We start from the raw sequence: 55,473 nt of genomic DNA, 5'->3' as shown, positions 1-55,473 counted from the left end.
AAAATAAACGGGTAAAATGACCCAACCCGAAATAGACCCGATAATATTAACAGGTAATATGACCCGACCCGTTACTCGTTAAGGAAAATATATTTTAAACCAATAAATAATCAAATGAAAAACATAATACTAAATAAGTATATACATACCATATTGTCACATCCAAAACATAAAACACATTTTTCTTTTAAGTATATTTTCACTTACCTAAAGTGTTTAATAGTTTTTTAATTAATGTAGAAGTGTAAACAAATATAGAAAAAATATATAAACGCTCGTAATGACAAGCTTTACAACTTTCATGAAGAGCTTAACTTCAAAATTCACCACTATAATTATATAAATCCTAGATCAAAATTTAACCGTTGATTGTTGTTTACATTTACGCTTCATTGTTCTCGTCAAATTTTGTTTTTTCAGATTTTCTTTTTTGAAAACTTGATCTATTAGAGGATGCAGGAAGATGAACGGTTTGGATCTTTGATATTATATTCAGAGTTTTACAGTTAGTGAAAATATTGCTTGATGTTTATAAAGTTTCTACAAATTATATGACATCAACTCATATTTCAATTAACCGTAAATATCGAAACGTGATCTTAAAGATCTAAACCGTTCATCTTCTTACATCCGCCATATGATCATGTTTTCAAAAAAGAAAATTTAAAAAATGGAATTCAGTAAGAAGAATAAAACATAAATGACAATTGACGGTTAAATATAAATTTAAGGCTTATGAATTATAATGTTGGATTTCGAAACTGACCCTTTCATGAAAGTTGTAAAGTTTGTCACTATGAGTGATTAATATTATATTTTTTTTTACATTTTTTACACTTCTACAATAATTATTATTAATTTTATTAATTTTCCCTCAAATAAAAAACATTATTCATGAAGGTTTGGAGGATTTTAAAAATCTAAACGATAATGTAAGTGTAACCATTATCTACTTGTGGAGGAATAATGATGAATAACGATTCACAAGTGTTTATATATTCTTTCACATTTTTCATACATGTATGTATGTCTTCTTAGTTTTTGCCTATACAAATACTATATTAGTTTATTTTAATTTTGGACAACAACATGTTAAGTAAAATTTATCCTAGTAATGATAATAAGAAACTCTCATAATAAAAATAAATACAACAACAACAACAACAACAACAAAGCCTTTTCCCACTAAGTGGGGTCGGCTATATGAATCCTAGAACGCCATTGCGCTCGGTTTTGTGTCATGTCCTCCGTTAGATCCAAGTACTCTAAGTCTTTTCTTAGAGTCTCTTCCAAAGTTTTCCTAGGTCTTCCTCTACCCCTTCGGCCCTGAACCTCTGTCCCGTAGTCACATCTTCGAACCGGAGCGTCATTCGGCCTTCTTTGCACATGTCCAAATCACCGGAGCCGATTTTCTCTCATCTTTCCTACAATTTCGGCTACTCCTACTTTACCTCGGATATCCTCATTCCCAATCTTATCCTTTCTCGTGTGCCCACACATCCCACGAAGCATCCTCATCTCCGCTACACCCATTTTGTGTACGTGTTGATGCTTCACCGCCCAACATTCTGTGCCATACAACATCGCTGGCCTTATTGCCGTCCTATAAAATTTTCCCTTGAGCTTCAGTGGCCTACGACGGTCACACAACACGCCGGATGCATTCTAACACTTCATCCATCCAGCTCGTATTCTATGGTTGAGATCTCCATCTAATTCTCCGTTCTCTTGCAAGATAGATCCTAGGTAGCGAAAACGGTCGCTTTTTGTGATCTTCGCTAGATTGCTCCGGTCATTAGTGTGGATAAGTATATAAATGGATAGAGATAGGAAAGCAAACACAAGATGTACGTGGTTCACCCATATTGGCTACGTCCACGGAATAGAAGAGTTCTTATTAATTGTGAAGGGTTTACACAAGTACATAGGTTCAAGCTCTCCTTTAGTGAGTACAAGTGAATGATTTAGTACAAATGACATTAAGAAATATTGTGGGAGAATGATCTCGTAATCACGAAACTTCTAAGTATCGGAGTGTGGAGTCGTCTTGACTTGCCTTATCTGTCTCATAGGTAGATGTGGCATCTTCTCTGGAAGTACTCTTCCTCCATCCAGGGGTGGTATCTTTAACTGGTGGAGATGCACAAGGTAATGTATCAATTTCACTTGAAGCTTACTTGTAGTTTCAGGCTTGGTCAAGCGCGATACAAACCATGTAGTAGGAGTCCCCCAAGTCGCCGAGCTAGGGGGTCTGCTGAAAGAGGTGACAGACAAGGTAAGCAATCAGAGCTCCGACTGATTGTTCACCTTCTCCCCATCTTGCAGCAGCATGAAGGATAAAGAGAAGAAAAATGAGAAGAGATGATATGAGATACTTTTGCTTTTGAAGAAGTAACTTTCCACAGGCTTATTCTTGAACTGAGCTGGAGGGTTTTCTGGTTTCCTCCAGAGTATAAGGCCGACTGAAGAATTTGAGGGTCAAAACAAGTCCATCAAATCTAGAGTACGTTCCACCCTGCTGATATGGGATACTTTTGCTTTTGACAGAGTAATGGATGTATCGGCACGTGTGCTGTTACGCTTGTCTCCACATGCTTCCTTGTATCCTTCGCACTTGCCCTATCTGTTCCTCAAGCAGATGCAGAATCTTCCCTGGAAACATAAGATGTTGAAGATGAGTACTCGAGAGCAATGCCAGGTAAGTAATCAGGTAAGGGGTTCCAGGCAGTCAGTTCTTGGCTGGAAGCTTGATTCCAAGTGCTGACTGATTGCTCTCTTTCTCCTTGTCTTGCAGGTAAAAACAAGGTCAAAGGAAAAGACAGGGAAAAAGCATGATATGGGATACTCTTGCTTTTAACCCTGATGATATGAGATATTCTTGCTCTAGTATAGCTTGTTTGCAGAGGTATTATCGGGGGGAAAGAAAGCTGAATATTTCGAAAGGCTTCGTTGGGAGTGCCCTCTCAGATATGATGAAGGGTTGAGCATTTTTGCAGGTCTGCCTGTCCGTTGGGGATGGAGGTTGACATATATAGGAGTCTCCCTAACAAGTAGTAATGCTATTCCTTTACCCTGCTTGGTCATAGCACGGTAGTGGGAGCTGTCAGTTTCACATGTTTTAACTCTGTCAGAGCACTTTGAAAAAGTGGTCTGTGGTATCTGGCTCTCGAGATTCGGAGAACGATGCCTCTTCGATTTTTGAGAAAGCAATCATGCTGGGGGTCTGGCTCTCGAGATTCGGAGAGCAGTGTCTCTTCGATTTTTGAGGAAGTAATCATGTTGGGAGTCTGGCTCTCGAGATTCGGAGGGCGGTGCCTCTTCGATTTTGGAGCAAGTAATCTTGTTGGGAGTGTTGTCTCGAATGTGAGTAAAGGTTGGGCATGTTTGCTAGTCTACCTTGCCACGAAGCACAAAGGTTGATACACAGGGACTTTCCAATTATCCAGCAATGGTACTGTTCCTTTACCCTCTCTTCGATTTTGAGAAAGTAGTCATGTTGGGAGTCTGGCTCTCGAGATTCGGAGGACGGTGCCTCTTCGATTTTGGAGCAAGCAATCTTGTTGGGAGTGTTTTCTCGAATGTGAGTAAAGGTTGGGCATGTTTGCTAGTCTACCTTGCCACGAAGCACAGAGGTTGACACACAGGGAGTTTCCAATTATCCAGCAGTGGTACTGTTCCTTTACCCTTGTGGGTAATAATATGGTAGCTAGACCTTCAAAATTTATGTGTCTAAACTTTGTTAGTGTTGTTTCTTTGCTATTCTTTTACCTTTCTTGGTCAGAGCGATGTAGTGGGAGCTGCAAGCTTCACGTGCTCAACTTTGGCAGAGAACTTTGGCAAAGTTATCTGTGGTACCCATGAGCTATTGTTGCGTGTGGGAAGTGGGTGATTGAACAGTAAGATTCATGTGCTTTCTACTTCACCAGAAGTCTTCGACAGAATGCCCATAATTTCTGCAAAGCTGAGTGTGCGTGTGACAGGTGCTGACAAGGCTAGAAAAGTAGGTGCCTCTTCGATTTCTGAGATCGGCCCTCGTGGTCTCTGAGCAGCCCAGCTTTTGAGAAAGCGAGCGCCTCTTCGATTGATTCGAAGAACGATGCCTCATCGATTTTTGAGAAAGCAGTCACGCTGGGGGTCTGGCTCTCGAAGATTCGGGGAGCAGTGTCTCTTCGATTTTTTAGAAAGTAATCATGTTGGGAGTCTGGCTCTCGAGATTCGGAGGGCGGTGCCTCTTCGATTTTGGAGCAAGCAATCTTGTTGGGAGTGTTTTCTCGAATGTGAGTAAAGGTTGGGCATGTTTGCTAGTCTACCTTGCCACGAAGCACAGAGGTTGACACACAGGGACTTTCCAATTATCCAGCAATGGTACTGTTCCTTTACCCTCTCTTCGATTTTTAAGAAAGTAGTCATGTTGGGAGTCTGGCTCTCGAGATTCGGAGGACGGTGCCTCTTCGATTTTGGAGCAAGCAATCTTATTGGGAGTGTTTTCTCGAATGTGAGTAAAGGTTGGGCATGTTTGCTAGTCTACCTTGCCACGAAGCACAGAGGTTGACACACAGGGACTGTCCAATTATCCAGCAGTGGTACTGTTTCTTTGCTATTCTTTTACCCTTCTTGGTCAGAGCGATGTAGTGGGAGCTGCAAGCTTCACGTGCTCGACTTTGGCAGAGAACTTTGGCAAAGTTTTCTGTGGTACCCATGAGCTATTGTTGCGTGTGGGAAGTGGGTGATTGAACAGTAAGATTCATGTGTTTTCTACTTCCCCAGAAGTCTTCGACAGAATGCCCATAATTTCCGCAAAGCTGAGTGTGCGCGTGACAGGTGCTGACAAGGCTGGAAAAGTAGGTGCCTCTTCGATTTCTGAGATCGGCCCTCGTGGTCTCTGGGGAGCCCAGCTTTTGAGAAAGCGAGCGCCTCTTCAATTTCTGAGACCAGCCTTCGTGGTCTTTGAGCAGCCCAACTTTTGAGAAAGCAAACGCCTCTTAGATTTCTGAGATCAACCCTCGTGATCTCTAAGCAGCCCAGCTTTTGAGAAAGCAAACGCCTCTTCGATTTCTGAGCAGGCGCCTCTTCGATTTCTGAAGCTCCGTCGAGTGCAGATTTTTATAAGGGCTGACATTAAGTTCCAAAGCACACTTGAATCTCCACCAGTAGAAGCTTCATTCTTGCACTTCTAAGATCTTGATTTGTCCGACCTCTTCTCTCTTCAACACCTTTGAAAATGTCTGGCCCCTCCGACCGTCGTTTTGACTTGAACCTTGTTGAAGAGGCAGCCCCGCCTTCTCCAGACAACATATGGCGCCCATCCTTCGTCTCCCCTACTGGTCCTCTTACCGTTGGGGATTCCGTGATGAAGAATGATATGACCGCTGCGGTAGTGGCCAGGAACCTTCTCACTCCCAAAGATAACAGACTACTTTCCAAACGGTCTGATGAGTTAGCTGTTAAGGATTCGCTGGCTCTCAGTGTTCAGTGTGCAGGTTCTGTGTCTAATATGGCCCAACGCCTATTTGCTCGAACCCGCCAAGTTGAATCATTGGCGGCTGAAGTGATGAGTCTCAAACAGGAGATTAGAGGGCTCAAGCATGAGAATAAACAATTGCACCGGCTCGCACATGACTATGCTACAAACATGAAGAGGAAGCTTGACCAGATGAAGGAAACTGATGGTCAGGTTTTACTTGATCATCAGAGATTTGTAGGTTTGTTCCAAAGGCATTTATTGCCTTCGTCTTCTGGGGCTGTACCGCGTAATGAAGCTCCAAATGATCAACCTCTGATGCCTCCTCCTTCTAGGGTTCTGTCCAGTACTGAGGCTCCAAATGATCCCCCTCCGGTGCCTTCTCTTTCTGGGGCTCTACCGACTGCTGAGACTTCTCCTAAGCAACCTTTGTGAAGGCTCCCTCTTGTGTGTTTATTTTGACTCATGTATATGTACATATTTGTAGCTTATCGGGGATATCAATAAATAAGCTTTCCTTCATTTCAACGTATTGTGTTAAATACACCAAAGCCTTCTTCGCTAAGTTCTTTGAATTTTCTTTTGTTGAAGCTTGTATGTTGAAGCTTTCTGAGTGGAACATGTAGGTTGGGGTAGTGTTCCCTTAATTTTCCGAGTGAGGAAAACTTCTCGGTTGGAGACTTGGAAAATCCAAGTCACTGAGTGGGATCGGCTATATGAATCTTAGAACGCCATTGTGCTCGATCCTGTGTCATGTCCTTCGTTAGATTCAAGTACTCTAAGTCTTTTCTTAGAGTCTCTTCCAAAGTTTTCCTAGGTCTTCCTCTACCCCTTCGGCCCTGAACCTCTGTCCCATCGTCGCATCTTCTAATCGGAGCGTCAGTAGGCCTTCTTTGCACATGTCCAAACCACCGTAACCGATTTTCTCTCATCTTTCCTTCAATTTCGGCTACTCCTACTTTACCCCGGATATCCTCATTCCTAATCTTATCCTTTCTTGTGTGCCCACACATCCAACGAAGCATCCTCATCTCCGCTACACCCATTTTGTGTACGTGTTGATGTTTCACCGCCCAACATTCTGTGCCATACAGCATCGCCGGCCTTATTGCCGTCCTATAAAATTTTCCCTTAAGCTTCAGTGGCATACGGCGGTCACATAACACGCCGGATGCACTCTTCCACTTCATCCATCCAGCTTGTATTCTATGGTTGAGATCTCCATCTAATTCTCCGTTCTTTTGCAAGATAGATCCTAGGTAACGAAAACGGTCGCTCTTTGGTATTTCTTGATCTCCGATTCTCACCCCTAACTCGTTTTGGCCTCCATTTGCACTGAACTTGCACTCCATATATTCTGTCTTTGATCGGCTTAGGCGAAGACCTTTAGATTCCAACACTTCTCTCCAAAGGTTAAGCTTTGCATTTACCCCTTCCTGAGTTTCATCTATCAACACTATATCGTCTGCGAAAAGCATACACCAAGGAATATCATCTTGAATATGTCTTGTTAACTCATCCATTACCAACGCAAAAAGGTAAGGACTTAAGGATGAGCCTTGATGTAATCCTACAGTTATGGGAAAGCTTTCGGTTTGTCCTTCATGAGTTCTTACGGCAGTCTTTGCTCCTTCATACATATCCTTTATAGCTTGGATATATGCTACTCGTACTCCTTTCTTCTCTAAAATCCTCCAAAGAATGTCTCTTGGGACCCTATCATACGCTTTTTCCAAATCTATAAAGACCATGTGTAAATCCTTTTTCCCATCTCTATATCTTTCCATCAATCTTCGTAAGAGATAGATTGCCTCCATGGTTGAGCGCCCTGGCATGAACCCGAATTGGTTGTCCGAAACCCGTGTCTCTTGCCTCAATCTATGCTCAATGACTCTCTCCCAGAGCTTCATTGTATGACTCATTAGCTTAATACCCCTATAGTTCATGCAATTTTGTACGTCGCCCTTATTCTTGTAGATAGGCACCAAAGTGCTCGTTCGCCACTCATTTGGCATCTTCTTCGTTTTCAAAATCCTATTGAAAAGGTCAGTGAGCCATGTTATACCTGTCTCTCCCAAAAGTTTCCACACTTCGATTGGTATATCGTCTGGGCCTATTGCTTTTTTATGCTTCATCTTCTTCAAAGCTACAACCACTTCTTCCTTCCGGATTCGACGATAAAAAGAGTAGTTTCTACACTCTTCTGAGTTACTCAACTCCCCTAAAGAAGCACTCATTTCATGTCCTTCATTGAAAAGATTATGAAAATAACCTCTCCATCTGTCTTTAACCGCGTTCTCTGTAGCAAGAACCTTTCCATCCTCATCCTTGATGCACCTCACTTGGTTTAGGTCCCTTGTCTTCTTTTCCCTTGCTCTAGATAGTTTATAGATATCCAACTCTCCTTCTTTGGTATCTAGTCGTTTATACATATCGTCGTAAGCCGCTAACTTAGCTTCTCTGACAGCTTTCTTCGCCTCTTGCTTCGCTTTTCTATACCTTTCACCATTTTCATCGGTCCTCTCCTTGTATAAGGCTTTACAACATTCCTTCTTAGCCTTCACCTTTGTTTGTACCTCCTCATTCCACCACCAAGATTCCTTTTGGTGTGGGGCAAAGCCCTTGGACTCTCCTAATACCTCTTTTGCTACTTTTTTTTTAAACTTATATAAAATAATATATAATACAAAACTATATATTTAATATAGAATATATTGTATATATTAATATGGCTATTGTATTTTATAATAAATCTTTTAGTAATTAAACTTTAAAATTATCAAAATAAATTTTTTCTTAACGGGTCGAAACGGGTTACCCATGTGTTACCCCCGTGTATACCCGTTAAGAGCCCATTATTAACGGGTTCTTAACGGGTCACCCGATAATGACCCGATAAGTTATCGTGTTGACCCGAAACCCGTTATTTTCGTGTCGTGTCAGAAACTGCCGGGTCTAGCGTGGCACATGGAGAGAGAAAAAAAAGTATTATATATTGTAGGGAAGCGGAGAAGGTGCGGCATAGGGAAAGAGAGAGAAAAAAAAAGCAAAGAAATTTTTGTGATAAAATTCATCATGCCTTTATTTATATATTTTGTAGGCCTATTTTAGTGAGGGAAGATGAGAGAGAGAGTGCGGCACACAAAGGGAGAGAGAGAGAAAACAGAGGGTTGAGAAATTTATGTGATAATATTCCTTATGCCTTATGTCTTTATTTATACTAGTAAGAAAAATAAAATTTTTCTCTCCAAATAATACAAACACTAACAGGAGATCTTCTAGATTTTATAGAATTCCTAATCTACTTAGGATTTATACAATTACATTCATAATTAATATAAACTGCAACAATATAGATATAAGAGATACACACACACACAGATATACATGATGAAACTAGCCTTTTAGTTCGACTTGATAAAAGGGCTGTGTACGTGTGTTAACCTATTATCTCAATAAGTCGTGTCATATCATCTTGTAAGTTAATGGGTTATAAAATTCAAACACAAACCCGACTTAGTGTTTTTTTTTTTTAGGGAAACCTAATGGTACAAGCGAAATTTTATTGAATCAGAGTGAAGTTACACTACTTAGTCGGAGGATGTAAAACTTACCCCTCATAATACAAGAAGAAATAATAAAGTGCAAAGTACAAGATTATTGTATCACTTATTAAGAACTCAACTATTGTGTCATTTGTTAAGAATCCGACTATTGTGTCACCTGTTAAGAAACATTTTGGTTAGCGAAAATGGAACTTGAAACTTCATTTTAAAGGGGCAACGCCTAACATTAATGAACAAAAGACCAGAAGATCTAGCTATAATCTTATAATCATTCACTATAAAAACATTTGTCTTCTCGAGATTTACAAGTCAATGTTGGAGATTGTCTGAATGAGTTTGAAGGGAGAAATTTTCCATTGTGACAAGAATACGAGTGATATATCACGTGTTTTTATAGAAGTGGTGAGAAATCTTATTTTTTAAGTTATTAACTTTTTAACACACATATCTCACAATTTGTATAATTACACGTGGTGTAGCACCCTGTGTACCGGTCATATTGAAAAATCTCTCCTTAACAGGGGGAGGCATGTAAGATTATTAAAAGAACCGTGCTCTTAATGGGTTGAAAATGAATACCCATGGATATGTAACACTGAACTGCCAAGAATCTCACAGATCTCAGCTATTACGAGTTTCAAAAATAAAATAATAAAAACAAATAAACAAAAACGGTTTCAACTTTCATACCGTGTGGGAAATATATATAATCTCATTCAAGCAACAGTTTTATATTTGGATTACGTAACATAAGACTAAGAGATCATTAAAGTATGAATGTGAATCAATGAAAAGTATTCAAGCCCTTGCATCTTATATATATGTAGTTTAGGTAATACCACAATCTGATCACACATATACCTATCTATATATTTCGCATATGGCAGCTTTAATATCGATATGCCACAATCTAATTTTAGTCTTTTCTCTATACACATGTAGTCTACTAATTACTAGCACGACCAGTGCAGGAGGCCATTCACATGATGAGAACCCAGCAATACAAAACTGGTTAAACCACGGCGGAGATTTGTCAAACAGAAGATACGCCAACAGAGAGATCAAGATCAACCGTAGAACGGTTTCCAAACTGAGCTTGAATTGGGAGTTCTACGCCGGCGACGATATATCTGCAACGCCATCAATTTACGACGGCACCCTTTATTTTCCGAGCTGGAATGGGGAAATCTATGCTGTTCAAGCTTCCAATGGGTCTCTGGTTTGGAAGAAGAACTTGCATGAACTGACTGGGCTTAATGCAACCGGTTTTTCTGGTTTCAACTGGACGGTAGCAAGATCAACCCCAACAGTCGTTGATGATCAAGACCTTCTTATTGTTGGAATCTATGGACCTGCTGTTGTTATTGCACTTGAACGATCAACGGGGAATCTCATATGGTCAACCCTACTTGATACTCATGCCGCAGGTGTTATCACCATGTCCGGAACCTACTACAATGGGTTAGTCCATAGTTTCCATTAATTTCACCTGTTTTTTTTTTTAAATTTTATTATTTCACTATATAAGAGGAATTACTACTAACTGCTCTGAGGTAGAAACCCTAAAAAGATCTCCGAATATCAAGCTTGTCAGCCACAAATGAAAGTTTATATACATATTTTGAATTTTTATGAGATTTTGCAAGATATAATTGACTTTCGTTTATTTATTTGTGCCAATCAATCTAACCTCTACCCGATTTAGTCTGACTAATTTTGAGTTACAAGTTGGATAAAATTTATAAGAAAAAAGTCTAGTAGATGTCGAGTTTTTAGATCACTTAGTATTATGGTAAAGTGATATTTATTTTCACTTATAAGTGAGAAATATTAAGTTCGACTCTAATATACGTTTATATTTAGCAATAAAAATTCAATTCTCACGTATATATATGTTCTTAATTAACTTCATTATAATTACAGGAGCATATACATTGGGACGTCATCACTAGAAGAAACCCTGAGCCCTGAGGAATGTTGTACCTTCCGTGGCAGCCTTGCCAAGTTGGATGCCAAATCCGGCACCGTATTGTGGAAGACCTTCATGCTGCCTGATAATCATGGACAGCTAGGGAGTTATTCCGGTGCAGCTATCTGGGGCAGCAGTCCATCCATCGACGTCCATAGAAAACATGTTTATATTGCTACTGGCAATGTGTACTCAGTCCCAGAAAATGTAAGTCAATGCCAAGAAAATCAGAACAATTCAACTCTACCCACTCATCCAGATGCATGTGTTGAGCCTTATTGAAACTAGCTGCAACTTTATCCCATATTTTCAGGTAAAGTGGCTACTGCCACTATCGTCACACTTGGTCCATCTTTCTTGTAAATTGTTTTCTTTATTTCTGATTGTAAGTGTGCCCATATAGCTGCAGCTTTATCCTATGTTTTCTTGTGAATTGTTTTCTTTATTTCTGACTGTAAGTGTGCCAAGGGTGCACGTCTTCTTTTCTTTATTGTTCGGTCTCTATATAGAGCCATCTCTTGTAGCTCTGAAAACTTACAGAGAAATATACAAAACCTTTTTGGGTTCTAAATTTTCACATGGTATCAGAGCAGGAACCATAGGGTCCTGTCTCTGTTTGTTCATTCATTCAAAAACCTTACTTCGGTCGTGCCTCATTCACTACAATGACAGAAGAAAGTTCCTCAAATCATGAGGCTACAAGCTCCTCAAACTCATTTCAAGGTGAAATCAATTCAAATTTGCGTCTATGTTCAGTGCTACTAAACGAGTTCAACTATCTACCTTGGTCTCGTGCCATTTCACTTGCCTTAGGAGGAAGATCAAAGCTCGGGCATATCAATGGAAGCATCGGACCGCCTGAAAGATCATCCACGTCATATGGTGCATGGCATGCAAACGACCAGTTAGTTATGTCCTGGATACTCAACTCCATGGAACCAAAGTTATCTGAACTCTTCAGTTACTCAGAGTCCTCTTTCACTCTCTGGGAATCCATTAAAGAAATGTATGGCAGTCAAAATAATGCAGCTCGTATTTTTCAGCTCAAAAAGGATATTGCTGGGCTAAAGCAAGGTGATCGATCTTTCGTCCAACATCTAGGAAGCATCAAGTCCATGTGGAATGAACTTGACATGTATCGTCCACACTCAACCGATTCTGCTGTGCTCCTTAAAAGAGCTGATGAGGACAAAGTATTTCAACTTCTAGCAAGTCTAGGAGCTGAATATGAAGACCTTCGAAGCCACTTGTTGATGACTCCTGAGCTGCCTTCATTTAATGGTGTCTGTCAAGCTGTTCAAAGGGAAGAAACTCGAAGAAAAGTTATGCACATTGAGTCAAAATCAAATCCTGAGGCTAGGGTTTTCTCAAGCTACCATAAAAACACTGGTGAAAATTTTTTTGCCAGTAAGAAAGCAGATTGGAAATGCACTCACTGCAACATGAAAGGTCACCTAAGGGATAAATGCTGGATCTTGCACCCGGAGTTAAAACCAAAATTTGATAAGGAAGGAAGAATGATCAAAGAAGGGAAAAGAATCAACCCTAAGGCCCTCCACTCATCCAGTTCTTCGACGGGTGGAATCTCAAATTTCACTGAGAATCCAATAGATCTCATAAATGAGTTTGCAAACTTTCTTCAAAGACGAGGAGGCAACACTCAAATTGAGGAAGCGACCACTTCAACTCCTACTGCTATGCTCGGAAAATTTGCAGGTTTTTTGGCTGAGACTTCAACTCATGACAATGTCTCAGGTATCATCACTGCTCTCAAAACTGCACTTAATGAAATTAGTCATGATTGTTGGATTATAGACTCAGGTGCTACTGACCACATAACAAATAAGTCTTCTTGCTTGGATAAGTTTCAAAATATGCCTGAGTCTACACGGGTGTCTGTTGCAAATGGGAACGGAGAACCTATTCTGGGAAAAGGGAAACTTAAACTGTTAAGTGATAAGATTGAGTCAACAGCTTTATATGTACCTTCTTTCCCTTTCCAACTCCTGTCCATAAGTAAAATCACACGCACCCTAGATTGCCTTGCCATATTCTCTCCTCACAGTGTTGTATTTCAGGATCGGGTCACTCGGAAGAAGATTGGTGAAGGATATCTCCTGAATGGACTCTATTACCTCTCAAAGAATTCCAAGTCTCTTAAGCACCCCCTTGCAAGCCTCAGTCTCTCTCAAGATTACCACCTTTGGCATCTTCAGTTGGCTCATCCTTCAGAACATGTGATGACCAAACTGTTTCCAAATTTTTGTAAGCCTATACATGCTTGTGAAATCTGTCAAATGTCGAAAGCTACTAGGCTTCCTTTTGTTTCTTCCAAGTCTAGAACCTGTAAACTGTTTGAAATCGTTCACTCTGATATCTGGGGTCCCTCTCGTGTAAGCTCTTTTGATGGATATAAATATTATGTCACCTTCATTGACGATTACTCTCGTGTTACATGGGTCTACCTCTTGAAATCCAAAAGTGAGTTTTTTGATGCCTTTAAAGATTTTCATAAACTCATCATAAATCAATTTTCATCTAAGTTAAGCATACTGCAATCGGACAATGGCACTGAGTACACATCCAATAACATGTCTAATTACTTAAGTGATCATGGAATTTTGCATCAAACCAGTTGTGTTGGTAATCCACAGCAAAATGGTATAGCGGAAAGAAAAAACCGTGATTTGTTGGAGAAAACAAGGTCTCTTATGTTTCAAATGAATGTGCCTAAAAGGTTTTGGTCACAAGCACTTCTCACTGCAGCATACATCATCAATAGGTTACCTACTCGAGTTTTAAACTCAAAGTCTCCTGTTGAATTAATGAAGGGAAGAAACATTGACATCTCACATCTCAGAACTTTCGGGTGCACTTGCTATGTTCATATTCAAGCAGCACATCGAGATAAACTCGAACCTAGAGCTGTCAAATGTGTTTTTATGGGATACTCAAGCTCTCAAAAGGGATACAAATACTTCAATCCTCATAATGGTAAGGTTGGAGTCTCCAGAGATGTAAGATTTGATGAGCTTGCTTCTTTCTTTCATACAGACTGCAGTGAAGAGCCTCAGAGAAAGGATATTATGGACATCTTTCCATTACCTACTCCAATAAATTTTCGTGAATCCCATTCTCATAATGATTCTCTTGAACCTCACTCGGAGTCGGAACAATTTGAGGGTGAGGGAACATCTACAAGTGAACAAAGCACAACCTCTACCTCACAACCGTATGTAGCTCCTCGAAGAAATCCAACTCGGGACAGACATCCTCCTCCAAGGTTTCAAGAATACATTACCTACAATGTAAGACATCCTATTTCAGAAGCCCTAACATATCACAAACTGTCAAAATCCCATGCTGCATTTCTAAATCAGATATCCTCGAATGTTGAACCAAGGAACTTCCATGAAGCTGCTCACAGTCAAGTATGGAAGGACGCTATGCAAGAAGAACTCAAGGCCTTAAATGACAATCACACATGGAGTGTAGTTGATCTACCAAAAGGGAAAAAGGCAGTAGGGAGTAGATGGATATATAAGATCAAGTTCCATTCCAACGGCAGTATTGAACGACACAAGGCCAGACTAGTTGCCCGAGGATTTACTCAAACTTATGGTATTGACTACAAGGAGACATTTGCTCCTGTAGCTAAAATGAGCACGGTTCGAGTCCTGTTGTCCGTGGCAGTTAATCATAACTGGCCTCTATTCCAAATGGATGTGAAGAATGCATTTCTCCATGGTGATCTTGAAGAGGAGGTATACATGAAGCTCCCCCCTGGACACCCACAAGAAAGTGAAGTTAACAAAGTATGCAGGCTTCACAAGGCCATATATGGACTTAAACAATCCCCCCGAGCCTGGTACTCAAAGTTAAGCTCGGTTCTGGAGGCTGCGGGGTTCAAAATGAGTCATGCCGATTCCTCCTTGTTTGTTCGCAGTGGTCCAAATGGAAAATTAATTGTTCTTATATATGTGGATGATCTCATTATAACGGGGGACAACATAGAAGAGATTGCTACTCTAAAATCCTCTCTTCATCAACAGTTTGCAATCAAGGATTTGGGAACCCTAAAGTACTTCCTTGGCATTGAGATGGCAACCTCTGCCAAGGGTTTGTTTTTAAATCAACGCAAATATGTGCTTGACTTATTGGAGGAAGCTCACATGTTGGATTGCAAAGCTGTTCGCACTCCCCTTGTAAGCAAACTCCAACTTGATGACTCTAGTGAACTTCTGTCGAATCCCAGTGTCTATCAACGTATGGTGGGGAAGTTAATCTACCTTACAATTACTCGCCCTGACATTGCTTATTCCGTAAGCCTTATCAGTCAATTCATGCACTCTCCTACTCTACTCCACTGGGAGATTGTCAAAAGAATACTCAGATACTTGAAGGGGTCAATTGGCAGAGGCTTGCTCTTAAAGAACCATGGCTCAAATCACATTATGGCATACACAGATGCTGACTGGGCAGGTAATGCACTCGATCGAAAGTCTACCACCGGGTTCTGCACGTTTGTTGGTGGAAATCTCGTGACATGGAAGAGTAAAAAGCAGACTGTGATTGCACGATCAAGTGCAGAGGCGGAGTATAGAGCCATGGCAGCCACGGCGTGTGAATTAATCTGGTTAAAGCGTCTTCTAGCAGATCTTGGCTATATCGACAATGAACCTATGTCCTTGTTTTGTGATAACCAAGCTGCCATGCATATTGCTTCTAACCCAGTATTTCACGAACGCACCAAACACATCGAAGTGGATTGTCACTACATTCGTGCTCAAGTTCAATCCAAAGTTATCAACCCCATTTACACTCGCAGTCACGATCAACTTGCAGACTTGTTCACAAAGGCTTTGGACTCTACTCATCTTCAAAGGCTACTGAGCAAGCTTGGATCAATTAACCCACTTGATCCAGCTTGAGGGGGAGTATTGAAACTAGCTGCAACTTTATCCCATATTTTCAGGTAAAGTGGCTACTGCCACTATCGTCACACTTGGTCCATCTTTCTTGAAAATTGTTTTCTTTATTTCTGATTGTAAGTGTGCCCATATAGCTGCAGCTTTATCCCATGTTTTCTTGTGAATTGTTTTCTTTATTTCTGACTGTAAGTGTGCCAAGGGTGCACGTCTTCTTTTCTTTATTGTTCGGTCTCTATATAGAGCCATCTCTTGTAGCTCTGAAAACTTACAGAGAAATATACAAAACCTTTTTGGGTTCTAAATTTTCACAAGCCTGATAACCGCGGCAACTCAATCCTAGCCCTTGATCTGGACAGCGGCGATATCAAGTGGAACCACCATTTGGGCGGCTACGATGTTTGGTTTCTTGAGTGTTTCCTTAATACTTCAACCTGCCCAACCGGACCAAACGTGGATGCTGACTTTGGGGAGGCACCGATGATGCTCAAGACCTGTGTCAATGGAACCAAGCGAGATTTAGTTGTTGCTGTCCAAAAAAGTGGCTTTGCTTGGGCTCTAGATCGGAATAATGGCACCCTTATTTGGTCAACGGTAAATTTTGACTTTGGACACACTGATCATTTTATCTTACACTTTTAATTGTTGTTTATTCTACAATGCATGAGCTTGAATTTTATTATTGACCACATTTCTAATAGAGATATGCACATACACATATTTTGTGTGGTTGAGGTTCACTTCTATTAGCAAATGGTCAACAAAATAATCAATAAATACGGTACAAATTAATAGTTTTATTGTTTTTCGATCTAATGTTGATATCTACTCGATATTTTCTTACTTAAAGGGATTGCACTTGTGTATAATGCGGTTAATAACGGTATGGTTTACTGAATAGTACATACCTGTATGATAATATGTAGGAAGCCGGACCTGGTGGCGTTGCCGGAGGAGGAACATGGGGAGCAGCTACAGACAAGAAAAAGGTGTACACCAACATTGCTAACTCTGAGTCCAGAAACTTTACTCTAAAACCATCTAGTAACATAACAACTTGGGGTGGATGGGTTGCAATGGCTCCTGAAAATGGCAAAATCTTATGGTCAACTGCCAATCCCAGCAATTCAACTTCTTCTGGTCCAGTTAGTGTCGCTAATGGTATTTTATTTGCTGGATCTACAAATCCGCGTGGCTCCATCTACGCAATGAACACTGAAAACGGAAAAATTTTGTGGTCCTATGACACTGGAGCATCCGTGTTCGGTGGCATGTCAATTAGTGATGGTTGCATTTACGTTGGCAGTGGATATAAACGTCAGTATACGGCCGGAACTTCACTCTTCGCCTTCTGTGTCACATGAAATAATGTAGTTTTGATTGAATAATGCTATATATGTAATGACTTTTCTATTGAATAAATATTAAATAAATCTTCGTCATGGGATGTTTTTCACCCCAATATTAGTAAAAGATGTCTCAATTTATGTCTGTACAACGTTGTAAGGTGCGAATCATGTTTGCGTTACTTATAACCCCATGGAAATGTAGTGTCTATATAGATGTACAACAGAATCAACTTTAAGTAAATTATCTACATACTTGGATAGAAATATTTTGTAGTACAATCATTAGAGAAACTTTTATAATAAACTACGTCGTGTATTATTTTACATGTTATAATAAGGATATAGACAATATAATTAATAGTAAAATGCAAGGAAGATCACATTTTTTTATCAAATTTTGTAGACCACATGATGGCGTTTGATGGTTGAACTTTTTATTTTTATTTTTAAGGGAGTTTTAATGAAAAGAGCTTGGACTAAGTTTATTTTAACAAAAAAAATCATTCCATAACTTTATTTAATGAAAAATGCTTAAATTTTAATGAAAATGACAAAAGCTTAATATAATAAAAATAAAAGAAGTAATAAAAAACTGACGCGCAGGACTGCGCGTAAGTAACACACACTCTTTTTTAAACTGAACGTTACTACACTATTTTTGAAACTGACAGTACTACACTATTTCTAAAACTAAACGGTACTACACTATTTTTGAAACTAAACACGAATACTACATTATTTCTGAAATTGAACAAGGTACTACAATATTTCTGAAACTGAACACTGACACTATTTCTGGAACTAAACAAGGTTGTTGTGCACTGGTTATTTATTAAACTTAATATTGTATCTTTCCAAGAAGTCTAACGACCATTCTTCTCTCTCCTCTTCTTGAATTTTCTTGGCACTTTCTCACCTTCCAAAGACCTTTTCTTCTTCTAATTTTCTTCGATTCTCATCAAAAATTTTATGAATCTCTTCAATTTCTTAGCTTTCTACACCAATTACTTAATTTTCTTCCATTATCTGCACATGTACGACTTCCTCTTCTCCTCACCTACAATCTCACCTTCTCCATATGCAAAATCGAAAAATAATGCAAACTAAATCAATTAAATTGAATACAAAAATATCCATCAGAAGTTCAAAAGCCTTCCCAGTTGGTTTTTGGTATTGTTATTAATGAAGAGAACACCAAGTTCTCTCAACCTGCAAACAAATCAGAGAAGACAAATATCCAATTCCAAAATGAAGAGGCCAACAAGAACAAAACTAAACAGCAGCGTGAAAGAAGTCTTCCAGGCCTGAAGTTCCTTGCACGCGCGGTTTTTTTTGTTTATTTATTTTTTCTTTCTCTTATAATTATCATTAAATAAAGTTATAAGATGATTTTTAATTAAAATTTAAAGTTTTAAAGATCTTTTTCATTAATTTTTTTTAATGATTTTATGGAGTCCAACCATCAATTGTCATGTCATGATGTTTATAAAATAATAAAAATGATTTGAAAAATTAATCTATCTTAATGGAAATAATAATGATTATTAAAAATATATATCTCATTTTTAGAATATATTTATAAAAAAACAACTTTATATATTATAATTTGAGTGAGACGATACCGCTGCATGATACCCCGAGAATTAAATTGCTCATTTTGTTCAAGTCTACATGATGATTTCCCTATAATAATAATGTATATTATTGAGATAGCAAAAACGACATAAGGACGTAAATAGTTACGTACATTTTAGGGAAAACAGACAGAATCAAGATATTCCAAATAGTATAATATAGCAGTTTTATTCCAAATAGTATAATATAGCAGTTTTATTGACTCAATAAACCAATAAATATGTTATATATCTTTGAATTCTTCCAATATGAGTTAAGTCTGCTAAAAATTAAGTAACAAAGAGCTGATATACAATCATGCATGACGACAACTGCGTTCATAATAATCCACAAACAATTATATATATATATGAAAGGAATAAACACCATGTGATGAATTTCGTAGACGGATGTAATAGGTAATATAAAGTCTTATTTTATCAACATCACCATCCACATCGCCTTCAACTATATATTTCCTCTGTCATCAAATCCATAGTCTTTTTGTTAGTTAAAGCAAAATTTCTAAGGCGTATTCTATAATCTACGATAATATTACTCTCTATTTTTCAAGCTTGTTCTATTTATATAACTAATAACTACTGTCCTTCCTTTTCTGGGATATATAGTTTCTCTCCAGATATTGTAACACTGTAAGATTAAAAAAAGTGGAGGGTTTGATAATAAAAATAATTGAAAATATAGAAAGTAGCTCAACCTTTTGTAGACGCATTCTCATGCTGTTCTTGATGTGTGACGACACTCAAACCAAACACGTAGACGCCACATATTAAATGACATGAAACACATGTAACTGTTTGATTTTTATACATGAGCCAACTTGCTTTGATACGATAACAAGTTGAGGTTTCACTATATATGAAACCAATTGACAATAGTGCAACTCTTTTTTTTATAGGAAAAAAAATCAAATTACAAAAAGAAGGCCCTAGGCAGCTAAAATTACAAAAATCACAAAACCTAGCATATTTCACCTCTAAAGGAAGAATCTACCACCAAATCACATTAGAAGAGGAAGACCAACCCACACAAGCATGAGCATCCGCCAAAAAAAATGTTTCACAGTAAATGATTGTTGGACCTAGATTTGTCATCCCTCGTTCAAGTCGAGGGGCGCACTTCCAAGTCGGCCCGTTCGAGGTCGAACACCCCGAATACACCCTCCCATTTGAGGTTGAAGACCCCGAACGCACTTCCAGCCGGCGTAGCTCACTTCCAAGTCGGCCTATTCGAGGTCAAACACCCCGAATGCACTTTCAGCCAAGTCGGAGGAGCTCACTCTCAGCCGAGGTCGGACGAGTGCAAGTCGCGGTCGCGGTAATCAGCGCAAAATTAGTGTTAGTGCACATGATAAAGATACCAAAGGAAAATTGAGTTTCAAATTTCAAATTTTCAGCATCAAATATGAGATCAGATAAAAGTCAAACCTGCATTAAATTGGTGACGATCAAGGCTGAGAATATTTAGTGACGGACGTAACTGTTTGATCATGAATATCTTCGACTACTAAATATATGACCTTCTAGGTCATTGTTAGAGGTCACGGACGAACACATTCAACTTATCGTTTTAGTTTCTTTGCATCCCGCGTGTTTTTTTCATATTTTTCTATTCACAATGTAGCCCTACATAGCTTTCTGTTTCAAATTAGTTTTTAATTCCCGTAAATTATTTTCTCGCTCGCAGTGTAGTTTTTATTTTCTCGCACCTAGCCTAATTTTATTTTCGCGCATTTAGCGTGAAAATTATTTTTGCGCCCTTATAGTAGTTTTATTTGATTGCAATTTATTTGGGCTTTTTAGCCAAAATGGTTTTTGAGATTTGCATAACTCTTCACTTTGGTCACCTGAGATTTAAAATCGATAGAACTGGTTCCTGAGTATGTCCACCGTCAATCATTTTGGTCATTTCATGAAAAATCTCTGTTAAATACTACCAAAATGACAAAAGTACCTCAAATTTTGTCAAATGAATTTATCCCCCCACCTTTTTTTTTTTATTAAATTGAGGGTGTTTTTGTCATTTTCATTTTTATTAAATAGAAATTTATCATGAAATGACTAAAATGATTGATAGTGGACAAACTTAGGAACCACTTCTATCGATTTCAAATCTCAGGACTAAAGTAAGGAGTTATACCATTTTGGTTAAAATGCCATTTATTTTCTTGCAATTTATTTTGTCGCATTTTATTTTTGCACGAATTTATTTTCTTATAATTTACTTTCTCGCATTTTATTTTATCGCAATAGGAGTATTGTAACATAATTACTTATCAATTCAATCCATTCAACTAGTTCTTTTAGGTTGATGCAATTCCCCTTTCCATACATGCCATCTTACCACATCAACCACTAAATTCATTTAACTGCACTTTCACGAATAACACTCATTCTAAAGTCCTTGCACCCAAAACACAGAGAAACCTCGACCGAGATGTGTTCGTTCCCAATCATTTGAAAGTAGTTAGACAAAGGTGCAACTCACATCTTTACTGGCTCAACCACCAGGCCACGAGTTGGCACACCCGCAACAAAATAGAAGGACCAAGAGATCCCAAAATTCTCGGACCAAGAGATCCCAAAATTCTTGGCTTGTTGGCCGATACCCATTTTGAGACCAACAATGTGACTCAAGGAAATGTCATGAAAATTGCAAGCCAACTTTTAAGTATAGTACAAGGTGGAGATATGCCAAGAGGTAGATGTAGCCCCATTAACTCCCTACTCCTTATTAACGCCTAAATTCTTAATTTTTCCACTACCATCTCGATCTCAAAGATACCACTCATATTCTACCACTTAGTATTACGGTTTAATAGTATTCATCTTTACTTGTAAATGAGAGGTCTTAGGTTCGATTCTCATTAAAGACAAATTTGAACCACATTATTGCTAGCCCATTGTGAGGCTAAGCCCATCCATTTCCCCTTAGTGTAGAGAATATTGTTTGTTTAAAATAAATAATAAAAAAATAAAAGAAAAAGATATCACTCATATTCTAACAACAACAAAAATAAAGCTGAAAATTATTGCGTACACATCTGTGCCTTTTGGGAAATCTTTTGTGTCTCCACACATCATACGTAGATATTAGGGTACGTGACTCTGTTGGCCCTAAAAACTACCAAGCCTACGTGGCGTGCAGGTCGAGTAATCTATAAGCTAACTATGTCCTTCGATGAATGCGGGGCGTGCCAACTCGTCGGCCGAGCTCGGCCGAGGAGTAAATTTGTTGATGTTGCGTTGGGTGCGCGGCTGACTTCTGCGTCTTGCGATTGCGGCCGAGAAAGGAACACGTCTCGGCCTCTTGGGCTCTCAAACCTGAAGACAAGGTTGCTATTCTTACGAAGTTCACGAGTCGCCGTCGTCGGATTCGGTCACCGTGATGTTATTCGTCAGAGTAAACTCTCGCCGAATCGACACCAAAGTGTAAGGGCACAAATACTCAAAGCGAATATAAGTCTTAATAGTGAACGTGGTTCGACCGTCTGAATGCCGAACTCTAAATCCCACTTGGGAGTATCCAATCATAAAATAACTCGGCGTGCAATGCGCCGAGCTCAATAAACCGTAACACCTCACTTCGCCGAGAAGGCTAATGAGATGACCTCAATTAATAAGGATTCGAAAATCCTTCTCGACCGAGACTTGGATAGATAACCAACCGTCCTCGCCGCAATGCTGTTGATGCTAACGGAAGATACTGCGAGACCGGCTGATTCTACGATGACAGAGTTATCTATGCCGACTTAAGATATCACCGGTTGCTTTCACAGTGCTGTTGATGCCAACGGAAGATGTGTCAGCAAAAAGAGAAAATAAAAATCTCAAAGTTGTTGAGAGAATTTGCGCAAGGCAGTTGTATGTTGAATTGGAGACCCCTAAATGATGCACTGCCTCTGTATTTATAGGGACATATACACGTTGGTTGATAAGCTGATTGTTGGAAATGTGCCCTAAAACCAATCATATGATGATACTTTACGGACATTTCACAAAGTTAAACTAATGTAGTTTAAATATAAAGGGCAAAGATTATTGTTTGAGCCGTCTCATATAAATGTTATATGCTTAAACGATAAGTCCAAGGAATATGTGATTGAGAGAATGCAATCTAAAGAAGTTAGATTCATGAGACCATTCTTTCGTAAACACATCCTAAACGTTCCTGATCATAGGATTGCCAATTGGGCATTGACAGTCCGTTAAGATCAGTACGTGATGTGTCTTCTCTCAGGGAGAGTGACTAGTTTCGAGTCATTGGTGTGTGTGACATCAAGACAAGTACGTAGGTGCTCAATAGAGAATGAGTTCACTGAACACGATCAACGAAGAGTTCTCATATTCATGTCACATGAGAACTCATGGTTGGGATAATAAAAAGTAGTCCTTTGACCTGAGGCATCATAGTTGTCTTATGGTTAAGTCCTTGATCTTTGATTATGTCAAAGTCACTCCATCAGGAGGGTGTCCACGACATAGTTGGGGTTAAGCCACTTAGCTATGGAGGCAAGTGAATGCGCAATAAGGGATCTCTAACCTTCAAACCCTTTTGAGGGAGAATACTCTATGATATGATTAAGAATCTCTGATCAGAGTATGAATGAGATTTAGGAAGTCATTCCAAATCACATTCAAGGTAATCATATAAGCACACGAATCACATTGGATAATAGACATGAATAAACTATCAAACCAAACAATGTGGTCAAGAGTATTGTATTAGAGAAAGACCGTATTGCATTTGTAATCCTAAACTGAATAGGTTCTCCACCTCTTCTGATTAGCTTGGGTAACCATGATATGCTGCTAGGTGTCACTCATGGTTTGTGGAAGCCCTAAACGTGTATAATCACTAAAGGGAGAATTGAAAGTAAGTTTCAATTCACAATCGGTTTGAAAGAGTTCTAATCGCCCACTGCCTTGCTAAAAGGAACCTGATGGATCGTACACCGTGTAAGGTAAAGATTGAAGAAATAACGGAGATGAGTAAGAATAATTAAATGGTTTAATTATTTATGGCAAGGATTAATTAATATGTTAATTAATTAAACGAATAAGTTCGTTAAAGACCTCGGGATAGTTTTGGACCTTAAGGCCCAATGGGCTTCGAACGTCAAGTCCATTGACTTAAGTTGTATGACAACTTAATGAATAATGATTCACAAAGGCCCAAATAGTCCAATGAATCCCTATGGCCGGCCATTTAGAGATGGAGTGGGTTTTGGACTTATTTACAAGTTTGCCACTCCAATGAATTAAGGTATAAATATGACTTTATAGCCAAAATTCATTTAGGGTTTCTTTTGGAGAAATGATGAGAACACAAAGCTCTCTTTTCTCTCTAAAGAGGCCGGCCACCCTAGAGGAAATTAACTAGCAATCTTGCTTCCTCTAGGTCACTCATTTCTTCATCAATCCATCCTTGTTGTGGAGACTTAGAGGTTCTCAATTTTGGAAACTTGGAGAAACCTATTTCATCCATCCAAATCCATAGATCTAAGATGCAAGGAATGAAGGCCCTCTCTTTGGGTGATTAGCCTTTGCTTATGCAAAGAAGAATCTACAAAGGTATAATTTCTCAACTCACTTTGATTTGAGTTGAGTCTTGGTTCACCAATCTACTAGGCTTTGAATTTCATGGTTAATGTTTTGTTTTTTAAGTGCATGCAAGCATGATTCCGCCTTTTAATTGTTAATAGCATGCTATAGATGTTGCTTAAATGAACATGTTTTTACAAATATTTCCTTCACTGATATATGCTTCTGCCATGTATTAGGACTCTTCCACAAATTGCGTCAGATAATCCTTATACTCCTATGACTCTGAACTTAGCAAAAAATGCAACCAAATCTGATCCTTATGCTTAGTCTTATCAGTTATCACATCCCAAGATAACCTGCGCGCTTGGATTGGTTCAGATAATGCCCATCAAAATAACCACCATTATATATATATATATATATATATATATATATATATATATATATATATATATAATTAGGCATAGGCATGCAGGCTATATGGTAGCGTTTCAGACGGCATGCAGGCCAAGTCCATCATCTGACAACACCTTAGCCTACTTAGGTCTCCTAACTCACCATTATCCAAGCCTTGCAAATCCCATGCTATGCGTCATGATAAGAATCCAAGCCAAGTTGCTCTAACCCACACGGTACACTGTTAACAAATCCAAGTTAAGTCGAACTGTTCTGCCTGTCTCTACGGGGATATAATTTGCACCCTATTTATCCTATTCAAGAATATGTCAAGATAATTTATATTAAAAAAATAATTATTATGATAAAAATCATAATATTATCTTTTAATAATAACAACATTATCTTCACTTTTCCATCCAACGGTTGGGAGCTATGCTCACTCAACGGCCTCGATTGCACGAGCCGATGGTGTAAATTTGAGCCTAAACAGACTCATAATTAGATATCGTAATCTATACCCTTGCGTCTGTAAGAGCATATATATAGTACTATGGCTATCTAGCTTAGTTATCTCATAGACAGTACTGATACATAGTTATCTCATATACAGTACTGATGCATACCAGACACTTACATATATGGCAGCTTTTAAATCCCACAACCATCTTTCAGCCCTTTCTCTCTTCACCATTTGTCTACTTACCACCACAGCCAGTGCAAATCCACATGTGCAGGCCACACAAAATTGGTTAAACCACGGCGGAGATCTGTACAATAGAAGATATGCCAACAAGGAGACCAAGATCAACCCTAAAACAGTTTCCAACCTAAGCTTGAAGTGGGAGTTCTATGCCGGCAGAGACATAACTGCAACACCGGCAATTTACGATGGTACTCTTTATTTTCCGTGCTGGAACGGATTCATCTATGCCGTTAAAGCTTCCGATGGGTCTCTTGTTTGGGAAAAGAATTTGGAAACGTTAACTGGGGTTAATACCACTGGTCGGGTTACTAATGTCAATACAACAGTCTCAAGATCAACTCCAACAATTTCTGGTGACCTGTTAATTGTCGGAATCTATGGACCGGCTCTTGTCATCGCTGTGGAACGGTGGACCGGTAAGCTCGTATGGTCGACGTTGCTTGATCGCCATTCTGCAAGTGTCGTAACCATGTCCGGAACATACTACAACGGGTGAGTCATATATATCGTTAATTCATCGGTGTTTGTAACTAACACACTATTAGGCCATTAGAATTATCATTAGTTATGTGTATGTGTGTGTGTATATATGTTTTTAGGTGAATTAACTTATCAAAAACATAAGTTAACATGTTAAGCTCATGAACCACAAAGTATATAAGTATCAAAACTACAATTTGATAAACACAAGAATCAAACTGACGTGGAGAAACAGTTGGAGCTATAATGCATTCTTCCATGTAGAGGTCGATGATGATGAAGCCATCAATCTTCTATATCAATCTTTTTCCTTATAAAACCTTAATGCTCAAATCAACAATAAGCCTTTGTTACAATCCTTATGAAGCCATCATTCTTACATGTTCAATCCACATTTCTCCTATATATTGGAATCCAAGTAGAACACTGACAAGAAATCCTTGTCCAACAATGAGTGCAAAAACTAGGATGGAAGCCGTGTTACAATCCTATAACGTTTAGAATAACTCAAAACACTTTTTTCTATTATACTTCTTTGCATCAATTTAAATCATAATAATCGGCTATAATATGTATTCTCATACTCAGGTGATGTGTATCACTATTGCGTATGAAATATTGATAAAACATTACAGCTCTAAAATTCGTCAAACTCATTATTTTTAGGACCGTTGTTGACACTAAAAAGTCATTATGCACTTCATGTGCAAAGATATAAGGAGTTCAAATTAACCTTTTCAGAATGTAAATAACATTCTCTTTTCAATATAAGAAGGCGAAAATTTTGAACTAGTTGACTGACATCTCTCATTTTAACGATGTCTATTTTCTTATTAGAGTAGCCTTATATTGGTGTTGAACATGATCTTGAACTAAGAACTCATTTGAAAGTGCTTTTGGTAAAAAAAAATTTGACACCAATGTTTAGTAAAAATCTAAGTGGATTTTGGAAAGACACTTTATATGCTTCCTGGAAAAAGCACATTACCACATATATGGTGTTTCATCCAAAAGACACTTTTGAAATTCAAAATTAATTTCACCAGAAGGTTTTCTATTATTTAAAGTTCTTCTAAACAGGCCCTAAGTCATTGTAGAACGCAGGGTCGGTGGTTTTCTTTAAAGCAATTAGTTGGCAAAAGGTATATTTGCTCTATTTTATTAGTAAGTTATCTGGTTCTTGCTTTGCCAAAGTATAAAAATCAAGAAAGTCAAACTAATTAATAACTTGCCAAGATCTGGATCACGGTGTACTTTGTGTATATAGATAAATCTTGATATTTTATGTCTCATTTCGATGCGTATTTTAAACTCAACGAAAATGTTTTTTTTAGCACAACGATGCTTGTTTTATTAGCATCCTAAGATATGTATAAATTTTGAATAAAATATTCTAGTTAAATTCGAAGACTTCTCAAAAAGAATAACTCTGAAATAAATAAATAAAATGTCAACTTGGCCAATTTAATAACCACCATCGAACAGATCTTAGCGTGACAAGCATAAGAATACTAATAGCACTACAAAGTTAAACAAACTTCAATTCCGGCAATTAGAAATTCAATCATTTCATAAGCTACCACAAGAGAGATTTTGCACACAAAATCATCAAAACAACCAGTAAGGAAACACTCTTTGAGTACAAGCAGAGTCAGCTCCAATAACTGCAAAAGAAATAAATAGTGGCCCTGCAATAAGGATTTTGGGCACAAAACAACCAACTAAGCTACCAGTTGTATCATGATAAACCACATAGACATGAACAAAAGACACAAGTCTAAATATATATATATATATATAGCACGGGAAAAATCGCACTATAATATAGAAAACCCACATCACAAAAATTTAGCCCCCATCTCTTGCCGAACCCACTACCCGAAAAACCAAAGTGAGAGGAGTTGTGGAAAAGAATTGGATTGAAAAGGGACAAAAACATGGAGAACGCAAATTCAAGAGGAAGACTTAGTCACCACAAAGGGGACTAGTATTCACCACAAAAGATTAAAAAAATAAAAAGATGGAGCAGAGGAGAGTGGAGGGAAGAAGGAAAAGCAGAAGTGCTTCTCCTTCCTCCTCCGACGACTTTTGCAATAGGTTTTCTCTGGAGGCCAGAGTTTTGCAGGGAGAGTCAACGAATCCATAATTTTTGAACAAGATTTTGTTCATCATGAATTTGAGGTTCCTGAAACTGTGAACTATAAATTTGAAAATAATCTAGCTAGTACTGCAGGAAAAATGTCGAAAAATGGTACATGTAGCTAGTGATCATTTGTAATATTTATGAAATGCTTTTACTTTTTACAGGAGTTATTACGTTGGAACGTCGTCGCTAGAAGAAAGTGCCAGCGTTGGGGAATGTTGTACCTTCCGTGGCAGCTTTGTTAAATTAGATGCAAAATCCGGTGCCGTCCTATGGTACTGCCCGATAATCATGAAACCACCGGACTATATTCCGGGGCAGCTATTTGGGGCAGTAGTCCATCCATCGATGTTCATAGGAGACATGTGTACATTGCTAATGGGAATGTGTACTCAGTCCCTGAAAATGTAAGCCAATGCCAAGAAAATCAGAACAATTCAACAGTACCCACTCGTCCAGATGCGTGCGTCGAGCCCGAAAATCACGGCAACTCAATCCTAGCCCTTGATTTGGATGGTGGCGATATCAAGTGGTACCACCAGCTGGGCGGTTACGATGTATGGTTTGTTGCCTGTTTACTTGATCCTTCAACCTGCCCCACTGGACCAAATATTGATGCTGATTTTGGAGAGATGCTCAGAACTTATGTGAATGGAACCAAGCGAGATATAGTTGTTGCTGTGCAGAAAAGTGGGTTTGCATGGGCTTTGGATCGGAATAATGGCAGCCTTGTGTGGTCTACGGTATGCTAATTGGCCTTGAACTCTCTTTTTATTTTATAACGGCTTCATTCCAATGGAGGAACTAGGATGCATTACTTGACATATATATCCTCAATGATAATACTTACTAGGGCAAAAATTTTAGACCATAACCCTTAATGGTGAACTTGAGACCTAGTACACTTGTTGAGCAAAATTCTAAAAGATTGTTTGATAACAAATTTGTCTTTTGTTTTTTCATTCTTACTTTATCTGTTAGTGATAGAGGGAAATATTATAAGAAAAATAAAAGATGAAGAAGAGTGGGTGAATAATGATGGGAGAGATATGTAGAAGAAATGTAATAAAAGGCAAACACAATTAAAACGAAAAAAAAACTATTTTAAGTTGTTTTCACGTTTAAGATTGTGTATTCATCTGATTTGTTCCTCTCTCTCCCAAGCCCCTTCTTCTTCATTCATTTTCTCCTTATATTTCCCTCTCTCCACCTGTGTTAGAGCTACCCCGTTAGGGTTCTACTTATACTTTGATGACAAAACTATCTGTTTTGCATTCAACGATCTGTTAATTACATGAAGTAACTAAACGGAAATTGCTATGATATTACGTAGGAAGCCGGGCCGGGTGGCATTCGCGGAGGAGGAACTTGGGGAGCAGCTACTGACAATAAAATAGTCTACACTAACATTGCAAATTCTGATGGCAAAAACTTCACTCTTAAGCCATCTAACAACATAACAACTGCGGGTGGATGGGTGGCAATAGATCCTCGCACCGGTAGAACTCTATGGTCAACTGCTGATCCTAGCAATGCAACTTCTTCTGGGCCAGTTAGTGTGGCTAATGGTGTTTTATTTACTGGATCCACAAATCAAACAGGACCAATATACGCGATTGACACCGAAAATGGAGAAACTTTGTGGTCATATGACACCGGAGCAACCGTGTACGGTGGCTTATCAATAAGTAATGGGTGCATTTACGTTGGCAATGGATATGCAGTTAATATTGGATCCTTTTCCCCATTTAACCCTGGAACCTCACTCTATGCCTTTTGTATTACATGAACCTCTCCATTAAATAGCATTATTTAAACATAAGGTAATCAAACCATAATGGTAACTGTGATCGATGTAAATGTAAAACCAAATCAGCTTTGTCTACTATTTTGGAATATAGAATATATATTTATGTACAGACGTATGAACATTCCTACTTACTAATCATGTTGGGAAATAAGATTAATGTTAAAGGCCATGTGTTCTGTATATACTGCTGAGGTGCAAAAGCGGTCTATTCATATTAATTCTAGTTATAACCTAATTTAAGTATAATACTTGCTGAAAAAAAATTAAGAAATCAGGTCCCCATATTCTGTAATAATATTTTCTGTCAATGCCCTTCATAGCACACTAGCTAGCTAGTTTGGAGAGTTGACTTTAATTTTTTTCTGGCTCTCAATAATACACAAAACTTTTAATTAGTAGCTTATAAACTCTGCTACAAATTGATAAACCGATATTTTAATAAGACAAATTATTCCTTAAGATACTTATAGTGCGAGCTGGGCGACTCTTCAGCCCAAAAAATTCGGGGGCACCAAAATTATTTCGGGTGTTATATTCATATATAATTTCATAAGAGTATAAATTTATAAAATTTGGTTAAATGATAGAGAAATTTAAAAGTTTAATTAGAACTAGTGGTTTATGTTGTTTAAAATTAACAGCAAAAGAGGTCCCAGATTCAAATCACTATATGTTTATTTACTTTCTAATTTTTACGAATTTCTTTTTATAAAGGTATAAATTTATAAAATTTGGTCAAATGAATAAGAAGTTTAACTAGAAGTGGTGGTTCATGCTATTTAAAATTAATAAGGAGGTCATGGGTTCAAAATGTTATGTGTGTTTTTTTATTTTCAATTTTTTAGGAATTTCTTTTCATAAGAGTATAACAAGGAGGTCCTGGGTTCAAAATGTTATGTGTTTTTTTATTTTCAACTTTTTAGGAATTTCTTTTCATAAGAGTATAAATTTTTAAAAGTTTTGGAATGGTTTCTGTTGTTTAAAATAAATGCTATGTGTTTTTTTTTCTTTCCATTTTTTACCAATTTCTGTTTGGTTGTTAATTTCTTTTTAATTGCTAGCTAGTAATTAAAACTGCTTATGAACTATAAACGCACTAAGATTAGAAAATAACTTGACTTCTTACCTTTTTAGTGTGTTTCTAACAAAAGCTTCAGATTAGAAAATAACTTGACTTTTTACCTTTTTAGTGTGTTTCTAACAAAAGTGTCTCCAATAAAAATACGTATGAGCATAAGCGTTCCCACTGAAGTCATGGATTTCCTTTTCTAATATTAATAACTTATGAGTCAGTCAATGGTGTTACTTGAAAATAAGAAGTTAGGAACAAGATAAGCAACACCATGTGATTCTGGGCAATTTGTGTTCTGCAATGATAGAAACATGAAATTTTTTATACCTACTTGGTACTTTAAGTAATATGTCAATTTCTAATAATCCAAGTCTTTATCTATTCACACTGTAGTTTCTGCATATGTTAATAAACAATACAAATATGTTCTTCTGTTGGCAACTTGGCATCCGAGTTTGTTATTAGTTTCATGGCAATGTTTTAATCCTTTCAACACAACATTAATTTTGTTTTAGTCCTCATCACATGTACTTTGCTAGAACTAATGAAATGGTAATCAATAATCTTTAAATCACAAATTGTTGTGTTAAATTTTATGGCACCAAATTTCAAATTGTAGGGGTTGCTATGTTGGAACATCATCACTAGAAGAAGGACTCACAATTGAACAATGTTGCACGTTTCGTGGGAGCATCGAAATTAGATGTCCGAACAGGCAAAATCCTGTGAGAGACCTTCATGCTGCCTGACAATTTCGGCAAGTTTAACGAGGATGCAGGAGCAACAATAGGGGAAGCAGCCCTTCCATTGATGTCCCTCGGAACCTTGTCTTCGTCGCCACGTCAAACCCTTACTCAGCTCCTCCGCGGATAACTGAATGCCAGGAGAAGGAAAACAATCAGACAGTGCCTTCTCATCCGGAGGCCTATATTCAAATTTATGAAGAACTATATTCAAATTTGAGTGCCAGAGAACGAACATATTGCTCTAACTGACATGAAAAACTATATTCGAGCTTGAATGCAAGAGAGCGAAGATATTGCCCTAACTAACTGATCTAATCCACATATAGTAATTATGTTGGTCAAATGACTCAAATTTCTTCAAATTTGAAACCAAAGACCTGTGGCTTGAAGAAACTAATTAGGGCACCCTTCAAAACTTACCAGACTGCGTAAGAAAGAGAGCAGCTTTTATCCACTTTCCTAGAGATCTTCCCTTACAATCGACCTTGGCCAAGATGAGTGATTTTCGCACTTCCATTTTCTCCTCGTCTAACTCTTCTCATTATTTGTTAGCTGCCCAAATTAAGAGAAACTAAAAAAAACTGAGAGTGTGAAAATCACTACTATCAAAACGTAACATGTACAGGGACCAAGTAAAAAAAAAAAAAAAAAAGTTGGCTACACCAGCCCAGTCAACCCAATTGAACGTAACTGGCCCAACCCACTCAATCCTAACCAAAACGGCGTCGTTCTCCTATTAACACATTCGCCAACCGAAATTTCAGAATTTTACCTCCGCCGCAGAGGGCACTCGTCGTCTCTGCTCCTCCTCCACAGAGCTCCTTAAACCCCCCAAATGGGTTTTCTCAGAAGAGCTTCCAAAACCCTGAAACCCTCCAAGTACTCGTCTTTGCTGCAGAACAACTCGCTCTCTAGCGTTTCCAGACGCAACCCACTTCGAAACGACTTCGATTACTGCCGTTTAGGGCTGAGCCATGCGTTTTGCTCCTACTCTCGCCAAAACAGCAAAGAGAACGCTGTAGATTTGAGCCAGTATCCGACGGAGAGGATTCGGAACTTCTCGATAATCGCGCATGTCGATCACGGCAAGTCTACTCTTGCCGACAGGCTTCTGGAGCTCACTGGGACTATCAAGAGAGGCCATGGCCAGCCCCAGTACCTCGACAAATTGCAGGTGTAATACCAATCTTTTTAGAGAGAGAGAGAGTGTGTCAGGAGAGAGAAAATGAGAGATGGGTTTTCTTTGGAATGTTGTTTGGTATATGGGATTGGCTTTTTTTGCTCAATGAGCAAGATAATTTGGTTTGCTAACAATTTTTGTGCTTAAAGTTCACCTTTTTGGTTGCATTTGAAGCTCTTGCATTCTTTTCATAGTTCAGAAATGAGAACTTGAGAGAGAGAGAGAGAGAGAGAGAGAGAGAGAGAGAGAGAGAGAGAGAGAGAGAGAGAGAGAGAGAGAAAGAGAGAATTGGGTATTCTTTGGAATGTTTTTTGGTGTATTTTCTGCTTCTATGAATGTATGAACTTGTTAATGTTGTTTGCTTGCATTTGAAGCTCTTCTCATACTTTTCGTAGTTCAGAAACGAGGTGCATTTACAATTAATTTTGCTTTGTATCTCAGCTTGTCGATTTTTGTTGTGGAAAATTGTTTATATTGTTGGTTCTAGTTTATCTGCTAGTCATTTTGATTTGGGGTTTATTAGGTGGAGAGAGAAAGGGGAATTACTGTTAAGGCGCAGACAGCTACCATGTTCTACAACTACAAGCAGAGTTTTAACAGTACGAAAGACAACGATGGTGACCAAAAAGAACAGGGCTTTTTATTAAATCTGATTGACACGCCTGGTCATGTGGATTTTAGCTATGAAGTATCAAGATCTCTAGCTGCTTGCCAAGGTGCCCTTTTGGTTGTTGATGCTGCACAGGGTGTTCAAGCACAAACTGTTGCAAACTTCTATCTTGCCTTTGAATCCAACCTGACAATAATACCCGTTATTAACAAGATTGACCAGCCAACTGCTGATCCTGATCGTGTTAAAGCTCAACTAAAATCAATGTTTGACCTTGACGCCAGTGATGCTCTTTTAACATCAGCCAAAACAGGCCAGGGTCTTGAGCATGTCCTTCCCGCAGTCATAGAACGCATTCCACCGCCTCCTGGGAAGAGTGGTTCACCCTTACGTATGCTTTTACTGGATTCATACTACGACGAATATAAAGGAGTTATATGCCATGTTGCAGTTGTTGATGGCATGCTGCGCAAGGGGGACAAAATTTTATCTGCTGCAACTGGCCAAGGTTATGAAATTTTGGATGTCGGGTTCATGCATCCTGAGCTAACTCCTACTGGAGTTCTTCATACTGGACAAGTGGGGTATGTTGTTACTGGTATGCGCTCGACCAAAGAGGCGCGAATTGGAGACACACTTTATCATAATCGAACCACTGTTGAGCCCCTTCCAGGTATATGCATCACGTTCTTTTTCTTCACCTGTAGATAGTTTTATTTCCCGAATCTCCTTTAACGGAAGTAATAGAAGCTCCAGAAGGAATGTCAAAACCTAGCTCACTTTTATTGTCACTGATAGTGATCAACCTGTAGGGTTCAAGGCTGCAAAACATATGGTATTCTCTGGTCTTTACCCTGCTGAAGGATCTGATTTTGAAGCACTCAACCATGCGATTGAGAGACTGACCTGCAATGATGCCAGTGTAGCTGTTGTCAAGGAGAGTAGCACGGCACTAGGTATGGGTTTTAGGTATGGCATTTACTACTAATAGCTCTTCTTTTTAACTTCAAAATAAAGGATTTGGCTTCTACCACAGGTCCACGCTTTATATTCAATAAGCTTCATATGAAGTGGACATGTTATGCTTACTGTGTCCAACTACAGGTGTGGTTTCTTAGGATTACTCCACATGGATGTTTTTCACCAACGGCTTGAACAGGTAACGGTTGTAGTTTCTGGGATATGTTAAAAGAATTTTTTTCTTAATGGAGGTATTAGTCTGTGTGCGAGAACAATAGAAATGATTTCTTCCCTTTATTTGTGAGAAAAAAGAAAACTATAAGATATTTTTTATCAGAAAAATTTTGTTTAGAAAAAAGGAATCATCATTAAGAACTTTGTGATTTGCTTGTTTCACAACTTTCTTGTAGTGATTGACAAAATAAGAATTCATGTCTCTCTTATGGATAATAGGAGCATGGAGCTCATGTTATTTCTACCATTCCAACTGTTCCTTACATTTTTGAGTATTCTGATGGAAGGTATGTATTTAATGTTATTCTTGTAAGATTGTCTTCTTGTATGGTTTTTAAATAATGTTGATTCTGGTCTAGCAAACTTGAAGTTCAGAATCCTGCCACATTGCCCTCGAACCCCAAGCAACGAGTAACAGCTTGTTGGGAACCCACAGTTCTAGCTACCATCATTATTCCTAGTGAGTAAGCTCTCACTCACCCTTAGCATGTTTTTTTTCCCCTCTCAACATTGAGGCATTTCTTCATCCATACTCCAGAAGTAATTTGTTCTCCAATTGAAGGTATGTGGGGCCTGTCATCACCCTTTGCTCTGAGCGGAGAGGGGAGCAGTTGGAGTATTCATTCATAGACAGGTAATTCTTCAATAATCATTGGGCCAAATTGGCCCTTTGTTTTGGAGGGGTTTCACCTTCATCACGTTTACTTTGCCACTCATATTTTGTTATAGTGGATTAGTGTTTTCCAAATGATATTGTGAACTCATCTCTATTTGTGATGCTGATTCTGATTCTGTGTAGTTTGATGCATGCAGTCTACGAGTCTTTATGAAATATCGCTTGCCTCTGAGGGAAATTGTTGTCGACTTTTACAATGAATTGAAGAGTATTACATCAGGATATGCATCATTTGATTACGAGGATGCAGAGTAAGTTTCAGGCTTTCAGCCCACGCCTCTCTTTCTCTATTTGGTTGATCCTCCTAGTGTAAAAGCTTGGTAGGATCAAGTCCTGATCTTGATGATTTAAACTCAAAGAAGAAACCACAGCGATGTTGCATTATATTGTTGTAATTTATTTTAAGCCTTATGCTTGATTGCAATTCATGATTCATTAGGTGTAATAGACAAGTGACGACTGTTGTTGTTTTTTATTTGATATGTCCTGATGCAAATTTTTCGTTGAATGTAATATAGATACCAACAATCTGATATGGTCAAACTTGATATCCTTTTGAATGGACAACCGGTTGATGCAATGGCAACAATAGTTCATAACTTGAAGGCGCAACGTGTTGGTCGAGAACTGGTGGAGAAGTTGAAGAAACACATAGACAGGTCTGTTTATCTATAGGCTATACTAAATGGTAAATTCTGAATAATTTTTTGTTCGATTCTTTCTTAAGCAACTCAAAGTTTTGATTCGGAGCAGGCAAATGTTTGAGATAATAGTACAAGCTGCAATTGGCTCAAAGATTATTGCAAGAGAGACGTAAGTACTTGTTAAATTTTTGTTTGTCATGTTATAGCTCTTGAAACATTTACCATTCACCTGAACTTCTATGTGTGTTTTTAGGATATCTGCCATGAGGAAAAATGTTCTGGCCAAGTGTTATGGTGGAGATGTCTCTCGAAAGAAGAAGCTGTTAGAAAAGCAAAAGGAAGGAAAGAAACGAATGAAGCGTGTCGGTTCTGTTGATATACCTCAGGAGGCATTTCATGATCTACTAAAGAGTTCATAGAAAGAAATCCAAAATAATAGCGTACGTCTGTGACCGCCAAATTGGTAATTACCGTTTCTCCTTTCATGCTCCACAAGCATTATAAGATTTTGGTGTTTTACGGGACTAACATATTGTAGCAGCGGCACTTCAGCAGCTCAGCGGCTAATCCACTCCTTGTTTTATGGTCGTCAGATGAAAGATTGTTTTGCTAATCTCCAGGGTGAGGAAATAACTAGGGAACAGGTTCGTCTCATGATTTATGAAAGGTTCAATGTGGGGAAAAACCACTTGTGCGGTCGTCAATGATAGCTTTGTCGTCGTTACGGTTCACGCAGAACTGAATTGTAATACGTTAATGTTATAGGTGCTGATAAATAACAACACTTTGTGGTTATTTGGTGGGAATTGAAAGCTTGTATTGGAAAAGAACCCTCTTGGAATGGAAATTTCTGAATTTTCGAAGTTCAGTTCTGATCTTGCGATATATACATAAGATGCCTTTTATTCCAGAGATTGTGAGCCGTTGTTTGCGCTCTGTAATCCTACGCCTACAGGAATATTATATGCAAACTTGTGTTTTGCTACAGTCAAATATTCATTGCAATAACTGCGGATAATGTCTTTGCGAGGCATATTGTGTTGCTAGACTGTCAATCTGAACCACGCCATTGAACAAGAGTTTACTTGATCAATGGTCAAGATTGATAGTTTGGCAACACAACATCTGCGACTTTCCGGCTGTAAAAGAGAATTCCGAGGGGTTCATATCGTAATTTATAAATTTTCTATCGCTGATAGCAGAGATAGCAGAGGTAGTTTAACGTGCGGAAGCTTCAAGTGTCACTTTTGAGAAGTAAACTGATGAGTAGCTTCATCCCACTTCAACTGTTTTCCCATTCTTTCGCAGCCTTCGCCTTGGTTCCTATGGGTGGCGCCACCACCACCTCCGACCATAGATGAAAGTGCTACTGCAATTACCGACTTGAAATTCGGGTCAGACGTGATTGCATTGGTTAGTGATTCTGTCAAAGACACCTGGGAAGAAGCTTGATGGATCTTTTCTGCGTAAGTTTGATGGAAATACTCGTGGGATGCTTTTCCAAGATTGTAGGATCCAACTTGAGTTTTGTCGGACAGTGGCAAGCCATATTTAAGGTATCCATTGCCCCAACTTATGGGCAAACTGTTGGAATCTGACGGGGAGCAAAAGCTTAGACTTGAAGGAAACGTACTAGAAGAGGATGTAGAGGCAGTGAGGTCGAGAGTGATTGTGGAGAGCAAAGGGTGTGAAGATTTGGGCATGTAGAGTTGTGTTCTTGAGTTATCGAAGGCACCAAATTCTGATCCATTGATTAGGGTGGCTGTGGAACCGAAACCCGGGTGAGATGTGGAAGAGCCGGACAACAGCATGGAAGCTGCGGCAGAGGTGGTGGAAGCCATGGAAGTGGCTGTGAATGGAAGTGGGTGGTTGTGAGTTCCTTCATAGGTGGTGATTAAGATGGACATATCCTCATAACATCTTTGCACCTGACATCATTTACAGGAGTAACATATTAGTTAATATTTCAAAAACAGTTTGGTACCACTCATAAAGGCTACGTATAAAGGGCATGTAGCTCAAGTGATTAAGAGTGTTTAGCATTCTACATCTAAGACCATGTGTTCAAATCTTTCTCCCAATATCGCTTGTATCAAAAAATAAAAAAAATAAACCGAATCTATGAACTAAGGACCTGTTTGGACAACTCATGTTTGCAATGCTTTACTTTCATAACGAAGATAACTATATATGCACACCTGCTTTCTCACAGGGCACGCTGGTGCAACTGTGCAGCGATAGTATGCTCGCGGGCATGGATTTCCTTTTGCAGTCTTCTGTCCATATTTTCTCCATTGGCATCCATCATTCATCTATATATAGGAAATCAAGGGAAAATTTTATAGGACGGCAATAAGGCCGGCAATGCTGTATGGCACAGAATGTTGGGCGGTGAAACATCAACACGTACACAAAATGGGTGTAGCGGAGATGAGGATGCTTTGTTGGATGTGTGGGCACACGAGAAAGGATAAGATTAGGAATGAGGATATCCGGGGTAAAGTAGGAGTAGCCGAAATTGAAGGAAAGATGAGAGAAAATCGGTTACGGTGGTTTGGACATGTGCAAAGAAGGCCTACTGACGCTCCGATTAGAAGATGCGACTATGGGACAGAGGTTCAGGGCCGAAGGGGTAGAGGAAGACCTAGGAAAACTTTGGAAGAGACTCTAAGAAAAGACTTAGCGTACTTGGATCTAACGAAGGACATGACACAGGATCGAGCACAATGGCGTTCTAAGATTCATATAGCCGATCCCACTCAGTGACTTGGATTTTCCAAGTCTCCAACCAAGAAGTTTTCCTCACTCGGGAAATTAAGGGAACACTACCCCAACCTACATGCTCCACTCAGAAAGCTTCAACATACAAGCTTCAACAAAAGAAAATTCAAAGAACTTAGCGAAGAAGGCTTTGGTGTATTTAACACAATACGTTGAAATGAAGGAAAGCTTATTTATTGATATCCCCGATAAGCTACAAATATGTACATATACAGGAGTCAAAATAAACACACAAGAGGGAGCCTTCACAAAGGTTGCTTAGGAGAAGTCTCAGCAGTCGGTAGAGCCCCAGAAAGAGAAGGCACCGGAGGGGGATCATTTGGAGCCTCAGTACTGGACATAACCCTAGAAGGAGGAGGCATCAGAGGTTGATCATTTGGAGCTTCATTACGCGGTACAGCCCCAGAAGACGAAGGCAATAAATGCCTTTGGAACAAACCCACAAATCTCTGATGATCAAGTAAAACCTGACCATCAGTTTCCTTCATCTGGTCAAGCTTCCTCTTCATGTTTGTAGCATAGTCATGTGCGAGCCGGTGCAACTGTTTATTCTCATGCTTGAGCCCTCTAATCTCCTGTTTGAGACTCATCACTTCAGCCGCCAATGATTCAACTTGGCGGGTTCGAGCAAATAGGCGTTGTGCCATATTAGACACAGAACCTGCACACTGAACACTGAGAGCCAGCGAATCCTTAACAGCTAACTCATCAGACCGTTTGGAAAGTAGTCTGTTATCTTTGGGAGTGAGAAGGTTCCTGGCCACCACCGCAGCGGTCATATCATTCTTCATCACGGAATCCCCAACGGTAAGAGGACCAGTTGGGGAGACGAAGGATGGGCGCCATATGTTGTCTGGAGAAGGCGGGGCTGCCTCTTCAACAAGGTTCAAGTCAAAACGACGGTCGGAGGGGCCAGACATTTTCAAAGGTGTTGAAGAGAGAAGAGGTCGGACAAATCAAGATCTTAGAAGTGCAAGAATGAAGCTTCTACTGGTGGAGATTCAAGTGTGCTTTGGAACTTAATGCCAGCCCCTATAAAAATCTGCACTCGACGGAGCTTCAGAAATCAAAGAGGCGCCTGCTCAGAAATCGAAGAGGCGTTTGCTTTCTCAAAAGTTGGGCTGCTTAGAGATCACGAGGGTTGATCTCAGAAATCGAAGAGCCGTTTGCTTTCTCAAAAGTTGGGCTGCTCAAAGACCACGAAGGCCGATCTCAGAAATCGAAGAGGCGCTCGCTTTCTCAAAAGCTGGGCTCCCTAGAGACCACGAGGGCCGATCTCTGAAATCGAAGAGGCACCTACTTTTCCAGCCTTGTCAGCACCTGTCACACGCACACTCAGCTTTGCGGAAATTATGGGCATTCTGTCAAAGACTTCTGGGGAAGTAGAAAACACATGAATCTTACTGTTCAATCACCCACTTCCCACACGCAACAATAGCTCATGGGTACCACAGATAACTTTGCCAAAGTTCTCTGCCAAAGTTGAGCACGTGAAGCTTGCAGCTCCCACTACATCGCTCTGACCAAGAAGGGTAAAAGAATAGCAAAGAAACAGCACTAACAAAGTTTAGACCCATAAATTTTGAAGGTCTAGCTACCATATTATTACCCACAAGGGTAAAGGAACAGTACCACTGCTGGATAATTGGAAAGTCCATGTATGTCAACCTCTGTGCTTCGTGGCAAGGTAGACTAGCAAACATGCCCAACCTTTACTCACATTCGAGAAAACACTCCCAATAAGATTGCTTGCTCCAAAATCGAAGAGGCACCGTCCTCCGAATCTAAAGAGCCAGACTCCCAACATGACTACTTTCTTAAAAATCGAAGAGACGGTAAAGGAACAGTACCATTGCTGGATAATTGGAAAGTCCCTGTGTGTCAACCTCTGTGCTTCGTGGCAAGGTAGACTAGCAAACATGCCCAACCTTTACTCACATTCGAGAAAACACTCCCAACAAGATTGCTTGCTCCAAAATCGAAGAGGCACCGCCCTCCGAATCTCGAGAGCCACTCTCCCAACATGATTACTTTCTCAAAAATCGAAGAGACACTGCTCCCCGAATCTCGAGAGCCAGACCCCCAACATGATTGCTTTCTCAAAAATCGGTGAGGCACCGTTCTCCGAATCAATCGAAGAGGCGCTCGCTTTCTCAAAAGCTGGGCTGCTCAGAGACCACGAGGGCCGATCTCAGAAATCAAAGAGGCACCTACTTTTCTAGCCTTGTCAGCACCTGTCACACGCACACTCAGCTTTGCAGAAATTATGGGCATTCTGTCGAAGACTTCTGGTGAAGTAGAAAGCACATGAATCTTACTGTTCAATCACCCACTTCCCACACGCAACAATAACTCATGGGTACCACAGATCACTTTGCCAAAGTTCTCTGCCAAAGTTGAGCACGTGAAGCTTGCAGCTCCCACTACATCGCTCTGACCAAGAAAGGTAAAAGAATAGCAAAGAAACAGCACTAACAAAGTTTAGACACATAAATTTTGAAGGTCTAGCTACCATATTATTACCCACAAGGGTAAAGGAACAGTACCACTGCTGGATAATTGGAAAGTCCCTGTGTGTCAACCTCTGTGCTTCGTGGCAAGGTAGACTAGCAAACATGCCCAACCTTTACTCACATTCGAGAAAACAGTCCCAACAAGATTGCTTGCTCCAAAATCGAAGAGGCACCGTCCTCCGAATCTCGAGAGCCAGACTCCCAACATGACTACTTTCTCAAAATCGAAGAGAGGGTAAAGGAACAGTACCATTGCTGGATAATTGGAAAGTCCCTATGTGTCAACCTTTGTGCTTCGTGGCAAGGTAGACTAGCAAACATGTCCAACCTTTACTCACATTCGAGACAACACTCCCAACAAGATTGCTTGCTCCAAAATCGAAGAGGCACCGCCCTCCGAATCTCGAGAGCCAGACTCCCAACATGATTACTTCCTCAAAAATCGAAGAGACACTGCTCTCCGAATCTCGAGAGTCAGACCCCCAACATGATTGCTTTCTCAAAAATCGAAGAGGCATCGTTCTCCGAATCTCGAGAGCCAGATACCACAGACCACTTTTTCAAAGTGCTCTGACAGAGTTAAAACATGTGAAACTGGCAGCTCCCACTACCGTGCTATGACCAAGCAGGGTAAAGGAATAGCATTACTACTTGTTGTTAGGGAGACTCCTATATATGTCGACCTCCATCCCCAACGGACAGGCAGACCTGCAAAAATGCTCAACCCTTCATCATATCTGATAGGGCACTCCCAACAAAGCCTTTCGAAATATTCAGCTTTCTTTCCCCCCGATAATACCTCTGCAAACAAGCTATACTAGAGCAAGAATATCTCATATCATCAGGGTTAAAAGCAAGAGTATCCCATATCATGCTTTTTCCCTGTTTTTTCTTTTGGCCTTGTTTTTACCGGCAAGACAAGGAGAAAGAGAGCAATCAGTCAGCACTTGGAATCAAGCTTCCAGCCAGGAACTGACTGCCTGGAACCCCTTACCTGATTACTTACCTGGCATTGCTCTCGAGTACTCATCTTCAACATCTTATGTTTCCAGGGAAGATTCCGCATCTGCTTGAGGAACAGATAGGGCAAGTGCGAAGGATACAAGGAAGCATGTGGAGACAAGCGTAACAGCACACGTGCCGATACATCCATTACTCTGTCAAAAGCAAAAGTATCCCATATCAGCAGGGTGGAACGTACTCTAGATTTGATGGACTTGTTTTGACCCTCAAATTCTTCAGTCGGCCTTATACTTTGGAGGAAACCAGAAAACCCTCCAGCTCAGTTCAAGAATAAGCCTGTGGAAAGTTACTTCTTCAAAAGCAAAAGTATCTCATATCATCTCTTCTCATTTTTCTTCTCTTTATCCTTCATGCTGCTGCAAGATGGGGAGAAGGTGAACAATCAGTCGGAGCTCTGATTGCTTACCTTGTCTGTCACCTCTTTCAGCAGACCCCCTAGCCCGGCGACTTGGGGGACTCCTACTACATGGTTTGTATCGCGCTTGACCAAGCCTGAAACTACAAGTAAGCTTCAAGTGAAATTGATACATTACCTTGTGCATCTCCACCAGTTAAAGATACCACCCCTGGATGGAGGAAGAGTACTTCCAGAGAAGATGCCACATCTACCTATGAGACAGATAAGGCAAGTCAAGACGACACCACACTCCGATACTTAGAAGTTTCGTGATTACGAGATCATTCTCCCACAATATTTCCTAATGTCATTTGTACTAAATCATTCACTCGTACTCACTAAAGGAGAGCTTGAACCTATGTACTTGTGTAAACCCTTCACAATTAATGAGAACTCTTCTATTCCGTGGACGTAGCCAATCTGGGTGAACCACGTACATCTTGTGTTTGCTTTCCTATCTCTATCCATTTATATACTTATCCACACTAATGACCGGAGCAATCTAGCGAAGATCACAAAAAGCGACCGTTTTCGTTACCTATGATCTATCTTGCAAGAGAACGGAGAATTAGATGGAGATCTCAACCATAGAATACGAGCTGGATGGAAAGAGTGCATCCGGCGTGTTGTGTGACCGTCGTAGGCCACTGAAGCTCAAGGGAAAATTTTATAGGACGGCAATAAGGCCAGCGATGTTGTATGGCAGAGAATGTTGGGTGGTGAAGCATCAACACGTACACAAAATGGGTGTAGCGGAGATGAGGATGCTTCGTGGGATGTGTGGGCACACGAGAAAGGATAAGATTGGGAATGAGGATATCCGAGGTACAGTAGGAATAGCCGAAATTGTAGGAAAGATGAGAGAAAATCGGCTCTGGTGATTTGGACATGTGCAAAGAAGGCCGACTGACGCTCCGGTTCGAAGATGTGACTACGGGACAGAGGTTCAGGGCCGAAGGGGTAGAGGAAGACCTAGGAAAACTTTGGAAGAGACTCTAAGAAAAGACTTAGAGTACTTGGATCTAACGGAGGACATGACACAAAACCGAGCGCAATGGCGTTCTAGGATTCATATAGCCGACCCCACTTAGTGGGAAAAGGCTTTGTTGTTGTTGTTGTTGTTACAATACTATATTATATGGGAGGGTGATTCGGAATTGAGTGTAAGAGGTGGGTACACTACTCTAATCAACTAACCTACCCTACGTCTAAACGTAAAAGCCAAAATCATTGTAACAAAATGGATGTAGTTAAGTAAGAAGAATTGAAGAAATTATATACCGTTGGGGCATCACATCTAGTTCTCACAGAAACCCTAGCTCGTTTTGCATTGACCTGCGGTGGAGGTTCACCGTCTTCATTCCTCATCGTCTTCCGCGTTTTACTCGATGGTGGCGACGATGCTTCTCCACCTCCAGCTTCTGCATGATTCTTATTAGGTTCTTCCAAACTAGTCTCATCAGAACCTAATCCAAGAGTAAGATTGGCCATCAAGTTCTCTTCACCATCATCAACTTGTGCAAGTTTTGTGAAGTTGCTACTGGCAGTAGTTTCACGATCACTTTTAGGCTCCCTTGGACTTCTTCCAAGACAAAGAGACAAGAGCTCCTCCGGTTCTTCGATTATTCGATGACCCGCGACATTTACAGCTTTTTTGGAAGCCTGTTGCTTGAGGATTTCGAAAAACCGCAGCTGGAGAGAATGGTAATCCTTTTTCATATGATTTAACGTTATTTTTAACCTAGCATTTTCTTCCATCACCTCTCCCAATTCAGCTTTGGCATTATCAAGTTCACTCTCCTATATTGGTCATATATAAAACCGAAGGAAATAATCACTTGAATGAAAATCAAAATTAAATGGATATATACAACTTGATATTTGAAGAAATTAATGGCTCGTTTGGAAATATTTTTAAAATGGCTGAAAGCGCTTTTGATGAAAATGCTTTTGGAACAAATTCTTAATAAAAATGCAAGTTCTTTATTTGGAACCCAAAAACATGTTCTCTAAAAGTGTTTTCAATCATTTTAAAAATATTTTCAAATGAGCCCTAAGACTAAGGCATAGTTCCCAAAATTTAATCAGAAATTAGTGACAACAATATGAACATTTTATGATATGATCAGAAACTCTAAATAAAAATACATAATTAAGAAAACTGAAAATAAAAGAAAGATTCTATTCTGAAAACTAGAATTTTCATAGAAAATGATGATCATATTCAACAACCTCAACCATAATCCTAGCTAGCTAGATCAACTGATCTTATGAGAAAACATACAGAAATTAATCAAAACCAAAATTAATTTGCAACAAAGAGAAGAAGATATAACTGTATATTTACTTACCTTTCTTAAATCCCGGCTGTGAACCTCTTGATATCCAACAGATTGATCAACTTTCTTTTCTGCAGATGATGATCTGCTATTGGAGTTCAGCATTCTCAATTGCTTTTTATTTTAATAGATGGGGTTCAGCATTTTCAATTGCTTTATATTCTAATAGATGGGGTTAAGCCATAACTTTCAGACTTGGTATAAAACAAATTTGAAATCCGGTGATCATCTGTTTGCCCCATTGCGTAGGCACACACAAAATGTCAACTCTCTGCAACCCCTTTTTTATTTTACTTTTTCTAGATTAAACTAACAAATAAATTAACAATAAGATTTTAATAAGTTTCAACATTTTCCACAGTAGATGAACAAATTAATGTGCTTAGAGAGAGCTGAATTTGCAGGCACTGATTGTACTACAGATAATTTATATCAGGATTGTTATTAGCATTTAAAAAAACTCATTTGGCATTACAATTTTTTTATAATTAGAAAGAAAAATGCACATGTAAAGAGTATAGAATGAGATTTTTAAAGTGCTATTAACAGTTTCCATTTATTTGAGTGTGAGTCGTCACATGGCATGAGTAGTGCAGTTCGTCTTTGAAACGTACAAGGGAGACGTTACATGGCAAAGAGTCAAGGTATACGAATTTTAAGTGGGGGTGTGCTATCCACACACCCCTTTTTACTTCTCTCACACCTCTTGTTAATTTCTATCATTTGATATTCTTTAATTCATCCGATCCGACAGCCGAAAATTAAAAGAGTGTGAGAGAAGTAAACAGGGGTGTGTAGATATCACACCCCTTTAAGTATTTGAGTGTGAATCGTCAGTCGTGTGACCTTCTAGACTTCTAGCATATATTGATGCTGCAGTGCAGACTGTAGCCTCTATATTTAAAGACTGTATATTATAACCTAATATAATAAATATTCGTTGTCTGCAATCAATTGTCATACACGGTGAGAGACTTGAGAATTCACTCATCTATAAATTTCCATTGAATTGACCTATTTGGGTTGTATATACGTTAGAGAAATCAAACTAAAGGTTGATATGTCGTCGTGGATGACAATGTTACCACCAGTCCATTTTCTTCGTTGAACGGAAGGTTGATAAATCGTCGGTATATAATGTATCATAGTAAAGCATTTTGAAGTAATAATATTGATACACTATCCATACAAAATTCTCCTTTAACAAAAAAATAGACGCCTTGTACAAAGTTATTCAGAATTTTGATAGCATGTTCTATAAGATTTGCAATCTTACAACATCTATTTCATTGGTTTTTGAGATATATATATATATATATATATTCATAATTTTGATCTAACAAACACTTATATATTAATTGCAAGCATCCTATATATGACCAATTTCCTATGAGGAGAGAAATGGTTTAATTTTCATGTAGCTGCTAATATTGCATAGGGAAATTTTATTTGAATTCTTATAAATTCTTATAACCTCTTTCTACACCCAACTTACTTTTTATACCCATATTATTTTTAATTAAATATCTCTTTAATCCCATCTTCTCAACTTTAAAATAAATAAAAAATGAAATCAAACGAAAAAAATTGCATAAATCAATTCATACCTTAATTGGAAGATTTAAAACTTTAAAACCATCATTCATCAATAAAAAAAAAAACTTGTTTTCTCTATAAGAGCTCTTATGATTTAGCCAGAATGAATATAAGATAAACATTGTGTGAAGCTAGGGTTTAATTATTGAGTGTGGGTTTATGGATAAATTTTAGTTTAATCGTTGATCTTTTCATGTACTTGATGGTAATTATGCAATATGGTAAGAAAAACAATTCAGATTTAAAGTTTAAATTGAGTGTAGAAAAAGTTTATATGAGTTGAAATTAAAATTTTCTATTGCATTATGATTATGCTAAACTAAGCTTAAAACCTACCTGTTTCAGCTCTTCTGGCCGAAATTTAATTAATTATCTCGGGATCTGAGTACCAGGAGTACTTCTAATAATTGGTTTGGGTCTACGCATACAAATCTCATCCATTGAAGATTGACAGATAACTGAATATTATATGTGTGTGATCTTTTGAAACTGTAACCCTAAAAATATATATATTCATCTTTTGAAAATTGAAACTATAAGATGACTGTTGTATTAAAAACTAAACCAATTGTTATGGTTGATCTTAAATAATCAAATAATTAAACTTATCTAAAACGAAATTGTGTTTGTACACACACATGACTTTGAGGCTTTGTATTTATTGCACACCCTAGCGGTATGGTTACCTAAAATCATTTTATATAAAACCATCAGATCCTATCACCACTATTGATCAGCTGAATTTATATGACTATGAGAGGATTCTAAATATTTAAGAAGTGCTTATAATTGAGGATGGAGTTTTTGGGTCATCTGGGTAACCAGCAGGGCAAGCCATTTCAGAAATTCAGAATGGAACAAATCAATCGTGCGTGTGAGCTTTTCATCACAAGGTTAATCTCAATGATTTGAAATTTGAACTACCCAAAGGCAAAAACTCATTATTGGAAGGTTTTAATTACCTCCTAAAATTTACCTTCTAATCATTATTTTAGGATGTTAACAACCTTCTTGTTTTACTATCTCAGCTCTTCTTTTTATCTTGAAATTTTGTTGGATGATTGGAACGTGTAATTTACCTTGAAATTTCTGCATGATTCTTATTAGGTTCTTCCAAACTAGTCTCATCAGAACCTAATTCAGGAGTAAGATTGGCCTTCAAGTTCTCTTCACCATCATCAACTTGTGCAAGTTTTGTGAAGTTGCTGCTGGCAGTAGTTTAACGATCACTTTTAGGCTCCCTTGGACTTCTTCCAAGACAAAGAGACAAGAGCTCCTCCGGTTCTTCAATTATTCGGTGACCCGAGACATTTACAGCTTTTTTGGAAGCCTGTAGCTTGAGGATGTCGAAAAACCGCAGCTGGAGAGAATGGTAATCCTTCTCCATATGATTTAACGTCATTTTTAACCTAGCATTTTCTTCCATCACCTCTCCCAATTCAGCCTTGTCATTATCAAGTTCACTCTCCTATATTGGTCATATATAAAACCGATGGAAATAATCACTTGACTGAAAATCAAAATTAAATGGATATATACAACTTGATATTTGAAGAAATTAATGACTCGTTTGGAAATGCTTTTAAAATGACTGAAAGCGCTTTTGATGAAAATGTTTTTGGAACAAATTCTTAATAAAAATGCAAGTTCTTTTGGAATCCAAAAACATATTCTCTAAAAGCGTTTTCAATCATTTTAAAAATATTTCCAAATGAGCCCTAAGACTAAAGCATAGTTCCCAAAATTTAATCAGAAATTAGTGACAACAATATGAACATTTTATGATATGATCAGAAACTCTACACAAAAATACATAATTAAGAAAACTGATAAAAAAAAAAGATTCTATTCTAAAAACTAGAATTTTCATAGAAAATGATGATCATATTCAACAACCTCAACCATAATCCTAGCTAGCTAGATCAACTGATCTTATGAGAAAACATACAGAAATTAATCAAAACCAAAATTAATTTGCGACAAAAAGAAGAAGGTATAACTGAATATTTACTTACCTTTCTTAAATCCCGACTGTGAACCTCCTGATATCCAACAGATTGATCAACTTTCTTTTCTGCAGATGATGATCTGCTATTGGAGTTCAGCATTCTCAATTGCTTTTTATTTTAGTAGATGGGGTTAAGCCATAACTTTCAGACTTGGTATGAAAGCAAATTTGAATTCCAGTGATCATCTGTTTGCCCCAACGCACACACAAAATGTCAACTCTCTGCAACCCCTTTTTTATATTACTTTGTCTAGATTATACTAACAAATATATGAACAATAAGATTTTAATAAGTTTCAACATTTTCCACAGTAGATGAACAAATTAATGTGCTTAGAAAGAGCTGAATTTGCGGGCACCGGTTGTACTACAGATAATTTATATCAAAATTGTTATTAGCATTTTAAAAAACTCATTTAGCATTACATTTTTTTTATAATTAGAAAGAAAAATGTGCATGTAAAGAGTATAGAATGAGATTTTTAAAGTATTAATAACAGTTTCCATTTATATATACTAGCAAATGAGCACACATTTTGTGTGTGTGAACAATTTAATTTTAATTGTGTTTGTACACATGCGTGACTTTGAGGCTTTGTATTTATTGCACGCCCTAACGGTATGGGGTTACCTAAAATCATTTTATATAAAACCATCAGATCCTATCACCACTATTGATCAGCTGAATTTATATGACTATGAGAGGATTCTAAATATTTAAGAATTGCTTATAATTGAGGATGGAGTTTTTAGGTCATCTGGGTAATCAGCAGGGCAAGCAATTTCAGAAATTCAGAATGGAACAAATCAATCATTTGTGTGAGCTTTTCATCTCAAGGTTAATCTCAATGATTTGAAATTTGAACTACCCAAAGGCAAAACCTCATTATTGGAAGGTTCTTACCTCCTAAAATTTACCTTCTAATCATTATTTTAGCATGTTAACAACCTTCTTACTAACTTCTTGTTTTATTTTCTCAACTCTTCTTTTTATCTTGAAATTTTGTTTGATGATTGGAACGTGTAATTTGTAGTCAAAGATTAACTCTACAAAAAAACCAACTAAATAAAAATCACTTAACCATTCAATTAATGTTGTCCAAAATTTCAGTGTTTAAGTCAGAAACATGATTTATATATTTATTGGATAACATTTCAAATTTAGAAATTATTTGCCAAGATAAATTTTTAAATATTGACATAAAAATGAACGGTTTAGGTTATTATGAGAATGAGAGTCAAGAAGGTAAAATGAAAAATGTCAAATAAGAAGTTGCTAACATTCCTCTTATAGTTTAATGCAGTACAAATTTGTGATTGGTTTTGATATAACAAGTCGTAGAACTGCTCTCCTAATAAGGTCCTCAAAATAAGGACGTGTGAGATCATTTTTATATGAGTCTTCAAATTAATTTTATGGTAAATTAAATTATCAACTTAAATAATCTATGTTACATTGAAGGACAATAATTCTGCGAAGAGATTAAATTAAAAATAAATAAAAATTCTCACGCAAAACCTTCTGTCTTCTTCCCCTACCATCTCTCTCCTCGGATCCACACATCTCCTTCCTCTCTCCTTTTCTCCCTCTCGATCATTCACTCCCCTTCTCTCCACCCGAGTTTTTTGTTTTTCCCTTTAATGTATGAAAAATGGAGAGGGACCCCTTTCAACTTTTTTACCGTCATCTGAAAATTTCATATGAGAAAATGTTTCAAGCATTCAAGAAGAAGGGGATCCCATATTTTGAAACCACACAATCTCAATTGTTTTGGTGCTTTGTAACTAACTGGGTTTGAATATTATTAATAAAATTAGGGTGTTATGCAATTAGATTTGCTGGTTTTAGATATTCAATGAGAAGACTAAATTTTGCAAAGAAAAGGATTCGATATGACATGAAACCTTCTTCTCACAAGTTCTCAAAATAAAGACCTTACAAGAACAGCTTTCTAACAAGTCGTGGTAGCGTCACATAGTACTACAGTCTAGTGGTATTCCTCTTCGCTTGTAAGTGAGAGGTCTTAGGTTTGATTATCGCCAAAGACGAAATTGAAACAATTTATTACTAGCTCATTGTGAGGCTAAGCTCACTTCTTTCTTTTTAGTGTAGAGAATATCATTTGTTCAAAAAAAAAAAGTCGTGGTAGCATGCAAGGCATGATGTCTCCAACTTCTTCTTTTTTTTTCTTTTTTTTTAAATTTCGAATAGGGTTGATGGAGTCACCAACTTATATAACGTAAGGAGCCATTCAACCCCCTTAATTAACTTTAAACAATTTACTTTGATAAGGAAAGGGAAAGGAATATAATGGAGGCAACTCTTCAAGGTCTGTAGGTTTGTCGTGGATTAATTGGGTCTTGAAACAACATAAAAGTCAGTTTGTCAGTTTGCTCCGCCTCGTTAAAAGTTTCAATCGTACGGCCTTGAAAGATGTAAAAACGCATGCGCCAACATGTATATATACTACTATTGTACACATATGAGGACGGATTCATGATACTATTTTTTTACACAATTTTTAGTGCACATTTTGAAACTCACTTCGTAATGTATTTAACAATTCAAACCGTCTATTTTTTAGATTTTTTCCTCAAATATCATGTTTACAAAAAATCGTTCAAATATGAAACCATGTTACCATTCGATTAATGGTTTAGGGGTTATTTGTAAAACCGTATTAGTTCATTTTCTTCAGTATAAATGAATGTCCTAATAGTTTTGGATTTCTCTAATTTTTTCAAGGATGATCTATATGAATAGTTTTCTAAAAGATAGTTTAGGTCGTTAAACTAAATTACTAAATGAGCCCTACAAAAAATGTGTATTAAAAATATATAAAAGTTAGTGGTGCTACTTCATATATATATATATATAGACTGATAGTCTTGCACGTAAGGGAAACATGAAGTTTACTGGTACTTGCATACAAATTGACTCTGTAAATCATGGACTGAAGACTGAAGACTGAGAGAGGGAGTGAGAGAGAGAGGTCACATTAATTTAATTGCACTAGGTTGTCAAGACATAAGATTTTTTAAGTCTTACTACATGGAGTGCTTATTATAATCAACTAATGCTCTCAATTAGCTAGCCATCTTGAATTAATCAATCAACTTCTGATTTAACATTAATCTGCATTTTTGTATTCCACATGCATTGCCTAAGCAACTGGAGGCGTTTAACTTTATCGCTAATATATGACTAATTTTATTAAAAAGTAGCTTTCATTGCGTATTATCTGGTTTGGAATTGGTGAACGTGTTATATTGAAACGTTGATGATGCTATAGATTATGAAAAGTAATACAACAATAAAGTCTTATCTTATTAAGTGGATTCAGCTGTATGAATCCTAGCACGTCATTGCGCTCAGTTTTAAGTCAAGTTTTTCGTTAACTCCAAATACTTCATGTTTTTTTTCTTAAAGTATCTTTCAAAATCTTCCTAGCTAGGTCTTCCTCCACTTCTTATGGTACTACTTATCATTTATTTCTACACAGTCGGTAAACACAGGAGTAACCTGTAGTCCAAACAAACTCCTTATTTTATTTTCGATTACGAATTACTAAACATGCTATTGCTATTATAGATATTTGAACTCTGTAGTTTTTCCTCTTGCAAGTAAGCTAAATTAGCAGAGTTAATAGATTTTGTATCTGGTCTAGAGTTGTGGGCTTAGCCGGTCAAGAAGTGGGGCTATCACCTTGGCAAGTTGGTAACTCTTGTTTCACTCTCAAACACAGTAGCTTGGTTACTGATCTGCGAAGTGTGAACCCATTGGACCCAAATGCATGCAGCATGCCTAAAAAGTCAAGACACGTAAAACGTTGACAAGATAGAGTTTGAATGCAATATACAGTGAGTTGAAGAAGAATGCCTGATGATCAGGATATTCTACAGTCGTACCACTTGCTGATTACAGTGTTTCTTCTTAACTTTTCTTGTAGTACTGCCAAGCTTAAGCAATCGATGTCTATAAATTACATAATATATATATATATAGCAGATAAATACTGTTAAGTGCAGGAATCTTGTACCTTGATAAAAATAATATTCTCAAAGAAACTTCCGAGTCATTGCAGACATGCAGATAACCTACTTCTGAATGATATCGTCACGAGTCTATGTGACACACGCGCAAACTTACAAACCCTATTATAGGTTTAGCAGAGAGAGAGAGAGAGAGAGAATATGATATGTACGGGCTTTTCCAACAGCTCAACAAAATTAGAAATATCATCTTTCTGGAAACAGCTTTGTAATTACTAGCTAATTAGTAATTTAACCTGTTTAAATTACTTTACTACTCCTGGTAATTAGTAGCAGAAGAAAGGGTAATTTATATGCAAAACATGTTCGCTAGCTTTTCGATTTCAAGAAACCCTTTGTATCTTATCCGTTCTTCATATTTCTCTACACATGCATGCAGATGCAGCTCTCTCTGGTGCTGGTGCTGGTGCTTCCCCATGGAAACACGTCACAGCTGCTTGCTTTGTACTTGTTTTCCTTGAAGCTGTCTCCAAAGGCATAGACGTATCCCAATCTTCTAAGGGCAGGTCCGACAAATCACTCTCAACATCATCATGTCGTTTTCCCGTTGATATATAACCTAAGATCATGCATATTCATATATATATATGACGTATGACCCACGCTACACCAACAACTTCACTTTTGACTTTAATTATCGTTTACCACATATGCCATCCACACGTCACGTTGTCTAGCCCAAGTATTGGAGCGAGATCACTTACCTACACCGAGTACTTTAAATACACATTAGAGACTTACGTGCACCAAATACTACACGTACACGAAGAAAACTTACATGCAAGATATGCCGTTATGACAGCCTCTCAAACTACTATCACAAAGTCATCGAAAATCGACTACATCCATGACTGCTGTTCTGTAGGCTTACCTAGTTAACTATCACTGGTAATTTCTCAAACTAATAACACGCCGAGAAGCCTAAGACACATAGTTGTGTCTTATTACTATGAACTACCTACATTAGCACTTTGAAATACCACTACAGTAATACTTTGAAATACTGCTACTGTGGCGTCTAGGGTCTAGGATACATGTCGGTATCTCTCCAACTACACCCCCTATAAGCCTACCTACATCGGAAGGACTCCCTACAAGCTAATGGCTAGCCAGGAGGATCCACGCCAGATCCTCTTTGTGAGGATCATGGGGATCCTTCTTGTCAGGATCATGAGGATCCTCCAATCACATCTATTCATTGTACATGTCAGAAATCATTATAAATTTTTTTATTTAAAATTGAATATAAATAGTACCTAACAAAAATTAACTGCAAGATATACTATGATTGGAGGATCCGGGAAGATCCTCTCTCAATGGCCTGGGCGGATGGCACGCACTCTTTTCCTCTGACAAGTGACAACAAAACAATCCAAACCACAATTCCCCTTTCATGAAAACAAGACAAACTACAGATCTTCAGATTTGGACTGCAACTGAAAATTGCATCATCTCTGAATGAAAAATGAACAATAACATCATCGTAAAGTATAAACTAACCAAGTAAATATTTGGGGGAGAGAGTGTAAAATTTAAAAGGCCAATCATGAAAAGAGTGCTAATGCACTTTCTTCCTCTAATTTCAAGCGCGCTTAGAACAAAGAGACCTTCTCTTCATTTTGTTGCTTTTCTTTTTTTGGGTATGTACATTAACTGTAGAAAGAAGAAAAAATAAGGCACCAGGTGCCTCCTCATGTTCCACCAAAAAGAAAAAACAACAAAACATAGAGCCAAAAAAAAAGAACATAACGAGACAAAAGCACTACTGCTGCTGTACTGAATTGAGCAGCAGCCACTGATGGCATCGATGGAAGCGACGGAACTGTGGTGCGGAGGCGGCTGCGGATGGATGAATGGGGAAAATGGAATGGAGATGCAGACAAGTGAAATGGAATGACGAAGGAGATAGATTGGTGAGATCATCAATTCTCCTGTATTCTGGGGCCTCTGTAGATGGCTCCAACTACAGCTAAGTCATCAGGTTTCTCTCTCTCTTCAAGCCAAGCATAGCCGTCCTTCTCATCTTCTGGCACAGATACTCCCCCATCTGAAATTCAAAAACAGAACCGTCGTCGAGATTTCTCAAAGTTCTAACGAGATGGGCTCTCACTTTTGAGTTGGAAAGGAAAATCTAACCACACTGATACCTGGGAAACGAGGGAATGGGTGATCAATGTAGTATTGGCAGTGCCGACCGTCAGGATCAGAATATGGAGGGCCAAGCACATCGAGCACTGCGCATGCTGTCACTGCTGTGAAGCAATGCATGTTGCCTCCATCAGCTGGATAGAGGATGGAAGGGTCGCAAGCAGCAGTGAAATCAGCGTCAGCCTTAACTTTAGCCAGACGAACACCAGGCGGTGCTTGAACGAGAGAACATCCAACTGCATATTTTTTGTACGAATAAAATAGTTTCACAACTGAAGGTCCTCGTGAGTCGTGACATCATTTTATAACAAAATGTTAAGCAGTCAAAGGTCATAATCATGGACATAAAGTCTAAAAGTTCAAGATGCCACAAGCAATATACTCTTCAAAAGATCAAATACGCCGGTAGATTTCTCATCAGGTCCCACAGGTTATCTCAAGGAAGATGCAATACAACGCAATAACTCATATTGTGTCTTTAATATAGAGAAAAACTTGTGTAGG

General features: G+C 38.4%; 5 protein-coding genes, 1 long non-coding RNA gene and 1 pseudogene across 11 annotated transcripts in view; 3 read left to right on the top strand and 4 right to left on the bottom strand.

Annotated features, from left to right (window-relative positions):
- Positions 1 to 1,848: 1,848 nt before the first annotated feature.
- On the bottom strand, positions 1,849 to 4,592 carry LOC126583689 (uncharacterized). The gene is made up of 2 exons (XR_007609799.1): positions 3,614 to 4,592; positions 1,849 to 3,396 (listed from the first exon to the last, which is right to left on the bottom strand). It is a non-coding gene; the product is annotated as an uncharacterized LOC126583689 (long non-coding RNA).
- Positions 4,593 to 9,748: 5,156 nt separating this feature from the next.
- Positions 9,749 to 17,371, top strand: LOC126583688 (uncharacterized). Its single transcript, XM_050248187.1, has 4 exons — positions 9,749 to 10,488; positions 10,951 to 11,267; positions 16,238 to 16,518; positions 16,851 to 17,371. The coding sequence occupies exons 1-4, from the start codon at positions 9,908 to 9,910 to the stop codon at positions 17,286 to 17,288; spliced, it is 1,617 nt and encodes a 538-aa protein (XP_050104144.1). The 5' UTR covers positions 9,749 to 9,907; the 3' UTR covers positions 17,289 to 17,371.
- An 8,082-nt stretch (positions 17,372 to 25,453) lies between these two features.
- Positions 25,454 to 30,119, top strand: LOC126583685 (uncharacterized; annotated as a pseudogene).
- Positions 30,120 to 32,554: 2,435 nt separating this feature from the next.
- On the top strand, positions 32,555 to 36,979 carry LOC126583656 (translation factor GUF1 homolog, mitochondrial-like). 5 transcript variants are annotated; one of them, XM_050248124.1, is made up of 12 exons: positions 32,555 to 32,981; positions 33,511 to 34,270; positions 34,410 to 34,566; positions 34,702 to 34,756; positions 35,011 to 35,078; positions 35,151 to 35,255; positions 35,354 to 35,425; positions 35,605 to 35,718; positions 35,986 to 36,126; positions 36,221 to 36,280; positions 36,365 to 36,574; positions 36,705 to 36,979. In XM_050248124.1, the coding sequence occupies exons 1-11, from the start codon at positions 32,643 to 32,645 to the stop codon at positions 36,528 to 36,530; spliced, it is 2,037 nt and encodes a 678-aa protein (XP_050104081.1). In that variant the 5' UTR covers positions 32,555 to 32,642; the 3' UTR covers positions 36,531 to 36,574; positions 36,705 to 36,979. The 5 variants fall into 5 exon arrangements, with proteins under 5 accessions (XP_050104081.1, XP_050104083.1, XP_050104080.1 ...); XM_050248126.1 differs by having other exon boundaries at positions 36,664 to 36,979; XM_050248123.1 differs by having other exon boundaries at positions 36,653 to 36,979.
- Positions 36,980 to 37,228: 249 nt separating this feature from the next.
- On the bottom strand, positions 37,229 to 45,331 carry LOC126583662 (probable WRKY transcription factor 72). Its single transcript, XM_050248136.1, has 4 exons — positions 45,177 to 45,331; positions 44,107 to 44,625; positions 38,310 to 38,423; positions 37,229 to 38,039 (listed from the first exon to the last, which is right to left on the bottom strand). Exons 1-4 carry the CDS (start codon positions 45,267 to 45,269, stop codon positions 37,353 to 37,355), a joined length of 1,413 nt encoding a protein of 470 aa, XP_050104093.1. The 5' UTR covers positions 45,270 to 45,331; the 3' UTR covers positions 37,229 to 37,352.
- A 2,147-nt stretch (positions 45,332 to 47,478) lies between these two features.
- Positions 47,479 to 48,955, bottom strand: LOC126583681 (WRKY transcription factor 72A-like). The gene is made up of 2 exons (XM_050248181.1): positions 48,776 to 48,955; positions 47,479 to 48,228 (listed from the first exon to the last, which is right to left on the bottom strand). Exons 1-2 carry the CDS (start codon positions 48,866 to 48,868, stop codon positions 47,980 to 47,982), a joined length of 342 nt encoding a protein of 113 aa, XP_050104138.1. The 5' UTR covers positions 48,869 to 48,955; the 3' UTR covers positions 47,479 to 47,979.
- A 5,413-nt stretch (positions 48,956 to 54,368) lies between these two features.
- Positions 54,369 to 55,473, bottom strand: part of LOC126583668 (plant cysteine oxidase 2-like) — a 3,132-nt gene continuing 2,027 nt past the window's right edge. For both annotated transcript variants that reach the window (XM_050248167.1, XM_050248168.1), the window contains 2 exons: positions 54,969 to 55,205; positions 54,369 to 54,868 (listed from right to left, as the gene is read on the bottom strand). In XM_050248167.1, the coding sequence (XP_050104124.1) occupies positions 54,744 to 54,868; positions 54,969 to 55,205 (362 nt within the window). In that variant the 3' untranslated portion in view covers positions 54,369 to 54,743. The remainder of the gene's footprint in view (positions 54,869 to 54,968; positions 55,206 to 55,473) is intronic.

This window comes from Malus sylvestris, chromosome 9 (assembly GCF_916048215.2).
Source record: "Malus sylvestris chromosome 9, drMalSylv7.2, whole genome shotgun sequence".
Taxonomy (NCBI): domain Eukaryota; kingdom Viridiplantae; phylum Streptophyta; class Magnoliopsida; order Rosales; family Rosaceae; genus Malus; species Malus sylvestris.
The sequence above is the reverse complement of the archived record's forward strand: the minus strand, read 5'-3'. Positions and strand labels throughout refer to the sequence as shown.

Coding starts and splice junctions, on each gene's coding strand:
- LOC126583688 (XM_050248187.1), top strand. CDS start 9,908: ATGGCAGCTTTAATATCGATATGCCACAATCTAATTTTAGTCTTTTCT. Junction 10,489..10,950: donor TCCGGAACCTACTACAATGG/GTTAGTCCATAG, acceptor TTATAATTACAG/GAGCATATACATTGGGACGT. Junction 11,268..16,237: donor TCATCCAGATGCATGTGTTG/AGCCTTATTGAA, acceptor TAAATTTTCACA/AGCCTGATAACCGCGGCAAC.
- LOC126583656 (XM_050248124.1), top strand. CDS start 32,643: ATGGGTTTTCTCAGAAGAGCTTCCAAAACCCTGAAACCCTCCAAGTAC. Junction 34,757..35,010: donor TTCACCAACGGCTTGAACAG/GTAACGGTTGTA, acceptor TATGGATAATAG/GAGCATGGAGCTCATGTTAT. Junction 35,256..35,353: donor ACCATCATTATTCCTAGTGA/GTAAGCTCTCAC, acceptor CTCCAATTGAAG/GTATGTGGGGCCTGTCATCA.
- LOC126583662 (XM_050248136.1), bottom strand. CDS start 45,269: ATGCTGAACTCCAATAGCAGATCATCATCTGCAGAAAAGAAAGTTGAT. Junction 44,626..45,176: donor ACAGCCGGGATTTAAGAAAG/GTAAGTAAATAT, acceptor TGACCAATATAG/GAGAGTGAACTTGATAATGC. Junction 38,424..44,106: donor CTAGATGTGATGCCCCAACG/GTATATAATTTC, acceptor TCCTATATATAG/ATGAATGATGGATGCCAATG.
- LOC126583681 (XM_050248181.1), bottom strand. CDS start 48,868: ATGCTGAACTCCAATAGCAGATCATCATCTGCAGAAAAGAAAGTTGAT. Junction 48,229..48,775: donor ACAGTCGGGATTTAAGAAAG/GTAAGTAAATAT, acceptor TGACCAATATAG/GAGAGTGAACTTGATAATGA.